The sequence below is a fragment of the Choloepus didactylus genome, assembly GCF_015220235.1.
Source record: "Choloepus didactylus isolate mChoDid1 chromosome 25 unlocalized genomic scaffold, mChoDid1.pri SUPER_25_unloc2, whole genome shotgun sequence".
Taxonomy (NCBI): domain Eukaryota; kingdom Metazoa; phylum Chordata; class Mammalia; order Pilosa; family Megalonychidae; genus Choloepus; species Choloepus didactylus.
The window spans coordinates 7642847-7704889 of NW_023637607.1; the positions used below are offsets into that span (position 1 = coordinate 7642847).

A 62043-nucleotide genomic window follows, 5' to 3' on the forward strand; every position below is an offset into this window, starting at 1 on the left:
GCCCTGGGCTTATTTATAGGTAGATTTTTGATGACTGATTAGTTCTCTATACTTTGGATTGGTTTATTGAGGTCTTTTATTTCTTTTCTTGTCAGTATAGGTTGTTCAAGTATTTTCAGGAAATTGTCCATTTCCTCTAAATTGTCTAGTTTGTTAGCATGCATTTGTCCACTGTATCCCCTTATTTTTTTGTTTGTTTCTTTGGGATATGTAGTAATTAGCCTCTTCTCATTTGTGATGCCATTTATTTGGGTGTTCTGTCTTTTGACTTTGTCAGTCTAGCTAAGGTTCTGTCATTCTTGTTGATCTTCTGAAAGAACCAACTTTTGGTTTTATTTATTTACTGTATTGTTTTTGGTCCTCCAGCTCATTTGTTTCTGCTTTATTCTTTTTTTTTTTCTTTTTTTTTTATTAAATTCAGTTTTATTGAAATACATTCACACACCATGCAATCATCCATGATATACAATCCACTGTCCACAGTATGATAACATAGTTATGCGTTCATCACCACAATCTATCTCTGAACATTTTCCTTACATCAGAAAGAATCAGAACAAGAATAAAAAAAAAAAAGTGAAAAAAGAACACCCAAATCATCCCCCCATCCCACCCCATTTGTCCTTTAGTTTTTATCCCCATTCCTCTACTCATCCATACACTAGATAAAGGGGGTGTGATCCACAAGGTCCTCACAATCACACTGTCACCCCTTGTAATCTACATTATTATATAATTGTCTTCAGGAGTCCAGACTGCTGGGTTGGAGTTTGGTAGTTTCAGGTATTTACTTCTAGCTATTCCAATACATTAATTTGCTTTATTCTTTGATATTTCTTTTTATCTACTTTAGGTTAGTTTGCTGATCATTCTCTAGACTCTTTGGTTGTTCAGTTAAGTCTTTAGTTTTAGTTCTTTTTTGCTTTTTGATATATTCATTGAGAGCTATAAATTTCCCTGTGAACCCTGCTTATGCTGCATCCCACAGGTTTTGATATGTTGTGTTCTCAATTTCATGCATCTCTAGATATTTAACAATTTTTCTTGTAATCTCTTCTTTGAACCACTGTTGTTTAGGATTGTGCTGTTTAACCTCCATATATTTGTGAAAGATCTGGTTCTTTGTTGATTGTTGATTTCTAGTTGCATTGCATTGTTGCCAGAGTTTGTGCTCTGAGTATTTTCAATCTTTTTAAATTTTTAAGACTTGTTTTGTGCTCCAGTATATGATCTATCCTGGGAAAAAAAATTCCATGGGCACTAGAGAAGAGGACATATCCTGGTACTTTGGGATATAATTATATGGTATATACATATGACTAATCCATTTATCATATTGTTTCCTTATTGGTCCTCTGTCTAATTATTCTATCTACAGAAAAGAATGGTGTATACAAGTTTCCCCTATTTTTGTAGATATGTCTATTATGTCTATTGCTCCCTTCAGTTTAGCCAATGTTTGTCTCATGAATTTAGGGGCTCTTTGATTTGGTGCATAAATATTTGTAATTATTTCTTTTTGGTTAATTATCCCTTTTATTAAGATATCGTGTCCTTCTTTGTCTCTTATTACACCTGTTCTAGTTTGCTAATGCTGCTGGAATGAAAAACACCAGAGATGGATTGGCTTTTATAAAAGGGGGTTTATTTGGTTACATAGTTACAGACTTAAGGTCATAAAGTGTCCAAGGTAACAAATCAGCAATTGGGTACCATCACTGGAGGGTGGCCAATGGTGTCTGTTAGCTGGGAAGGCATGTCACTGGCATTTGCTCCAATGTTCTGGGTTTCAAAATGGGTTTCTCCCAAGATGTTCCTTTCTAGGCTGCAGTTCCTCAAAAATGTCACTCAGTTGCACTTGGGGTATTTGTCCTCTCTTAGCTTCTCCAGAGGAAGAGTCTGCTTTCAACAGCCATCTTCAAACTCTCTCTCATCTGCAGCTTCTGTGCTTTCTTCAAATTGTCCCTCTTGGTTGTATCTCCTCTTCAAAACATTCACTCTCAGCTGCACTGAGTTCCCTCTGTCCATCAGCTCATTTATATGGCTCCACTGATCAAGGCCCACCCTGAATGGGTGGGGCCACAACTCCATGGAAATATCCAATCAGAGTCATCACCCACAGCTGGGTGGGGCAGATCTCCACAGAAACACTCAAAGAATTACAATCTAATCATCACTGATAATGTCTGCCCACACAAGACTACATCAAAGATAATGGCATTTGGGGGACACAGTATATTCAAACTGGCACACCTTTACATTTAAAGTCTATTTCATCCAATATTAGTTTAGCTACCCCAACTTGCTTTGATTACAGTTTGCATAGAATATTTTTATCCATCCTTTCACATTCTGTCTCCTTGTGTCACAGGGTCTAAGATGAGTCTCATGTAAACAGCATATCAATGGGTCATATTTTTAAATGCATTCTACCAATCAGTATCTTTCAATTGGAGAGTGTGCTGATTTGTAGATATTATGTCCCCCATAAAAAGCCTTGTACTTGGATGCAATCTTATGGGGAAAGATTGATTAATCTTTTTGATTAGGATGTAACCTCTAGATTGAATGTTTCCATGGAGATATTACCCACCCAACAGTGGGTAATACCTCTGATTAGATTACTTGCAAGGAATTGTGGTCTCACCCATTCAGGTTGGGTCTTGATGGATTTAACTGGAGTACATTTAAAAGAGACATGAAGGCCTAGACACTGCTTCAACTGAGATACACATTTTGGAGATGGCCATTTAAATCAGACTTTTGCTGATGCTTTGAGGATACTAGCCCAGAGTTTCCCCCAAGAAGCTAAGCCTAGAGACAATTTGGAGAATGTCATTTTGAAGCACAACCTGGGAGCAAGTAGATGCCAGCTACATGACTTCTGAGCTAGCAGAGGTTTTTTGGACACCAATGGCCGTTCTCCAGTGAAGGTATATTCATGTTCATGCCTTGGTTCTGACATTTTATGGCTGCAGAACTGTAACATTTCAACCACTGAAAGGGGAGTTTGATGGAGTATTTCATGTTATCATTAGCTTATTTGGGTGTCCTGAAAGCTTAAAATATAGAAGGGAGAAGTCAATGCTTTACTACAGTGGTCAGTGAGCTCTTTCTGCAAAGGTCAGATAGGATATGTTTTATGCATTGCAGGGCAGATTATACCTGGGGTAGTTACTCAACTCTGCTATTGTAGCATAAAGGTAGCCAGAGACTATCTGTTAATGAAAGGGTATGGAGGCATGTCATTAAAACTTTATATAAAATAGATTTATGGATGAGAAAGGGCCTGCTGGCCAAATTTGTATTAGAAGCCAGTCCAAAAGAAAAGGTATCTTAATGAATGTTCAAAATTAAGACATAGTACATTATAGTGGTTCCAAAATTAGAGGAATTTATATTGGTCCTTGTATGCATACAATATACATGAAAAATGCAACACAAAGATTTGGGCTATGACAATCAGGACAGTCCTCAAATGGTGTCATCTGAAGGGCAACCACTCTTGCAAGGAGTCTCCCCAGAGCTCCATTCATGTCCTTCTTCCTCAGATTACAGAGGCCACCAGAATTGTCCAAAAAATGGTTCAGTTGCAGAGCTCAGATAGACTCTCAGGACTTTACCATAGAACAAAAAGACAACAAAGAGGTGAGGTAACAGTGTAAAACACTGTGTATTTCCCCAGCTGATTAATTTCTCAGAATGCAGGAGGCAATCTTGGAATAAGAGAATATGCTCCAGTGAATGGAATCTGGCCAGAGGCCAGCTGTAGAATTCATTGGTGGGATACTGATGAAGGTGTTGGAACAGGTGTGACATATTTCTTCAGGAAGCTCACAGAAATACTGAGGGATTTCAGTTCCTGCAAAGAAAGACAGCCACAAGTCAATATTTTTTCTTGAATTTTGATGAGCCAGGCAAGGAGAAGGAACTGAGCACAGAACTGAAGGTTCAAGGGGACCATGTGGTGCAGGTGGTGTCAGATGGCCATGATGTACACACAGGTCATCACATTGAGTAGCAAAACTGCTCAAATCTGAAAAATGATGAAAAATACATCTTGTGTAAGCATAGAACATAGGAAATGCTTGTTACTCCACAGCTTCTTAGGGTCACTGTGGAAAAGAAAAAGATACAAGAAACAACAGGTTGGATAGGAACATGTCCATGGACATGGGGAGTTGGGATTCTGAGATGCTCACCAGGATGATGTGCAGGTTCTCCATGATGATGACCAGGCACACAGACAGGAACAGAACACAGATAATGGATGTCCCTCTGGCTTCTCAGAAAGTCCCATGGAGAGAAATACTGGAAGACCTGTTGCATTCCTGACCCCATGTAAAAGAAGTCTTTGCCAACAGTGAGGCAGACACAACATTAAATTAAGACCCAATAGCCATAGTTGATGTTTGCTGCAGCATGTATCAGAAAGTTATTTCTTTTTACATATTTGTAGTATTTCCTTTTATGGATACACAACATCTCTTTCATCCATTCATCATTGTTTGGACCCTTGGTATGTTTCCACCTCTAGATATTAAACACATTCATGGAAACAGAAAGTAGATTCAGTTACAGGACTGGGGATATGGATAATGGGGAGTTATTGATAAATAGGTAAGAATTTCTGTTTTGACTAAAAAGGTTTTAGTATTGGAAGGTTATGATTGTAGCACTGCATTTTAAAAGAAATGCTGTCACAAACTGTATGCATAAAGATGGTTAAAATATCAAACTTTAGATGTTATAACTATACAAAATAACTAATTAAATAACTAAATTAATAAAGTAAAAGCAAATCAAAATCTAATAAACATCTCAGAAAGATGTCACTTGAAACCAATATATTATTGAGATAATTCTGGAGTGTTTAGAAGTACCCAGGGTCTCTACACACTGGATGCTATTGGTATCCCTACCTTGCTTGTTGATAAAGCACAATTATCTACAGGCATATCACATAGATCCAGGGTCCATATCTCCCCATGTATGAAAACAACTGGCTGAGAGCCTGAGAACTAGAAACAAGTTTAGAGTTCCCAACAATGTCCTAGTCCTTACTGGGTTTATGACTTTAAGAAGATACTTAACCCTCTGAATCTCACACATTTCTGTAAATAGAGAATTGGCTTCACAGTAGTACTACTCTTATAGAGTAGATCTTTATAAGACTCAAATGAGACAATCCATACCAAGGTGCTAAGCACTGACAATGTTCCAAAAAAGAGATAGAAATAGATCTCATTTAAATAACAAAAACTTTATAAATAAAGGACAAAATGGACATCTAAACTTGCATTACAGACAGGACATTCCAAATGGATAAGAGAAAGCATCAATATGCCAAATGGTGTCCTGTTTATGGTTTCATAGCCCATGAGTGCTGTTCTTTACTTTGTTAAAGAGAGAAACTCAGTATGCTGGAGAGAAAAATATGGGCTAAATCCTCACCCCACATCAGTGCATTGGTGATCCTACGGACCAGTGGAAATGGTTTTCTCAGTCCCAGAATGGTGAAACTGTAATTCAAAGGTTGGGAAAGATGCTAGCAGGTGAGACCTAGGGAAGACAGCAGAATCCATGAAGAGGAGTGATAAAATCTGGATTCACCTGGTGCAACCTGGTCTCTTGTGAACAGAGGGTGAGCAGAAATGATTTGCATTCTCCTCTGACCACTGTCCCAAAAGAAAATGGTGGCTCTTGTATGAAATAACAAAGAAATATCCTAATGAGGGACACAGAGGGAATTGTGCTTATGTGGAACAGAGGGAAATGTGCTGAAGAGCAATTAAAGGGAAACTATAAATAACCTCTCTTCTGCTGTCCCTCTTCCTGTGCATTCTTGGGCTACAAGGGATAGGGTTGTTTCTTTGATCTCCTAATCTGGCTGGGGGACTGTTGTGTGACTCCTTCCCCCTGTCTTGTTGGGGACAGCAATTCACTCTCCATGCTAACCACCCAGGTGGGAATTTGGGCTCACACAGGGAGACCTTCCACTCAGAGTCGCCATCCAGGTGAGTTGAAGGGCCCAGTAGAAGTTGAAGAAAAATGTCAGGGAGAATGAACACCAATAATTTTTATCTCAGGTCATCTTAGAGTCAATGCAGCACAGTCCAGAGCTGAGAGGTCACTCAGCTTGTTTTTTGCTTGAGCAATAAATTAGTGTATTTATTTACACTGTGCTTAAAATCTGTTTCTATAGAAATGCACAGATACTAAAAAACCTCTGTGGAAACACACAGGTGAGCAATGCCAATGTGTCTCTGCTCAATTGGATCTTACATTGTACTGGAGAAGTCAGAGTTCAGTTAAATAGTGCAGGTTTGAAAATGTCCTCAGGGATATATCATAGGAAGGAATATCATACTGAGTAATAGATAGAAATGGCTTGCACAGGTTTTTATAGAGAATGGTTGGAGAAGTCCTTTGCATATTGTATGTGGTACAGAAGGAGGACTTGGTTGTGTCTATTGGATTATCAAAAACAGATCAAAACCCAAAGCCCAAGTATAAAAAATTAAAGAATTTCAGGAAAGAAAACTGAAAAAAAGGAAATGTTTCAACTATCTGACCATACAAAATCCAGTGTGTGACCATGTCAGGAATAACAGGGCATGATGTGGAGACCATGACAAGGCAGGTATAGTAAGATCAGCTCTGTCTGTGGCCCTTGAGTCCACAAGAGCTTTGTCTCCCATGCTGCATGCCTGTTCTCACTAAAATCTTGATCTCCATTTGGCTCTCCATTCATAGAACCTTTTCCACCATCAACAGGGACTGGCCTTCCTTTTAAACTTATCTTGTGTTTAGCAAGGTGGTTTCCAAAAAGGATGGCCAATTTCCCAGATTAAGAAGGAAATTTGTTACACTGTAGTCTATAATGCACTTCTGTACACACACATCCATCCATCCACACACACACACACTCAACACACAAAAGCAAACAGCAAACTCACACAGCCAATGAAAGAACTTCCAGAAAAAGTTTTGTTTACTCATACTATGTGTGTTCCCCCTTTATATATTCTATGGATATCTATCATTCTATCATAATCAGGAAAATTATATCATTTTGACTCATTACTGATAAAACATCTCAGAACATGGAATTTATGCTCCTAGAATATTCTCTTCACTGTTTTTAACATCTCCCCACAAATTTTTTCCACTCACCATTGAAATTTACAGTGAAACCACATTCTTTCATTCATTTAAACAGTATGTATTTATTCTACTATCCTAATTCAGGCATCAACTAGACTCAGTATGTAGAATGTTGCTATATCCTCCAAGGCAGGGCAAAAAGATAAAAAGTCAGTAAAAGCAAAACAATGTCACAGACTACTCCATCCAATTTAAGTGCAAGAAAGAATCTGTGGTATTCCTGTAGAGATGCTGAAATGAAATGAAATGAATAAAAAAGTTTCACAAAGCAATTACTCAAGGTATCCCTGAATGCGGAGGTGGAGTTTTCTTGATGGGTGGGAGTGACAGATTACAACTGCACTTATGGGAGAAGCTGACACAGGGAAGCATGAGTGTGAAGGTACTGAGATTTAAGTCTATGGCATGCTGGTGAGGTTGCCAGTCAAGTTTTAGTTCATCAAGGCCATACTCAAGGTCAAAGAGGCCCTAGTGTGCTCTGTGTGTGTGTGTCTCTGTATGTGTATCTGTGTGCAGTGTGTGTATATTCATGTGTGTTTGTGTTTGGTGTGTTCAGATCAGGGGTAGCATGGCTCATATTCCAAAATGTGTTCTTTATAATACCAACTCCACAGTGACAAGTCATAATTGGAAAGAAAAAGTTCTTCATTTCTATTTGCTGAGATCCTAGACACCAAGTTAATAAAGCAGAAGAGATGCAACATGTGACCATTGGCTTTGTTTATCCTGAAGTTCCAGCAGCAGTGAGGCCACCTTGCTGCAAACCTTCTTTGACTTCTTCTCTTATCAGTCTCCCTCTTGCTGTCTCTTGACCACTATGGCTCCCTGTTGACTTTGAACATTGGGAATCAGCCCTCTCCCAGGGCCTCTGCCCTGGACATTCTTTCATCTGGTTACACAGTTCTCCAGGTTTCTCCATGTCTCCTGACATCTCATTACAGAGACCTTTGATAAACTGTCATGCCATCTGATGATCTTGCTTGAACACAAGTAAAAAATAGCACCCCCAACATCACCCTCCTTTTTACCAGCCCATATATTCCTTTCTAAAAAGTTACATATTAACCTCTTATGAGGTTATTATTACTCAATTACATTCTTATTCATCATGAGATTGTGGGTCTTTTGTGTCTCTGCACTGTGTTCCCACTGTCTCCACAGTGCCTGGCATATATTTGACTCTCTTTGTAATTCCTGCAAATCAAGAAAAGACCAGATATGGGGCAAGAAATCCTAATCAATGTTGGCCCCAGAAGACCCCTAATTGACCAGATGCAAGAATGAATATAGAAATAAATTTCAGGAAAGAATCATAGAAATTATGGTAGTTCCATTAGACTTGTAATGCCAGTTTGGGATAAAATTTCTCATGCTTTTTTCTCTTCCCTCCTAGTTATATCAGAACATGGAAACTGGAAATAAGTCTCTTATTTCAGAAGTCTTTCTTCTAGGGTTTTTCAGTGTAATGAGAAACAAAAACTTTCCTCTTTGCACTGCTCCCATCCATGTAACTGGTCACTTTCTGTGGGAACATGCTCATTATCCTGGCCACCATCACTGACTTACCCCTCCACTTGCCCATTTACTTCTTCCTCCCCAACCTTTTTCTGATATCTCTTTTATTTCCATCACTAGCTCAAAGATGTTGGTGAATATTAAGAAACAGAAAAGTCATTTCCTGTGCAGGTTGCCTCACTCAGATATCCTTTTTCATACTCTTTCAAGAAATTTCTCCTGTCAGAAATGGTCTATGATGACTTTGTTGCCATCTGTCATCCCCTGCACTACAGGGTCACCATGAACCCCCAACTCTTTGTCCTGCTAATTCTAGGGTCCTAGATAATGAGTAGCCTGCATTCCTTATTACAAACCTTAATGATCCTGCAACTGGCCTTTTGAGCACCCTTTGAAACCCCCCATTTTTTCTGCAAAATTTATCAGGTGCTCAGACTTACCTGTTCTGAAACCTTTCTCAATGACATAGTGATGTATTTTTGAGCTGGGATGCTGAGTGTGGCTCCTCTTCCTGGGGTCATTTCTTCAGAACAGGGGAACTTGAAAGCATTTCCCACCTATGTGTCTCTCCTCTCAGTGGTCTCCTTATTTCAGTGTACAAGCATAGAGGTGTACTCTTCTTCTGCTGGGACACACAGCATGTATTCAAATGCAGTAGCCTCAGTGATGAATTCCTTGGTCACCCCACACTGAACCACTTTATCTATAGTCTGGAGAATAAAGATTTAAAAGGCTGTCTGAAAATATTCTTTGTCAGATATCCACAAATGTGTTATTTGTGCTGGAGCTGAGAAGTGCAAGTTATTTCAGGGCTCAGTGTCAGATCCAGAAATTGTAACTGATTGATCAAAACATGGGATTGGGAAACATCTCTCTCTCTCTTTTTAACTCATAGAGTTTCAATTTGTTTAATTTTAAACAATTTCCTTTAGTAAGCTTCCATTTTCTCTTAAATAGTGAACCTTTTCCCCCTTTTCTACCGTCCCACATTTCCTGTTTTGCACAGTCTTACATGGAAAACAACTTGTAAATTCCAACATATCACAAGAAGAATGGATTTCTTGAGGAATATTTTTCTCTCAGTTGACATTTAAAACCACAAGTATGTTTAACTTTTTTTTTACTGAAGAAGTGGTTTTGGGTTATCATATTCTTATGGAAAGAAGGGCCCATGGAATCTAAGAATTTTTGTAAATTTTAATGTTAAGGATTTTGAGTATTTCACTTGTTTCTGTCATCCCCTTAAAAGAACCTTTCAAGTAATTCTGACTTTCACACAATAGTGCTTCTTATATAAGTCATCTGGTTCATTCCCCCTTATTAAGATTCTGGTTTCTTATTCAGCTCATTGCCCTCAGTGCTTATCATGGATGATCTCTGCGTATCGTATTACAGGAAAAATTGTCCAATAGCTGATAATGAGACTGCTGATTTCTTCTCTCCATGCTGCTCTCATATACTACTTGAGGTTTTCTGTTCTAATACTAAACAGCCAGTTATTTCTTCTCATAGAGAAGCAAATTTAACAGAACTTTTACCTAAAATACTCAAATGCAATTTCCAAATGATAAAAACTAAAAAGACCTTATTATAATAACTGGGACAGATGATTCATACCCTTCAAGTCCTGTATTAGAAAATTTACTAAAGGAAAAGCCAAACAGTTAAAAGGAACTATGAGTATTTTCAAGCAAGTAGAAAGGTCTTCTCAACCTTCTTGGATATAGATAACTTGTAATAGCTTAGTCCTCTGTGAAAAGAGAATGAGCTTCAGCTATTAATTTAACCATATATAAGTCATAAATAATTTAACAAAGTTGAATACAGTCCTAATCAAATGTATGTTTATCAATATGATGTAATAGCTAAACTAATCATAGAATAAAATAAAAAAAAAACTGTATTAACAAGTTAGAAACAAGTAATAGTAATCTCTTTTCTAATTTCAAATCTTTATCCAAGTAAAATATGTTATATTACTCTTACAGAAACCATAGCTTAATTAGTAAAAATATCAGTAGAATTTTACAGGCATTCAAGGCTAAGTCTCTGATAATGTAGATACCTTCCTTTGATCTTGAACCACTCATGGATCAAGATGCTTTGCTTTGTGAGACATTTGTGTTCATGAAGCATCATTTAATGTAAAAATCAAATATGACTTAAAGTTACTCTAAATCAAGATGTTATAAATTTTTTTTGTAGCTCACTCAAGAAGGAGCTCTCTGATCTCATATACAGCTATGTCTGGAACAGTTAAGTAATGTATCAGTTACTTTTCACATTATAAACTTCTCCCTTTTACCTTAAGTGCTCCTTTAGTAAAAAAAAAAAATCTGTCAAGGTGATTTCTTGTCTTGAGTGCTCTTTACTTTCAAACTATTGTCTGTCACTATAATCTTAATTGAGCGGGATGTTACTTGATGAAGCCTAAACTGACTGAATCATGACTTGAATAGGCTCAGGCCTTTTCTAATGGAGATCATAGGTTTGAGTTGGAAAGAGAGGGACAATTGGCTCCCAAAGTGGGGCTTGAGACAAGAATAATTTTGATTTTGTACCTTGGTTAATTTTCCATAGGTACTTTAAGCACTTTCTAAATTAACGGCTCTATTAACTCTGTAAACTCCTCATACTCCTAGGAATGTAATATATCATTTTAACATTATCTTTATTGTAATCAAGACTAACCAACTTAATCTGAAATATATGTGTAAAATATGTGCAGAGGAATTCCTGGATAAAAAAAATATTTGTTTTGTCAAATCAATCCAAATTCTGAGTGCTTCCTTACAAAAAAAATGGGTTATAGGACACAGATTATTATTCAAGAGTTAAAGAGATGTATAATAAATTGTCATGATGTATGCTTTGCCTTGCCATCACCTGTTTCTTCTAGTAAGAGCTCTAGGAAATACAAAAACACTCAACCATGTGCAAAGTTTCACAAATGAATATGATTGTCACCTGATATCAAGCCCGTATATCCTGGAAACAATTCTGTTTGCTCTGCCAAGCAAGCTATCACATCTACTGAGCATTCTGCTCTGCCAGGACACCTATGCAGCTGGAAAAGAGATCCTGTACCCATTGCCATGGAGTAGATCTTCTAGAACAATGATCTCAATCACTTTAAACTCACCAGGACTTGAGGATGTGGTAGTAACTTTGACCCCACATGGAACTTTGATTTTCTTTTCTGTAAAAACACCACTTGATATGGTGGAAATTTGGAATCTAAATTTAATTGTAAACAATGTTTGGCTGTATACTATAATTACTGGTTCTGGGACTTCCCCAAAGAAGGGAACAAAGCAATTATATAGTATTTAGATTTAATCACCATGACTTAGTTAAACCAATAACAGGTTACTGTAAATATCTCTTAGATTTTAATCCAGGTATAAGATCTCTACTGTCAGAACATATGGATAATGCAGTCTCTGTTTTGAACATATGAGCTATTGACCCTAATCAAATACATCCTACCCATAGGCATGGCCAATTTCTGAAAAGGCAAGAATTTCAGAGATTGGTGTTAATTTGCCCTTAAGGGATGAATGTAAGAGAAAAAAGAGCCAGATATTAATCAAATTAGTGTTAGAATGAGTTATATAGAACTGGGGGACAGAAATCGGAGGAAGAGGCTATAACAGGATAATATCTCTACTAAAGCATCTGATAATGAGACTGTTGATTTCTTCTCTCCATTCTTCTCTCATATAACATGTTTTCTGTTCTAATAGTAAAGAACCAGTTATTCATTCTGATATAGAAACATATTTAACAGAACTTTTACCTAAAACACTCAAGTGCAATTTCCAAATGATAAAAACTAAAACAGTCCTTTCTATAATAACTTGGAGAGATGATTCATGCCCTTCCAGTCCTATATTAGAAAATTATACTAAGGAAAAGGCTAAACAGTTAAAAAGAACTGTGAATATTTTCAAGAAAACAGAAAGACCCTCTCAACCTTCTTAGATATAGATAACATGTAATTACCTAGTCCTCTGTGAAAACAGGATGAGCTGCAGCTATTTTTTAACCATAAATAAGCCATAAATAATGAAACAAAGTTGAATATTGTCCTAAACAATGTGATGTAATAGCTAATCATAGAGTAAAATGAAAAAAAAAAACTATATTAACAAGTTAGAGACAAGTAATAGTAATCTCTTTTCTAATTTTTAATCTTTATACAAGTAAAACATGTTATATTGCTCTTACAGAAATCACAGCTTAATTAGTAAAAATATTATCAGTAGAGTTTACACACATTCAAGGCTAAGTCTCTGATAATGCAGATAACTTCCTTTGATCTTGAACCACTCAGGGATTGAGATGCTTCGCTTTGTGAGACATTTGTGTTTATGAAGTATCATTTAATGTAAAAATAGAATGCAACTTAAAGTTACTCTAAATCAAGAATGTTATAAATGTTCTGTAACTCAAACAAGTGGGAGTTCTCTGATCTCATGCCCAGCTTTATCTGGTAGAGTGGGAGATCCTAGACTTAGTAATGTATCAATTAATTTTTACATTGAAAACTTGTTCCTTTTACCATGAGTGCTCCTTTAATAAAAAAATGTGTTAAAGGTGATTTCTTGCCTTGAGTGCACTTTACTTTTAAACTATTGTCTGTCTCTATGCTCTTAACTGAGTGGGATGTTTCTTGATGAAGCCCAAATCCATTGAATCATGGTGTGATTAGGCTCAGGCCTTTTCTAATGGAGATCATAGATCTTTACAGTGTAAAGAGATGAAGCTGTGACTGTGTACTGCTTTTGGTTTCATATCCAAGAAGCAAAATTCTCCACTTTGCTGAAAAATAGAAAATAATATCTTCCCACAAGCTCCATGCTTTGGAGACTGAATAGACTACTAAAGATGGCCTCACTAGTCATGGACATGGAGAAAACTTTAATTCAAAGGATGGAAAAGCTGCTAGAAAATTACACCTACAAAATAAAGCAGAATCCATGAGGAGGAGAAGTGATAAATCTGATTAACCTGATGCAACCTGGTCTCCTGGGAAGTTAGAGTCAGCAGGAACCATTTCAATTGTCACCTGACCAGTGTCTCAAAGAGAAATTATGCCTCAGGGGATGAAGCAACAAGAAAACATGCTAATGAGAGACACAGAGTGACATGTGCTGATGAACAGCTAAAGAAACTCTGTAAATACCTCCTCTGCTGCTGACTCTTATCCTGTGTATTTTGGGCTGAAAGGGATATGGTTATTTCTTTTGGGGTTCTAACTCTGGCTACCAGACTAAAGCCTGACTCTTGTTGCTGTCATGTTCGCAGAGTTTCTCCATCCTTCTCCTCCCATGGAGGAATTCAGATACCTGCAGGGAGGCATTATTCTCTGAAATGCCTTACAGGTGAGTGAGGGAGCCCAGTAATGATGCATGATAGAGTCAGAGAGAATGGAAGCCAAAATCTTTTAACTAATTTCATCTTAGAGCCTGTTCAGCTTATCTAGAACAAAGAGATCTCTGTGCTTGTTTTCTTCCTTGATAAATAAAATAATATTTTATATATTTTGACAAAAAATAAAGTGTGCATTGGATGGAGAAATGTGCAGGTCATTTTTTAAAGCACCTTTCTATTGTGAACTTTAACATATATACATAACAATAACTTTCAAAGTATGATTTAGTAAGTAGTTAGCAAATTTCAAAAAATGTTATGGATTACAGTTCCACACTTTCAGTTATTTCCATTATTGTAAAATATAATATATATACAGAAAAGTGTTAACTTTGTAATTAGAGATCAAGAAGCAATTATATAAGTGATTTAAAAATATACTATGGGTTACAATTCCACAGTGTCAGTTCTTTCTTTATCGTGATATATAAGGTATATACAGAAAGGTGAAAATTTTCAAAGCACAATTCAACAAATAGCTATAGAGCAAATATCAAAGACTTACAGTTTACAGTTATTTCCCTCTAGCAATTCTAATACCCTAGCATCTATCTATATATTTATATTTATATATACATATATATGTTTCAGTATTTGTATTTCTTTGTTGAATCCTATCTTGTCTGTTGCTACCCCTTCCTCTCATTTAATCACTTTCTCAATCTTCAGGGGTGTAGGCAGTGAAAACCATAACTTGTATATATTGAAAGGGAATGTCAACAGTATGGAAAAGGGGGATGCATCTGATTGTTCTTAAAGAGGCTGTCACCCCTGGGTTTTAGGACTTGTCTGATAGAGGAACAATCTGGTGGATTTAAGATTCTGAGAGACTAAACTTAGTGAGAGAAACTTTTAAACTCAGATGGGTTCCTAGGTACTTTGGGACTACTCTTGGTAAAGTCATGGAATAATGTGGTCACTTGGGATATCTAGCTGGATCTTGCCTAAGAGAAACCTGCAGGATAGCATCTTGACTTTTATTTGTGATCTCTTAGTCCCTGTAAACTGTTTTTTACCTTTCTTTTCCCCCTTTGGTCAAGTAGGCATTTTCAATCCCTAGTTCCCAGAGCCAGGCTCATTCCTAGGAGTTGTGTCCCATGTTGCCAGGGACACTTGTCCCCTGGAAGTCACATCCCAAGTCAAGGCCCAAGTCATCACTCAAATAATGAATTTATTTGCCTAGCTGTGTTTAGAGAGACAAAGGCCTCATCTGGGCAACAAAAAGTTCCTCTGGGGGTGCCACTTAGTCATAATTTTAGGAAGGCTTTGCCTTCCATTTACAGCCCTAAGTTCACAAGAGCAAGCATCAAGATTGAGGGCCTGATTTATTAAGTAGTGGGTTCCTAATTTCACATACCATATATTCTGTCCCAAAATAAGTGCACAGCTTTTCACATTATCTTCACTTAGTTGTGCAATAATCCATCAATCTCAATTTTCAAAAATTGTCATAATGTTAAACATCCCAGAGCTCTTAGCCACTAATTATTCATCCCTAGTGTGAGTGTGGTTCTGGTAAGACATTACGATTAAATATGGTGAATAATATGTAATAGGTAGTTTTCCCATATATCACTCTTTTGTTAACTCTTTCTACCAGTGTCATAACTTATCAGAATATCATGCTAACACATTTATGTTTGTAGTGTTATTCTGTGGGCTACATGCCTTTAAACCACCTACAAACATGTTCACCTTCAATGCCACACTGATACTTATAATCTCTTTTATGAACCATAATCACACTTGTCCATTTCCATACCATTAAGTTCACCCTCCTTATCATATCTGTACCTATTAGACCATCATTTCCCCTTCACTGAATTCTGTCTATCTCTAGGTCTCCTTCATTATAACACACTTATTTTAAATTTTTCACAGATTTCACATTAGTGGTAGCATACAATATTTCTGCTTTTGTGTATGGCTTATTTCATTCAACATTATGTCTTGAAGCTTCCTCTATGTTGTCATGTTTCAAGATTTCATACAATCTTACTACTGCATAGTATCCCATTTATGTATATACCACATTGCTTCCATTGTTTAACAATTGTGAACAATGCTTTTATGAATAATCATGTGCAAATATCTGTTCATGTCCATGCTTTCAGAAATTCTGGGTATATAGCAAGAAATGAAATTACTGGATCACAGTGTAATTTGATACCTAGTTTTACGGGGAAATGCCAAACTGTCTTCCACAGTAGCTGTACCATTCATTGTATAGTCCCACCAGCAACAAATCAGAGTTCCAATTCTCCACATCCTTTCCAGCATTCGTAGTTTCCTGTTTATTTTACAGCAGCCTTTCTTATTCATGTGAGATGTTATCTCATTGTGGTCTTAATTTGCAATTCCCTAATAGCTAGCAAATATGAAAATTTTTAATGTGTTTTTTTCCATGTCTTCTCATATCTTTTGCCCATTTTATAATTGGTCTGTTTGTAACTACTATCATTGAGTTGTAGGATTTCTGCATATATGCCAGATACCTTACCAGATACATGGTTTCCTAATATTTTCAACCATTGTGGGGCTGTCTCCACCATTTTGAGAAACTCCTTTGAGGTACAGAAGCTTTTGATTTTGATGAGTTCCCAATTATCTAATTCTTCTTTCATAACTTGTCCTTTGGGTGTAAGGTCATAGAAACTACCTCTTATTACTAGATCTTTAAGATGTTTCCCTACATTATGTTCTTGGAGTTTATGGTACTGCATCTTATATTGAGGTCTTTGATCCACTTTGAATTAATTTTTATATAGGGCATGAGGTAGGGGTCTTCTTTCATTCTTTTTGATATGGATATCCAGTTCTACACGTCCATTTTTTGAAGAGACTGTTCTGTCCCAGTTCAGTGGATTTGGTGACCTTATCAAAAATCAGCCAACCACTGATCTGGGGATCTTTTTCCAAATTTTCAATTTAATTCCATTGATCAATATGTCTGTATTTGTGCCAATATCATGCTGTTTTGATTACTGTGGCTTTCAACATCAGGAAGATAAGTCCTCCCACTCATTTTTATAGAACATTTTTAGCAATTTGAGGCCCCATCCCCTTCCAAATAAATATTATTACTAGCTTTTCTAAGTCTGAAAACTAGGTTGTTGGAATTTTGACCAAAATTTCAGGGAATCTGTAGATCAGTTAGGGTAGGATTGACATGTTAAGATGTTTAGCCTTCCTATTTATGGACATGGAATATCTTCCATCTCTTTAGGTCCCTTTTATTTCTTTTAGTAAGGTTATGTAATTTACTGTGTAGTTGTTTTTTTTTTTAATTAAATTCAGTTTTATTGAAATACATTCACACACCATACAATCATCCATGATATACAATCCACTGTCCACAGTATGATAACATAGTTATGCATTCATCACCACAATCTATCTCTGAACATTTTCCTTACATCAGAAAGAACCAGAACAAGAATAAAAAATAAAAGTGAAAAAAAACACCCAAATCATCCCCCCATCCCACCCCATTTGTCCTTTAGTTTTTATCCCCATTCCTCCACTCATCCATACACTAGATAAAGGGGGTGTGATCCACAAGGTCTTCACAATCACACTGTCACCCCTGGTAATCTACATTGTTATATAATTGTCTTCAGGAGTCCAGACTGCTGGGTTGGAGTTTGGTAGTTTCAGGTATTTACTTCTAGCTACTCCAATACATTAAAGCCTAAGAGGTGTTATCTATATAGTGCATAAGAATGTCCACCAGAGTGACCTCTCGACTCCATTTGGAATCTCTCAGCCACTGAAACTATTTCATCTCATTTTGCATCCCCCTTTTGGTCAAGAAGATACTCTCAGTCCCACGATGCCAGGTCCACATTCATCCCCAGGAGTCATATTCTGTGTTGCCAGGGAGATTTACACCCATGGGAGTCAGGTCCCACGTAGAGGGGAGGGCAGCGAGTTCACCTGTTGACATGGCTCAGTTAGAGAGAGAGAGGCCACATCTGAGCAACAAAGAGGTACTCAGGGGGAGACACTTAGGCACCATTACACACAAGTCTAGACTCTCCCCTGCGGCAATGAGCCTCACAAGGGCAAGTCCCATGCTCGAGGGCTCAGCACATCAAACTGCCATTCCCAATGCCCATGACAACATCAACACCAGTCCAGGTGAGGATGTCTAACACATCCGCACCTTCCCCCAGATCCTCGGGGCTGGGGAAGGGGAGGCTATAAATATATTTTTTATTATCTGCCCAAATTATTCTAGGATGTGTCACTATTTCACTCCAGCCTATACTAACCTACCATATCTCACTTCCTATTCAAAGTTCCATGCAATTGTGGTGTTTGAACAAATTGACTGTAGAGTTGTACCGTTTAGAAAATTTAGATCCTGTACCAAATAGATATCTATTCCCTTGGTCTCATATGAAAGTTGAAGTTTTAAAACACAATCAGTTTCAACTTTTATCCTTTGGCCTGGCTTGCCCTGGTCTTAACCAGACCTGCTTCATTCATATCACTAATTGAAGTCTGGGCTCTTTTTCAGCTTTCTTTTTTTTTTTTACAGTGGCTGTATGCACTAATACTGACATTCATATCTGCCGAGCTCTAGCTCTGAGTTTCAGGTTTCTCAGAGATATGCATTGTTCCAGAGACCAATCAGGTTATACGCTAGGGGATCAGCATCTTAAAGTTTAGAGATAGGCATTACAATTCAGGGATAGACTTAACTGCTGTAAGAGCTTACAATCTAGGGACTATTACAATTATTGTGTCCACATTAGGCTATATTCTAAGATTCAATTCTGAGTTTACACATTGTAGTTAGTCCATATTGGTGAGGCATCATCCCTCTTACCATGTTTTCTCCAACACTTTTACTCCTATATATACATTTTCCTACAATTTTATAGAGTTATATTCACATAGCATACATTTATCCACAGTGTACAATCAGTTGTTCATGGTATCATCATAAAGTTGTACATTTATCACCCCAATCAGCACTTGAACATACTGATTACTACAAGAAAGTGTTGTTTTTTTTTTAGCAATAAGAAAAAATGATAAAAAGAAAAATAACATGTCATACAATACAATATACTACTAAGGACAGCAAATAACACCACTACCAAGAATCCCATATTCCTCCCCTATATCCCCCTCTCATATACATTTAGCATTGGTGTATTGCCTTTGTTACATTTAATGGAGGTATGTTACAATGTTACTGTTGACCATAGACTTCAGTTTGCTTTGATTATGTTTTTTCCTGAATACCATCCCTTTTTCAAATTTCTACATGGTTGACATTCATTTGCTTTCCCACATGCAAAAACATTTTTATATTTGTATATTTAGTAACAGTCATTGGCCACTCCAGTTTTTGCCACTTTATATAGTCCCAGTCTTTATCATCTATCTTTACCTCTGGTGTCATACATTCTCCTATCCCACCTCTTCCAGCTTTACTCACAGACATCTTTGTTCAGTGTACTTACAATACCATGCTACCATCACACAGTATTATGCTATCTATTTCTGGATCTATGCAATCAATCCTAAACTTTCTGTAGTCCTTCAGCATCAAATGGCTGGTCTCTGCCCTCTTTCTATCTCCTGGTCACCTGTCTTAGCTTTCAACTCCCAAAGTTTGTTCATTAATGTCTGTTCATATTAGTGATACCATACAGAATCTGTCCTTTTGTTTCTGGCTAACTTCACTCAACATAATGTCCTCAAGGTTCATCCACATTATTACATGATCCATGTCTTTGTTCTGTCTTACAGCTGCATAATATTCCATCATGTGTATATACCACAGTTTGTTTATCCACTCGTCCTTTGATGGACATTTGGGCTGTTTCCATCTCTTGGCAATTGTGAATAATGCTGCAATAAACATTGGTTTACAAATGTCTGTTTGTGTCTTAAATTTCAGTTCCTGTGATATATACCTAGCAATGGAATAGCTGGGTCATATGGCAAATCTATATTTAGCTTCCTGAGGAACCTCCACACTGTCTTCCAGAGTGGTTGCACCATTCTACATTCCCACCAACAGTGAATAAGTGTGCCTCTTTCTCCACATCCTCTCCAGCACTTGTCGTTTTCTGTTTTTTGGGTAATGGCCACTCTGGTAGGTGTGAGATGATATCTCATTGTGGTTTTGATTTGCATTTCCTTAATAGCCAGTGAAGTTGAGCATTTTTTCATATGCTTTTGAGCCATTTGTATTTCCTCTTCAGAAAAATGTCTATTTGTGTCTTTTGCCCATTTTTTAATTGGATTGTTTGTCTTTCTGTTATTGAGATGCAGGATTCCTTTATATATTGGGGATATTAAACCCTTATCTGATATGTGGTTTCCGAATATCATCTCCCATTGTATACATTGCCTTTTTACTTTTCTGACAAAGTCCTTTGATGTACAAAAATGTTTAATTTTGAGGAGATTCCATTTGTCTATTTGTTCTTTGGTTGCTCGTGCCTTGGGTGTGAGGTCTAAGAAACCACCTCCTTTCACAAGATCTTTAAGATATTGCCCTACATTTTCTTCTAAGAGTTTTATGGTCTTGGTGCTAATGTTTAGGTCTTTGATCCACTTTGAGTTAATTATGGTATAAGGTGTGAGATGGACATCCTCTTTCATTCTTTTGGAAATGGATATCCAGTTCTCCAAACACCATTTATTGAAGAGGCTGCTCTTTCCCAGTTGCTTTGGCTTCACTGCCTTATCAAAGATCAGTTGTCCATAGATGTAAAGGTCTACTTCTGAACACTCAATTCGATTCCATTGATCAGTATATCTGTCTTTATGCCAGTACCATGCTGTTTTGAGCACTGTAGCTTTGTAATATGCTTCAAAATCAGGTAGTGTGAGACCTCCCACTTCTTTCCTCTTTCTCAAGACATTTTTGGCTATTCAGGGCACCTTACCCTTCCAAATAAGTTTAGTTATTGGTTTTTCTATTTCTGTAAAGTAAGTTGCTGGGAATTGAATTGGTATTGCATTGAATCTGTAAATCAGTTTAGGTAAAATTGCCATCTTAACTATATTTAGTCTTCCAATCCATGAACATGGTATGTTCTTCCATTTTTTCAGGTCTTGTTCAATTTCTTTTAGCAGTTTCTTATAGTTTTCTATGTAAGGTCTTTTGTGTCCTTGGTTAAGTTTATTGCTAAGTACTTGATTCTTTTGCTTGCTATTGTAAATGGGATTTTTTTCTTGATTTACTCCTCTTGTTGCACATTACTTGTGTATAGGAACATTACAGATTTTGTGTGTTGATCTTGTAGCCTGCTACTTTGCTGTATTCATTTACTAGTTCTAGTAGCTTTGCTGTAGATTTTTCTGGATTTCCTACATATAGAATCATGTCATCTGCAAATAGTGAAAGTTTTACTTCTTCCTCTCCAATTTGGATGCCTTTTATTTCTTTTTCTTGCCTAATTGCTCTAGCTAGAACTTCCAGCACAATGTTGAATAACAATTGTGATAGTGGGCATACCTGTCTTGTTCCTGATCTTGGAGGAAAAGCTTTCAGTCTCTCCCCATTGAGTGTGATGTTAGCTGTGGGTTTTTCATATATTGCCTTTATCATATTGAAAAAGTTCCCTTCTATTCCTATCCTTTGAAGTGTTTTCATCAGGAAAGGATGTTGAATTTTGTCAAATGCCTTTTCTGCATCAATCGAGATGATCATGTGGTTCTTCTGCTTTGATTTATTGATGTGGTGTATTACATTAATTGATTTTCTTGTGTTGAACCAGCCTTGCATACCTGGAATAAATCCCACCTGGTCGTGGTGTATAATTCTTTTAATGTGCTGCTGGATTCGATTTGCGAGTATTTTGTTGAGGATTTTTGCGTCTATATTCATTAAAGAAATTGGTCTATAATTTTCTTTTTTTGTAGTATCTTTGCCTGGTTTTGGTATTAGGGTGATGATGGCTTCATAGAAAGAGTTAGGTAGCTTTCCCTCTTCTTCAATTTTTTTGAAGAGATTGAGCAGGATTGGTACTAATTCGTTCTTGAATGCTTGGTAGAATTCACATGTGAAACCATCTGGTCCTGGGCTTTTCCTTTTTGGGAGCTTTTTGATGACTGATTCAATCTCTTTACTTGTGATTGGTTTGTTGAGGTCATCTATTTCTTCTTGAGTTAATGTTGGTTGTTTATGCTTTTCTAGGAAGTTGTCCATTTCATCTAAGTTGTCTAGTTTATTAGCATATGCTTGCTCATAGTATCTTCTCATTATCTCCTTAATTTCTGCAGGGTCAGTAGTTATATTTCCTTTCCCATTTCTGATTGCATTTATTTGCATCTGCTCTCTCGTTTTTTTGTTAGCCTACCCAGTGGTCCATCGATTTTATTGATTTTCTCAGAGAACCAACTTCTGGTTTTGTTGATTCTCTCTATTGTTTTCCTGTTCTCAATTGCATTTATTTCTGCTCTAATCTTTGTTATTTCTTCCCTTCTGCTTGCTTTGGGGTTAGTTTGCTGTTCTTTCTCTAATTCCTCCAGGTGAGCAGTTAACTCTTCAATTTTTGCTCTCTCTTCTCTTTTAATATAGGCATTTAGGGCAGTAAATTTCCCTCTCAGCACTGCCTTTGCTGCATCCCATAAGTTTTGATAAGTTGTGTTTTCATTGTCATTTGCCTCGAGGTATTTACTAATTTCTCTTGTAATTTCTTCCTTTACCCACAGGTTTTCTAAGAGGGTGTTGTTTAGCCTCCATATGTTTGTGAATTTTATGACCTTCTGCTTTTTATTTATTTCCAACTCCATTCCATTGTGGTCTGAGAAAGTGTTTTATATAATATCAATATTTTTAAATTTGTTGAGACTTGCTTTGTGACCCAACATGTGGTCTACCCTAGATAATGTTCACAATCTGACCAGTAAGTGTCTTGGAGTGGGTTTGTTGGGATCTATTCTATTTGGGGTATGTTGTACTTCTTGAATCTCTAATTTTCTGCCTTTTATAAGAGTTGGGAAATTTTCAGTGAATATGTCTTCTATTACTCTTTCTGCCCCCTTTCCCCTCTCTTCTCCTTCTGGGATACCCATAACATGTATATTTGTGTGTTTCATGTTGTCACTCAGCTCCCTAAGACCCTGCTCATATTTTTCCATTTTTTTCACCATCTGTTCTTTTGTGTGTATGAATTCGAATGACCTGTCTTCCAGTTCACTGATCCTTTCTTCTGCCTGTTCAAATTTACTGTTGTGTCCCTCCATTGTGTTTTTCATCTCCTCCATTGTGGCCTTCATTTCCATGAGTTATGCCATTTGTTTTTTTAAGTTTATGAATTCTTCTTTATTGTCAGCCAGTGTCTTCTTTATATCCTTCAGCTCTTTTGCTATATCTTCCTTCATTTCATCAAATTTATTTAGCTTTAGTTGCCTCCACTCCTGTGTCTCAGCTGAGCTATTAGTTTGTTCCTTTGGCTGGTCCATGTTTTCGTGTTTCCTGGTATGTCTTGTTATCTTAAGTTGTCTAGGCATCTGATTCTCTTGATTAGTTTATTTTGGAGCTTGTTTTCTGTCTTTTACCTAGTGGTTTTCTTGTTGGTTGGCTTTGTTCTCTGGCCTCTGTTATTCAGTTCAACTTATTCTAGACCCCTAACTTAGGTTCTATTTAGTTGATCAGAATTTTTCCCCTCTTGTTTTTTTCTGTTTCTTGCTCTGCCTCTATGTAACCTTTTTGTGAGTGGGTCTCCTCAGATATGGTTGACCCTAGTCAGATTTTCCCAGTCTAGTGAAGCCCAGGTCTCATTGGGAGGGTATGGAGTTTTCATGAGAATGAGACCCTCCTATGAGGCCTTTAGAATTGGTGCTTTTCCTCTCCTGTCCAGCAGGTGCCACTGGCCAGCCCGCAGCTCCCCCACCAGTGTAAGGAGGTGTGGAGACTTTTCTCCTGGTGACTCTGATCCTGTTGGGGGCATGGCTGACTGAAGCCGGAATCTGAATTCCAGCCCCTGGGGTCTGAATTCCCAGAAGGAGGACTGCCAGTTGAGCTGGACCTCCTTCCACTCTCCCAATCCTCAGAACTCCAGTTGTTGCTCAGGGGCACTATTCCCTTCTCCTCTCTCCTCTTTGGGTCCTTTCCAGGTAGATTCCTTGGTCAGCCTGAGTTGCCAATTAAAGACAGGGGTGGAGACCTTCAGTAGTGAATACAGAATTCAAAGACACTGTGGGTATTCTGCCCCCTCAAGCCCAGCCTAGTCCCTCAACCTGGGCTTTCCGATAGAAAATAACCACATGTATTACTTTTAGATTTAAAAAAAAAAAAAATAGAAAAGAAATCAAGAAAAAGAAAAAGGAAAAACAAACAAAAATAAAGATTCTCTTTTAAAAGTCTTTCCCCAGCCTGGAAGTTTTGTCAGTGTCAGAATAGAGCATTTAAAGATATGCTTTGGGCTATTGTCTGATAATTACTCTCCAAGCCCTTCAGTTCCACCCTGGCTGGGGGCTATTGAAATGCAAAAAGTTAAGGGATCAGTGAGAAGCCAGAAGGGACAAAATGTAGGCGGAAAAAAAAATGGCATTTTTGGAGTCTGGGAATGGGTGCCCGCTTTTACGTGCCCCCACTTCTTGGAGCCCAGCCCTTCTTTAGCACCCCAGCTCCCAAAGTTAGTTAATTAATTTGTTAATTAATTCTGCAGTTGAGGCTGGGTTGAGACTCCCTTCTTGCCCTCAGCACATTGCTGTTTTTTGGTTTTTTTCCCCCCTTTCAGGGAGCCGGCAGCAAGACAGTCTGTGAGGTCTGGGTGGGGAGGGGCGCCAGACCCCTGGTCCGGGGAACTTACAATGTTCGCTGCTATCTCAGCTTTTCCTCCGATTCCAAACTTGTGTCCAATGTGTGACTGGTTACTGGAGACCCCGAAAACACTGTTTCATATAGTTCTTGGGTAATTGCCGGCTGCTCTAGGGGAGAGACGAAATTCTGCTCCTCACCACTCCGCCATCTTGCCCCGCCTCCCCTGTGTAGTTGTTTTTTACAACCTTCATTAAGTTTATACTTAGGTACTTTTTTTTAATTTGCTATTGTGAATGGGATTTTTTTCTTGAGTGTTTCTTTAGTTAGGTCATTTCTAGTATATAGGAACATTACTGACTTTTGTGCCATTTTCCTTATGTAGCTGTCATCAATTTCTCAGTATTTTCAAAATATACTCTCATAATTTGCAAATAATGACATTTTTACTTCTTCCTTTTCAATTTGGATGCCTTTTATTTCTTTGTCCTGCCTGATTGCTCTCGATAGAACTTCTACCACAATGTTGAACAATAGTGGTGACAGGGTCATCCTTGTCTCATTCCTGATCTTAGGGGGAAGGCTTTCAGTCTCTTACCATTGAGTACTATGCTGGCTGTGAGTTTTTCATATATTCCTTTCATCATATTGAGGAAGTTTCCTTCAATTTCTACTTTTCAATTGTTTTTGTCAAAAAAGGATGCTGAAGTTTTTGAATGTTTTTCAGCATCTATTGTGATGATCATTTGATTTTTCCTTTAAATTTGTTAATGTGTTGTATTACATTAATTGATTTTCTTATGTTGAACCACACTTGCATGCCTAGGGTGAATCACACTTGTCATCATTTATGATTTTTAATGTGTTTTTGGATTTGATTTGGAAGCTTATTGTTGAGTATGATGTTTTTGCACCTATATTCATTAGGAAGTTTGTAGTTTTTCTTTCTTGTAGCATCTTTATCTGGTTTTTCCATTAGGTGGATGTTGCCATCAAAAATGAGTTAAGTAGTGTTCCATTTTCTTCAATTTTTTTGAAAGGGTTTGAGCAGCAGTGGTGTCAGTTTGTTTTGGAAAGTTTGGTAAAATTTCCCCGTGAAACCATCTGGCCCCGATGTTTTATTTGTATGGAGCTTTTTGTTGACTGATTGGATCCCTTTACTCATGAGGTCTTCTATTTCTCTTTGGATCTGTCTAGGGTGTTCATTGTTTCCAGGAAATTTTCAGATTCATCTAAATTCTCTAGTTTGTTCATATACAGTTCCTCATTGTATCCTCTTAAGATTTTTTTTTAATTTCTTCATGATCCACTGTGATGCCCCCCCTCTTATTTATGATTTTGTTTATTTTGGTCTTCTTTCTTTTTGACTTTGTCAGACTAGCTAAGGGCTTGTCAATCTTTCTGTTCTCAAAAAAACAACTTTTGGTTTTATTTATACTCTTTTTTTCTTTTTGTTCTGAATATCATTTATTTCTGCTTTAATTATTTCTTTTCTACTACTTTCTTAAGGTCTAGTGTGTTGATCATTCTCTAGCTTCTTCAGTTATTCCATTAGTTCTTTGATTTTAGCTCTTTCTTCCTTTAAATCTTATGTGTTTAGAGCTATAAATTTTCCCCCTTAACACTGGCTTCACTACATCTCATAGGTATTGATATTTTGTTTTCTCATTTTCATTTGTCTCTAGATATTCAGCAATTTCTCTTGCAATCTCTGCTTTCATATGTCCCATTTTTGAAAATCAATGAGGGGAATGGATGACTAATTACAAGAGACAATGGGAAGAAGAAAGCAGTTTTAGGAAAAGAAGAACATGTGTACAAGGAATTTTGCCATTGAGAATAAAGGGGTATTATGAGATGAGGAATGTACTTCAAAGAGAGGCTATTATTTGCTGATAAAAAATTGGCTATATTTGAGCATAGTCCTGTATTGATGAGAAAGATCCAGATAACAGATGTACATAACATTGCATCATAGTTCATACACTTTGGGCATATTGTCATGTTCTCTTATGTTGTCTATTCACATGAAAAAATATTTTTTGTGAGTAGGGGAATGTTAAAGCACAGTATTAACATGATTTCATTTGAAATAAGGCTGCATATATTTGTGAATTTTTTAGCCATTTTCTCACTCTACTTCTCTCTGTGTTTGAGTCATTTGCTTTTGTTCTCTGGGATCTGTGAATTTTATTGTTGCTTTTGCTTGTATATTTTAAAAGAAAAATCACAGTTATTTTGCCACCAACTTGTCTCTTTGTCATTCAATTTTTTTCTGTATGCATAGTTGTATCTATGGGAAATGATAAAAAATAATAAACTTTTCCTGGTCAAATCTATTGGTGTATGGAATTATTTATCCTCTGACTGTCTCTCTTTTGTATGTTGGAAGAAGGTAACTTGGTCTAAAATTCACAGGTCCAAAAACAAAGGGGAATTTTTCCTTAGGACACATCATGCCTGTAACTGATTTTGATAACACTTTGTACTAAATATTGTGGCTTAAATGATTTAAGGCTTTTGTGATACTTGGATGGAATGAATGTATTTTGCATTTGGAAAGAACATGTCTTCTCAGTTCCAGGGTATGTAGTGTGCTCATTTGCAACAGTTAAGTACCCTATAAAAAGTCACGTTCTTTATTGCAGTCTTGTTGGGCCAGTCCTGTTGTGGATGGGATTTTCATTAAGCTGTTTCCATGGAGATATGTTCCATCCAGTTGAGTGTGGCACCTTTTTATTAGATTATATCCATGGAGATATGACCAGGCCCATTCAGGGTGGGTCTTGATTAGTTTACTGGAGTCCTTAAGAGAGATGAGAGATGATTCAGACCCAGAAGTTTTGAAGATGCAAAGAGAAAGATGTTTGGAGATACTAAGCTAAACTAAGAGATGAAGTCCAGTGTTTGCTCTGGAGAAGAAAAGTGAGAAACCACAATGCTTAAGGAGAAAGTTCCTGGAATCAGAAGCTGAGAGAAATGCAACCCAGGAGCAATGGATGAGCAGTCACCAGCCTCCTGCCTTCCAAGATGACAGAAGTGCTCTGGATACCATCAGTGTTTTCCTCAGAGAAGGTGTTTAGTTCTTGATGCCTTACTTTTGACCCTTTTATGGCCTTAGAAATGTAAATCTGTAACCTAATAAATTCCCCTTATAAGATCCCCCCCAAAAAAACAACTATTGGTGCTATATATTGTGATTCCCACATTAGTTTTCAAAAAATGGAGAGTTTTTTCTGATCTTCTGTGTCAACAAATCACCTTTTCATGTATTGCCATCTTGTGTTGTTCCATTTTCACTTTCGGGGTTAGTTCACTTTTTTAAAAGTAGCATCACCTCTGTCATCATTTGGCAGACATACTTATTTTTCACTCAATTTAAAAGAGCCTTTAACTTTATCATCAGCCCATTTGAGTCAATATATATTGATAGAATATAAAAAGATAATTTATCTGTGAAATGTAAATTTTAGCTAGGTTAATTATGCCTCTTTTTTTTTGAAAATTAGTCATGTTCTTTCTCTATGTTTGAGTAGTCACACCAACCACATGGAACCAGTAAATGAAAGAGAAATTTCAGAATTTCTTTCTCTGGGATTTTCAGAGGAATCAGATTGCAACCCTTCCTCATTGGGCTGTTCTTGTCCATGTACCTGGGTCTCCATCTTTGGGAACTGGCTCATCATCCTGGCCACCATCACAGACACCCACATCCTCACACCCATGTTTCATTTTCTGATATCTGTTTTATCTCCACCACCATCCCAAAGATGCTGGTGAATATTCAGACACAGAGAAAAGTCATTTTCTATGGAGGCTGCCTCACTCAGATTAATTTTTCTTACTGTTTTTAGGGTTTGATGACTTTGTGGTCATCTGTCACCCCCTACAGTATATGATCACTATGAACCCTCAACTCTCTGTCCTGCTTGTTTGAGTGTCCTGAATTATAAATGTCTTTATGCTGTTATTGTTGTTGCAACTGTCCTTTTGTGCACCCTTGGAAATTCCCCACATTTTCTTTGAATATAATCAGATTATTATATTCATCTTGCCTGTTATGATACCTTCCTCAATGATAATAGTGATTTATTAGCTGGACTGCTTGGTGGAGGCCATTCATTGGCATCATATTATCCTATGCTAAGATTGTTCCCTCCATACATGAAATTTCATCAGCTCTGGGGAAATATAAAGTATTTTCTACCCCTGTTTATCACTTCTCAATTGTATTCTTATTTTATTGTACAGCTGTTGGTGGGTATGTCAATTCTATTGCTTTGTGTAGTGCATATGCAATTGCACCAGCCTCAGAGATGTACACCATGGCCACACCCATGCAGAATTCCTTCATCTACAGTCTGAAAGACAAAGACATAAAAGGGGATCTGAAAATTTTCCTTGGTGCAAAACCATAAATTGTTCATTGGATCTGGAATAGAAAAAATGCAGTGTTTGCAAGACTCAAAGCATCAGAGAGAGAAATTAGGATTCTCTGAAATTTCATGGAAACTAAACACTACCTTAGAGTCAGATATGACCTTAAATATGTTGAAGTAAAACCTTAAATCATGCATGTTAATACTAAAGGAGATAATTGTTGATGATTTTCATTAACTCATGGAGCAAGAAATCTTTGTTTCTATGTGCAAGATATTTTATGCACTGGGAAGCAGGACTAGGTTGTATATTCTGCATTAGTAACAGAAAATAAATGACACTTTTCTGTCCTCTAAGCAAAATATCTGTCCTTTCTCTAAATTTCTTCATAGAAACTGAAGGTTTCCTTAGTGCATAATCTATTTGGTGACACTTTCATCAAAATTTTGTATCCTTAGTGTTCAAAACTCTGCTCAAGCCTCATGATGAAAAGATGACATGTTCAAGGGCTTGAAATCCAGCCTAATGATTCCTCTGGAAATGGCCTGTTGAATTAGAGTGTAAGTTATTCCTGAACATTCATGTATGTCCATACAATATCTACAACTTACCCTAAATGGTTCTCAGAAGTAGTCACTTTTTAATACCCTAATCTGAAAACAACTGTAATAACAGTGTGATCACGAATGCTTCTTCAAATATTTGTAGGAATCTCAGCATAAGCAGCAGATTATTATTTTATCCACAATTGTGTTCACATTGATTATTTTAATGATTTACATGTATTCATTGAATTAGGGAATCTTGGTGTGTATGTGCTTTTATGCATACACATGGAGATGCAGGACTAGAGATCATGTTCTATATTCTGCCAATGGATAATAAATATGACCCTTTCCATTCCTTTAAACAATTGTCTTCCTTTTATCTACATTCCTCATAAATTTTAAAGGGCACTTGAGAGAAAAATCTATGTATTTTATCTATTACCCAATGTTTTATCACCTATATTTTCAAAACTCGCTTCAATCTTCTTCAATGAAGTATGACTTACACAAGAATGTCCAAAATGCTTACTGGAAACCACAAGTGTTGGAGAGGATGTAGAGAAATAGGAACACTTATTCTCTGCTAGTGGGAATGTAAAATGGTACAGCTGCTGTACAGTGTTGCCCTACAGTTCAGAAATCTCACTATTCAGTATATACGCAGGAAGTCTGAAAGCAAGTACATGAACATGCATGTACACACCAATGTTAATAGTGGCATTATTCACAAATTGCCAAAAGAAGGAAACAACCCAGGTGTGGATCAACAGATGAATGGATAAAGAAAACGTGGTATATACATATGATGGAATATTAATTGGCAGCAAGAAAGAATTAAGTCCTTATGCATGCAGCAACATGGATGAAACTTGAGGACATTATGCTGAGTGAAATCAGTCAGACACAAAAGGACAAATATTGTATGATATCACCAACATTAACTAATTACAATGTCTAAAATTGTAGACATAAAATCTAGAACATAAGTTATCAGGGGATAGAATGAGGCTATGGAATGAGGAGCAGTTATTTGATATGTGCAGAATGTTTATCTAGGTTGAACTTAAAATTTGGAAACAAGTAGATGTGAACACAGCATTTTACTGTGAGTATAAATAATAGTGCTGAATTTTCTTTGAATGTGTTTGATAGCAGAAGATTAGAGTCATGTATGCAACAAGAAGGAAAGTTAGAGATGAAAACATGAGAATGTATAAACAGTGAATCTTGTGGTTGGTGATTGTGATTAATCATAAATATATTAAAAAGTTATTTCATGAACAAGAATAAATGAGTGACACTATTACAAGGAGTTAATAATAGAGTGATATATGGGAGAAAATGTACCTATTGCAAATAATGAACTATAATTAGCAGTAATATCTTAGTTTTCTTTCATCAACATTAATAAATGTAACAAACCAATTCTAGGGGTCAAAAGTAGGGTATGGGATATTTGGGGTTTTCTTTTATATTTTTATTTTATCTTATTATTATTATGGAATAATGAAAATGTTCTAAAATATTTTGGTGATGATGATTACACAAGTATCTGATGATATTCGGGGTCATTGATTGCATAAATTTTATTGTGTGTGAATATATCTCAATAATATCTCATCTAAAATGCTTCCTGGAGAGCTTAGATTCAGGGCCATGAAGTATTCTTGCATAAACATGATTTTACCTCTAACATCTGGTTTCTTTTGAGGGAACCTCAGAGGTAGTCATTTTTTAATACACTTATCTGAAGTAAACTTGAATAACTGAGTGATCATGAGGGCTTTTTTCAAGTATCTGAGGGAAGGCCAAATAACAAGAAGCAGCCAATTACTCTTAATGCCCTCAGTTCTTTTCACATTACTTACTGTTTCAGTTAGTAATTGCTGCACCAAAAGTAAGTGGTTTCTGAAAATGCTTTATTACTGCAGCCAAGTCTGTGGTGTGGAGATATTTTGGTCCCTGCAATGACTCTCACTGAAGTGTAGTGAGCTGGGTGTCAGCTATGCATGCTCCTCTGGTCTAGGGTGCACTCAATGAGAAAGTGACATTTTCTCCACATTTCCTCTCATCCTACTATAGGCTAGCCTGGAGTTTTTCACAAGGCTGGGGCAGAGTCCAGAAACACCCTGAGGCCTCTTCAGAAAACTGCCACTTCCACCTTTTCCTTTGGCCAAAACAAATTAAACACTTTCAGTTCAGCATAGAATCAAAGGTGGATAAATAGACTTCAACTCTCAATAGAAGGAAAGCCTGATCAAATTGAAAACACATGGATTAGAGTAGGGGAAAAATGGGACCATTTCTGTGAACAGTTGACACCAAGAAATAGTTCCAGTAATTCAATTCAATGAAGTTTTATTGTGATACTTCAAAACCAAAGCCTTGAATAATGATGGCTTCCAGTTTACCCTCATCAGGATTTCAAAATTCTTGGAGAAGAGAGTCAGAGTCAAACTATACATTTCATAAGCACCTATGGAATTTCTACTCCACACCACCATGGCTTCCTAAAATATAAATATATCCTCCCTGTTCCTCAGCATTTTATAATAAGAGGAAATAAATTTTTCCTCCACAAGTGCAGGGAACTCTTCTTTGTCAAATTAATTAATGAAACAGCAGAACTCTTGCTTCAATAATGAAATCAAGATGACCCAGAGGAGCCCAGGAAGTGCTGTGGAAAGCAATGCAGAGAGAAAGATGGGTTTACCTGCAGTAACTCCAGACACACAGAGAAGAGTATATGATTGGTCAGGCATCCACATAGATTCTCCAGTGACTAACCATGGAGGGTCATTTGGCTTTCACTGTTCTTCATTCTCTCAGCCACATGCTGCTCCCACTTTCCACACATTCTCAGTTTCTGCTGTTCTCTATTTCAATATCTGGGGCTTTCCTTTTCTAGGTCTGCCTTCCCACTTTCACCCCTATGTCATTTTTTTTGTTCTTCACTGTTTGCCAAAATGCAGACACAACTGAATTATCCAGTAACTGATGGAAGGATAAACAAAATGTGTCATATACATACCATGGATATTATTGACCTACAAAAATGAGTGAAGTTTGGTATATCTTCCAACATGGGTGATCCTTAACAATATCATGAGTGAAATGATCCAGATACAGAAAAACAAATTTTGCATGATCTGGTTTCTATGAAATACACAGAACAAGAAAATTCATAGAAATAAGTAGTAGATTACAAGATACCAGGGGTCAGAAATGAGGAGAATAGACAGATATTGCTTAACAGATGCAGAGTTTCTGTTTGAGGTGATCAAAAATTTAAATAAAGGATGTTGGTGATGGCATCTCAATATAGTGAATATTATTATTACCAGTGACTTGTATATTTGAAAATGGTAAAAATGCAAAATAGTTTTATTTGTTATTAAAATATTTTAATATAAAATTTTGATTTTTTAGTTTTAGTTTAAATGAATAGAAAAAATAATATACCTATTAGCTAAATAATTTGAAGACCACCCAAGGATATCGAGGTCAAATTACATGAGATATGCCATATTTGTTAGTAGAAACATGCCACAGTTCATAAAAGACCTAAATGTATGTCTTAAAATTAAAAAAATAATTATTACAGAGGGACTATGCAGTAGGTCCTAATTTGTGTTACAAGCATTATATTCCTAAGTGTTTTGGCAAATCATCATCAAACAAAAGAGTGTAATATCTATGATTTTATGTCAAATGAAAGCAGTTTCCATTTGGTTGAAAAGGACAGTATGAAATTTCTGGAGTCATAAACAAGGGCTTTATCCTTACCCAAGTCAGTGCTTTGGAGATCCAATGGACCTAGTCAAGATGGACAATGCATTCTTAGACCTTGGAGAAACTTTATTTCAAGGCCTGGATAGTCTTTTAGGAGGCTATGTCTGTGGAGGAAGAAGAGTTCATGGAGGATGAAGAATAATGATAGTGAATTAATCTATCTCAGATCCTGGTCTCTTGGAAATGACCAGCAAGAATTTTTTTTTTTATTCAGAGTAATTTCCCAAAGGGATATGGTGGATCAGCAGATGGAGCAAAAGGAGACAAATGTGCTTCAGAAAGAGCTATAAGGAAGCTGTAAATATCTCCTCTGTGGCTGACCCTCAGCTTGTGCAACCTCAGGCTAAATGGGACATGGTTGTTTCCTTGGGATTGTAACTCTGGCTGGGTGCTGATGTCTGACTCTTTCCTGCTCTCTTGTCTGGGGACAAAGCTTCAGTCTCCATCAGCAAATACCTAGGGAGGAATTCAGATTTGCACCTGGAGACCTTCCTCTCTGTGAAACCATCCAGATGAGTTAGAGAGCCATGTAGATACTGAAGGTAGGGGAAATGGTTGGAAGGAAGCTGACAGCTTTCATCTGAGGTCATCTGAGTACTGAGTCTAGCCCAGGACTGAGTCTAGCCAAGGACTGAGAGTCTAGCTTGTTTTCCTGCTTTCTTAATTAAATGATGGCTGTTACACTTTTATATTTTTTAGTAAAGGAAGATTCCATTGAGTTAGCAATGCAGGGGCTCAAAGTTAAAAATTGAGCATTGGTAATGGAAGCCCAATCAGAATAAGAAATGAGAGGGACAAAGTGAATCTAGAAAAGCAGAAGGATCTGTCCAAGGAGATTTGCAGTTATGGTGAGTAGGGAAAATTTGGTTATTAACTGTGGCTGTAAATGCTGTGAAGTGAGAACATTTCATTTTAATTTTCAAGGCAAGATACATTGGGGCATGCTTGTGTATGGATGGGAAATTTCCAGACCAGTGCACGTAGATATTATGTTGAAACATCTGTACCTGAGACATATGTTTCACATTGTTTATTCACATGAAATATGATAATTTTTAATTGGTGGAAAAGGATAGACTAAGACCTATACCTGACACCATTTCTTTATTTGTGAGGTTAAAAACGTGTTGGTTTAGTCACTGTTCACTTTCTCATTTGCAAATTGTTCTCATTCTTCTTTTTGCATACTAGTGTCTGAGTGTTTTTATTCTTGTCTATTATACATTCTCAAATGAAGCACTGCAGGTTTTCCACCCATTTATTTTTTCTTAAATTATTTATTTTATGCCTGTATAGATGTAATTGAGGAGTAATGTTTGAAGGCTAATAATCTTTATGTGGTTCAATCTATCAGTGTTTCATGTTGTGTTTCTATTTAATTATTAATCCACATAAATATTATTAAATACTTCTTATTTTCCATCTTGTTTTTCAGAATGTAGATTTAGATAGCCCATTAAGTTTTGGAATACAGTTGTTTTGAACAACTGTATGTAACCTTGTTTCTTTCTCCCTGGCAATTTATTTCATAAATTCATATTTTCTCCAAATTTATTAGTTGAAAAATACATAATTTTCCACATACCTTTCCTAAAACACAAAAGAAAAAAGCAGGTATAGTCCATGATCATTTGGATCATACATTTTACTGGAGAATTTAAGTACAATTATAATTGTTCATATGCATTGAGTTCTTAGGTAAAAATTATGAAACAAAGACAAACCAGAGTAAGAGCACAGACTGTCAGTGTTTGCCCAGGGTATTAGAAAGGATGGTCTGGGAATGTCATTGACAGTTGGACAAGTCAAAACCCAAGACTGGAATATTTCTTTTGTGATTGTCAAAGAAAGAGGTCAAAGCACAAACCCCTTGAATAATAAATAAAAGATCATTTCACAACAGAATGAGTGAGGGACATGTTTAATCCATTCAGGCCCATAAAATAACCACTGAGATCAAAGAAACATTAGACAGGCTCTCAAATATCAAGTAGATAAGGGCAGGATGTGGAGTCCATGACAAGGTTGGTACATTAAGAACATCTGCTCTGTCTGTGGCCTTTGAGTGTGGAGTAGATGCAGCTCCCACACTGGCTGCTGTTTTCTCTTCAGCACTTATCTTCTGTTTGGCTCTTCACTCATTTACAGGGACTTGATTTCCTTTCAAATGGTTCTTCCCTGTAGTGGTTTCCAAAATTTTTACCATTTCTCAGAGTCAGAAATACCCTTAACCTTGTGACTTGCAATGCACATGCAGACACATGGATGAACAAAGATATCATGAGGATATTTTGAATGTAGCTTCACTATGTATGAGGCATTCCTACAATACTTATGGCTTTTTGTTTACTTTATAATACATGCAACATATGGTACTTGACAATTTGTGGTATCTAATCTCAGAATACAGAAAGCATGCCCTGCACATGTATTTTAGCAATTTTCTGCTTCTTCTCTTCCTTCATCATTGGCATTTTGTGAAAATACATTCTTTCATTCATTCAAGTAATATGTGTTTCATCAGCTACTGTTACAGCCAGTCACCAACTGATCAGGTCTGGGTGGAAAATTATGGAGAATTTTGCTACATCCCTCAAGGCACTCACATCTGGTAGAGAAAAACACCTTAATTAAATAAAAGCAACACATGATCTTAATTCCTACAATTCAAACTAAGTGCACAGAAGTTATAATCTACTTGTGAGGATGTTAAGAATAAGACACAAAAGGAGATGACTCTAGGATATCCTGAGGGAAGAAGAATTTTCCATAAGGAACAGGAGTGAAAAAAAAAAAAAAAAAACTTCAAATGAGACTCTTGGAGAGACTCCAGGAAGTGGAAAGCAGAAATACAGAGTCACTGGATGTGGAAACTATGGAGTACTGACAAATGTGCTGCAAAAGATCAATATCTTGGAGATTAATGTGGGGTGAGGGCATGTGGCAATGAGAGAGGATGCTGACAGGTCATCCACGAAGAGTTCAGCTTGGGTTTGAAGCTATGGAATGTTGGCTTCATTGTCCACCAGAAAGTCACTACAGTTTGTACAACGTGAAATTTGATGATCCATTTTATAACAGAAGATTCCTGGCTCAATGTGAATATCAGCTCATTCTGTGATTGCTAGGAGATGTGATGAGGAAATGAAACAGGACCATGGAATTGGGGACATGAGGTGCAGAAAGAATGAGACATTTGAGAAGAAGAAATATAAGCCTCATCTCATTATCAGTGATAACCACAAATATATTACCAGTGAGGAATTATGCAAAGCTTTATATATATACTGAAAGTCAACCTTCTTAGGAAGATGGATGCCATATTCCCTACTGTATTGGTGACAGTATTAAGATTCAGAATTTTTCAATTCCTAATAACATTTATCAGCAAACAAATAGTACCTCCTAGATTCAAAACAGGTATATCTGATTCCAAATATTTTGCATTTAATATTATTTAAAATGTCTTCTTATGATTCACATAAAAATTCTGAACATTTGCTTTACTTATTATATTTTCTTTTGTGAAACAGTCATTTATTCCTTATACTCATTTTACTCTTGGGTTGTTTCATCTGCTTGGTGTCTTGGCTTTGTAAAAAGATATCACGACTTTTGTTTGGATGAATTGTTTTGGCTCTTTTATTACTTTTTCTGGTCATCAAGGGGATATACAACTGTTGGAATGTCACCAGAACCCATGCAGGTTTCCTTCAGAGTAGTCTCTCAGGGAAGACCTGAGCTTATATTTTTCCTGGATTCCATTTCATCGTCCTCCGTTTATTGAGAAAAATTTTGTTTTTATTTAAATACAGGAAAGAACATGACCATATCAAAATGAGGCTTTTGATTTATATTTCTTTGGGGAGTTTTCAGATTCAATTTCATGTTTCCATTTCTAACTAATTTCGGAATAGGTAATCTGATATTGTCAGCATGCATTGTATTCACTCAAGGACTGATTGGTTGGGGGTGAGAAGAGGATGTATTAACAGGTCCCAGGGAGTCCAGTAGTGCTGCATCTATATGTGTGTGTGTGTGTGTTTCTTGGTGTGTGGCAGTCCAAAAAGTGGGGGAATCTGAGTTCATAAATTCCAATAGTTGTATCATATAATACAGAGTCCAAATGCAAACATATATATGGAAAAAGAAGTGTCCCTATTTAATTTCAGAGGATATATTTGTAACCAAATTATGAAAGTGCAAGAAATAAAATGTGGAAAATAAATCTCTGTGTCCTGAAGTCTCAGCAGCAGTGACACTGCTTCATTCTTCAACTTTCTCAGACACCATCTCTCATCACTCTCACTCTTATCATTCCCCAGCCACACTAGTCCATACTAACCTTGGACATCCTCACACTGACTTTCCTTAGGGCCTTTACTCTGGACACTCCCTCTGAAAAGCACACACATCCCCAAACATCCCAAGAGGGCATAGCTTCTCTTATATGATGACTGCGGTCAAATATCACCTTTTCTCATAAGGATTTTCCTGAACATAGAGGGGTAAAAATCCTGGCATCTTCACATTCTCTATTTCTTTCTCCTGTTTACCTACCCTCTTTTCCATGCAACATGTGTAATAATATGGAATGTTATAATTATGTGGTTTTTTTGCTTATATTACCTCTCCATGAACAGAATGTAGACGATTTTGTTTTCACACTGTATACCCTTTGCTAGACATTGGCTGGCACAAAGTAAGAACTCAATATCCACACCTTCAATGAATGAAGGATTTCCCTTAAAAACCATAGAATGCATGATGTTTTGGGAAATATCCTGAAAGTGACATAGGAATCCCTAATCATAGATTGCTCAAAGGTACCATGAAAGGAAACAAGGTTCATAACAAAATGTAGGAATATATTCTTGTCAGCAAAATGTAAATTATAGATAGGTTAACAATGACTGTTTGAAATGAGTCATGTCCTTTCTCTATTTCTGGAGAGTCACACAAACCACATGGAAATAGGAAATGAAACATAAATTCTAGAATTTCTTCTGGGATTTGCAGAGAAACCAGAATTGCAGCCCTTCTTATTTGGTCTCTTCAGGTTGACGTGCCTAGTCACTATCAGTGGGAACCTGCTCATCATCCTGGCCACCATCACTGACTCTCACCTCCACATGACCCCATGTACATTTTCCTCTCAAATCTCTCCTTTGCTGACATCTGTTTATCTTCCATCCCTGTCCCAAAGATGCTGGTGAATCTTCAGACACAGAGAAGTGTCATTTCCTATGCTACCAACTCCACCCAGATGTCCTTTTTCTTACTCTTTGCAGCATTGGAGGACCTCCTCCTGACAGTGATGGCTTATGACCACTTCATGGTCATCTGTCACCTTGTGTACTACACATAACCATGAAACCTCAGCTCTGTATCCTGCTGGTTTTGGGGTCCTGAAATATAAGCGTCCTATATGCTTTGTTATAAAACTTACTGGAGTTGCAGCTGTTCTTCTGTGTGCTCTTGTCAATCCCCCACTTTTTCTGTGAATATAATCACATGGCCCAACTTGCCTGTTCTAACACCTTCCTCAGTGACATAGTGGTGTATTTTGTAGCTGGTCTTCTAGGTTTAGGGCCATTCTATGGTATCATTTACTCCTATTCTAAGATAGTTTCCTCCATATGTGCAATCTCATCATCTTTGGGAAATATAAAGCATTTTCTACCTGTTCATATCACCTCACAACTGTCCCCTTACTTTACTGCCCTAGTCTAAGGTGTGTATATTAGTTCTCTTGCTATGCATTGTACACATGCAAGTACACCAGCCTCAGTGTTGCAGGCTGTGTTGATTCCCATGTTGGTAGATTTTCATCTACAGTTTGAGAAATATGGACATACAGGGGAATCTGAAAAGATTCCTTCCTGGAAAGCCATAAAATGTGATTTGCTGTGGAGCCAAAGAAGTGCAGTGATTGCAGGTCTCAGAGTCTCAGAGACAGAAATTATGATTCTTTGAAATTTCTGTGACCAAAACATATAGTAGAGACATGTGATGTACAATGATGTTACCAAATGGTACACTTAGAATAGTTACAACATCAAAGTTTCTGTTGTGTGTGTGCATATACATATATATATATATATATATACAATAATAATTTACATAAACTAATAAAGTAAAAGGAAAAATATCAAACAAGCATCTTCATAAGATTTCAATTGAGCCAAATATATTGACACTATTGTAGGATGGTTATAGCATCACTGACCTTTATCCTCTGCATGCTGTTGGTATACTTTCCTCACCTTTTAACCAAGCATAAATATCTCCAAGCATTACCATATAGCTGAAGATGGCCAGAATCTCCCATGGCTGGGAACCACTGGCTAAAAACTGAGAAACAGAAACATCTTTAAATGATTCCAAGCAAAATCCCATCCATTACTCATTTTGAAACTTTAGTTAGGTTCTTAACCCATTTTATCCTACTCATTTCAGAAAATGGAGAATTGGGTCCATAATAGTACTGTTCTTTTAGAATTTATTTTCATAATTATACAGTAAGACAATCTCTATAAAGATGTTAAGCTCAGGTACTGTAGCATAAAGAGATCAAAATATATCTCTTTTTATTAACAAACCTCTTATAAATGAAGGGAAAAATGGCTCCTCTTAACCTGTATTACAGGCAGGTCATTCCTAACTGATTACAAAAGAGCACCATTAAACCAAGGGCTGTATTGTTTATGGATTCATATCCAAGGAGTCCAGTTTTCCACTTTGCTGAAAAGAGAAAAGCAATGTTCTAGAGAGAACAACAGTAGTTGTATTCTCACACCAAATCAATGCTTTCAGTTCCAAAGTAAAGTTGGGGAAAATTTTAACTCAAAGATGGGAAAGGTGATAGAAGTGGATGCCAATGCAAGGCCACAGAATCCATAATGAGGTGGAGTGATAAAAGCTGGATTCACTTTAGGCAACATGGTCTCTTGGGAACAGAGAGTAAGCAGGAAACATTTTGTCTCCCGACCACTGTATGCAAAGGAAAAGATGGCTCAGTGGTGAAATAACAAGGGTATTTGCTAATGAGGGACAGCGGGAAATGTACTAAAGAGAAGCTAAAGTAAAGTTGTAAGTATCCTCTATTCTTGTCCCCATCATCTCTGAAATCTTAGGCAGTGATGGATATGGTTGTTTCTTTGGTGTCCGATGTCTGGCTGTGTGATGATCCCTGACTTCCTCCTACTGTATTATCTGGAGAAGAAACTTCGGAATCCACTAACAACAACCAAGGAAAGAATTCAGACTTTCACAAGAAGACCATCCTTTCAGAGGTGAGTTGGAGAGTAAGGCAGAGGCTGTAGGATAGTGTTGGCAAGAATGGACACCATGAATTTTTAACTGAGGTCAGCTTATAACAATGCACTATGACCCAGAGCCAAGAGATCACCTAGCTTGTTTCCTACTCTGTCTAATAAACTAATGTATGTGTTCAAAATGTACATAAATTTTTTCCTGTAGAAATGAACAGATATTCAGAAACCTCTCTGAACAAATGTGGTGAAAAAGTCTCTGCTCTTTTGGATCTTGACTTTCTCTGGAGGAGTCAGAGTACAATTAAATATGTACATATCTTAGAGACACATCATATGAAGGAAGACACATCACAGAAATATAAAACAATGGTTGTGCAAACTTTTATACACAATGATCTGGAAGTTCTTAGCATATTTAATGAAGTACAGAACCAGGAATGGAGTGTACCTCCAGGATTGTCAAAAAAGCATCACAAGCCAAAGCCCAAGAATAATAGAGAATGTTAAGAAAGAAAGAAGAAAAAGTGTCTTCTTCATCCACTATTGGACCACATAAAAATAAGTGTGATCAAATAAATATGAGATATACTCAGAAATAACAGGTAGATCAGGGCAAGATGTGGAGACCATGACAAGGGCAGGTGCATCAAGAATATCTGCTCCATGTGTGGCCCTTGAGTCTATAAGAAACTCTGCTCCTTCATGGCTGTCTGATCTCTGTCCAAGCTTGTTCTGCAATTTGGGTGCCAATCAGGGACCTTTTTCCCATTAGCAAGAACTGACCTTCCTTTTAAAATTTTTTTTTGCATTCAGTGAAGTAGTTTCCAAATATGTTTGCCCATTCCCCAGATTAAGAAAGACTTTATTACATTGTGACCCACAATGTACTTTTATGCATGCACAATACACACAACACACAGCATATGCAAACACACGTATACAAACAACATGCACATATACATTCAGATTCACATATATAAATGCAGACACACACACAGCAACACATTTCATAAAATGATTTTGTATGTATCCCTTCTATGTGTTTTGCCCTTTGATATACACTGTGGTTCTCTATCCTTATATTTTAATGCATTAGAGAAATAAATATCATTTTAAACCTCTGTGAGAAACCATGGCAGACTATGGCATAAATGCTTCTAGCAAGTTCTCCACATCACTTTTAACATCTCCCCATGTTTTCTCTGTATCTCGTTGAAAATTCCTATGAAAAGACATTCTTTTCTTCATTCACACAATACAAATTTATCCATCTACTATTAAAACTGAACCACCAACTGAGTCAGGTACCTACAACATTGTTATATCCCTCAAGGTGTACACAGGGTATTAGAATAAAAAGACGTGAAAGTCAATAAAAGGAAAACATAGTCAAAAACCATTCTATCCAAATTAAGTGCAGGAAAGGAGCTATTGTCTTCCTCTGGAATTGTTAAAAGAAAAGTTTCACAAAGTGAATACTACAGACACCCTGAATGAGGAGGTGGCATCTCCCTGATGGGAGGGAGTGACAGAATCTAACTGCATCAGTGGGAGAAATCTGGACACAGGTAAGCAGGTGTGTAAAGTGCTGGGCTTTGTGTGTATGGCATTCCTGGTGAAGGCACAAAACAAGGTCAAGGTTATGGAGATCATTGTCAAGGTCACAAAGCCATGGTGTGCCCTTTCTGTGTGTGTCTGTGGGTGTCTGTGTGTGTTTGGTGTGCTCAGAGCAGAGGTACCTTGGTTCACATTCCAAGATAATGTGGACACTTCTTGCAAATCCATAAGTGGAAATAAAGATGATATTAAATTGTATTTTTGGCAATCCTAGAGACCAATTTAACAAAGGATAAGAGTTACACCAAGTTGCTTAGGACTCCATCTGTCTTACATTTCCAGCTGCAGTGAATCTACCTCTTTTGTAAACCTCAGACATCCTCTCTTATCATTCAACCTTTGCTCTCTTCCCTGATGACTCTGGCTCCTAATTGACCTTTGACATTGGAGAAAAGCCCTCTTCTATGGACTTTGCCCTAGACATTCTGTCATCTGATCACACATCCCCAGGTGGCCTCCTGCTCCTGATATCACATCCAAGAGGTCTCAGCTAAAATGTCACCCCATTTTCTGGTCTTGCCTGTATACCTACATATATCACCCTGTTTATTCTGTCCTTTTTTTACAGGTCCAATTTTCTATTTTTAAAAATGGTCATCCCTTGACATGTTATGTGACTCTTTTCTATCCACTTACATTTTTTCTACATCATCAGATTGCAGGATGTTTTTGACTCATCACTCTGATCCCCTTGCCTTGACAGTGACTGGCATAGATTCAACACAGTATATATATGTGAAAAGAAAATGCAGAACATGGGACAGGAAATCATAATCACAGCTGGATTGGATAACACCTAAGGGACCACATGCATGACCAAAGTATAGAAATTAATTTCCTGAATGAAAAATAGTAATTCCAGCATGTTCACTAGAGTAGTAATCCCTGTTACTATGAAAATTATTCACAATACTTTTCTCTTTCCTTGTACATACATCAGGCACATGGCACCAGGAAACAAAACTGAAATTTCAGATTTCCTTCTGGGGTTTTCAGAGGCACCAGAAATGCAGCCCTTCCTCTTTGTCCTCTTCCTTTCCATGCACCTGCTCACTGTCTATGGAAACCTTCTCATTATCCTGGCCACTATAATTGACTCCCATCTTCACATGCCCATATACTTCTTCCTCTCAAACCTGTCCTTTGCTGACATCTCTTTCGTCTCCACCACAATCCCAAAGATGTTGGTGAACATTAAGAATACAGAGAAGTCATTTCCTATACATACTGCCTCACCCAGATACACATGTTTTTTTACTCTATGGGGTGTTGGACAACTTTCTCCTGTCTGTAATGGCCTATGACAGCTTCATGACCGTTTGCCACCCCCTGCATTACACAGAAAACATGATCCCCCAGCTCTGTGTCCTGCTTGTTCTGGGGTCCTGGATAATGATTTTCCTGCATTCCTTATTACAAAGCTTAATGACATTGCAACTGTCCTTTTGTGCACCCTTGGACATCCCCCACTTTTTCTGTCAAATGCTCCAATTTGCCTGTTCTGACTTCTTCCTCAATGACATAGTGATGTATTTTGGAGCTGGGTTCCTGGGTGTGGGGCCTCTTTCAGGAATTGTTTTCTATTATTACAAGATTGTTTCCTCCATATGTGCAATTTCATCAGCTCAGGGGAAGTTTAAAGCATTTTCCACTTGTCTGTCTTACGTCTCATTTGTCCCCTTATTTTATTGTACAAGCCTAGGTGTGCACTTGCTTCTGCTGGTACACACAAAACACATTAAAATGCAGCAGTCTCAATGATGTACACCATGGTCACATCCATGCTGATCCCCTTTATCTACTGTCTGAGGAATAAAGATATAAAAGAGACTCTGAAAATATTCTTTCAATGGAAGCCATAAGAACTTCATTTGTGCTGCAGCTGAGGAAGTGCCTGTGATTTGGGTGCTCATATTCTGGTTATTTGATCAAACATGGAAAATGAAGTGTCCTTTTTTATTTTTTTCAAAGCATTTCCATGTGTTTGATTTTAAGCAGCTTCCTCTATTAAGCTTTCTCTGTATCTTACATAATTAACAGATTTTCCCTTTGTCCACTTTCCCATAGTTCCAATGTCTTAATCAATCCTTGGTGAGAAATATCTTGGATATTTCAAATACTCCAAAAGCATAGATTTATGAAAGGTAAATAACATTTTCACTTTTGTGTCTGTCATCCAATTCTGAATCTCTATCTTAAAACAGTTTTCTACAAACATATTCTACAAATATTTCTACAAAACATTTCTCATACTGGTGCTTCTTATACAGGTCATCTGATTTTATCCTCTTTTTGAAGATCCTATTGTCTTATTCAGCACATTGTCTCCAATGTTTATCATGGATGTTCTTTGTTATAGGGCATTGGAACAGAAATTGTTCATCCAATAGTTGTCTTTCAAGGGAATGGAGAATAAGAAAAAATTGTATGAATATATGATTTAACATGGCCATAACTCACAGACAATCTTAATTATGGTGAGTGAAATTTCTCAATCATGTGTTGCTTTACTAAAGAAAGGATTCTTATCCATGATGCGGGTGTCCTCATTGAGGTAGTGAATCTTAATGTGCACATTTGAAGGTTTATGTTCATTGGTATGCAGTATTCTCTTATGTGTTCTATATTATTTTATTGGCTGATATTCACTCTACTGCTTGGCCACTTCCAGTGATGCCAACAAATGTGGCATAGATGGCAACTGCTTATGTATTTCTCCTTCTGCAACATGTCATTTGGTAATATCTCTTTCAATTTCACCACTGATCCTAAGATGATGTGGAATATCCAGCATTTCCTATGTCAACTGTATGAGGCAAATGTAATTTTTCACTATGTTTCCACTTTGGGAAAATTTACTACTTACTGTGATGACCTGTGACTCTGCAATGGCCAACTGTCACCTCCTGCATGACACAGTCAGCTTGAAGCCCCAGCTCTTTTTAGGAACTTCTTGTCAGAATTTCTGAAATTTTTGTATGTGCCATGGCTTGTTTTTGGGCAGTTGTTAAAATCCCTTAGTATTTCTGTGTAATCTCTGAAGTAATTGGCATGCCTCTCCAATGTCCTCATCACTAACAGATGTATTTTGAAACTGGTTTCTGGCCCTGATTCCATTAACCAGAGCACTATTCTCTTATTCTTAGATACAATCTGAGGAGCAGTGCCAATAAAGGGGCCCTGCATGTATCAGAACTCCTTTACTTTGTTTTTACACAAACAATTGTATTGAGGTGAAATTCACATAACCTAACAGTAACAATTTAAAGTGAGAAATTCAGAGGCATGTAGCACTTTCACAATGTGGTGCAACCCCTATCTAGTTCCAAAACATTTTCATCATCCTAAAAGGAAACCCCAAGCCCATTAAACAGTCACTCCCAATCTCCCCCATCAAAAGAACCTGGCAACTACCAATCTGCATTCTGTCTCTATGGATTGATCTATTCTGGACACTGTATATAAATGAAATCATAAAATATTTGACATCTTGTGTCTGGCTTTTCACTTAGCACAATGTACCCAAGTTTCATCAACATTACAGCATGTTAGCAGTACTTCATCCCTAATGACTAATGATGTTGAGCATGTTTTCATGTGCTTATGAACAATTTGTATGTCTTCTTTGGTGAAATGTCTATTCAAGGCCTTTTGTCATTTTTAATTTGGTTGTTGTCTTTTTGCTATAAGGTTGGAAGAGTTCTTTTTATATTCTGGATATTACAAACATATCAGTTATATGGTTTCCAAATAATTTTTCCCATTATGTAGGTTTTCTTTTCATTGTTTTTTCATTAGAGAATCTGAAGGTTTACAGAAAAAATCATGCATAAAATAAAGCATTCCTATATACCCACCTTTTTGTTAATACCTGGCATTAGTTTGGTACATGGGTTATAATTGGTGAATTATAATATTGCTTTGAAATAGACTCTATGGTTCAAATTAGGGTTACATGCTTGTATTGTACAGTCCTATGCTTTTCTAAATTTTTATTTTATATATATATATATATATATATATATATATATATATATATATATATATATATATATATCCTAAAATTTCCCCTATCAATGACATTCAAAAATGTAAAAATAAATTTCATGGTGTGCTTTTTATATTTATCCTCTAAATTTTTGAGATGCATGCCTATTTTTTAAATGTCACCCTGGAAACTCATTTATAAAGATGCCTTCTGATATTATGAGAATGAAATCAACACAAAGATTTCCTCCCTCTTCATCTTCGTCATTTTCTTTGCAGTCACATGTATTTGCTGAATTTCTCTACTCATCCCAATATGTATTTCTGTATTTTGTGACTGTATATCATCTGTCTCTGTAACTACAATGTCTATTACAGATCTTGGAATCGTGCTTAGATAATATTGGTTGAATGGAGTAATAAACAATGGGTGGACGGTTAAAGATACAGTGGAATATGGAACTGAAAAATAAAAATGTATTGAATTAAAGAAAGCAATTTAGCAAGAATAGAACTTCAAAATCATTGAATAAAAATGACAACACTCCCCATGTTTAACACCATTTAAGCTTTTTATACATATTGTCCTCTTTAATTTTTGTCACTCCTTGTTGTGATCAGTATCATTTTTCCTTTGTTACAGATGAGGTAACTAGCTCAAAATTACAGAGATAGTGAAGAAACAGAAAGAGGGTTCAATCCTAGACTATCTAAAGACACTTGCTTAGGCATCACATTATATTCACCTGAGTCAAATGTGATAACAGTAATAGTTAAACCAGAAGGATTAAAGACTTTTTTTGAATTAAACTCCTACATCTGGAAGGATGTTCCCCAAACATGGACAGTTCTGTCACCAGAGGATGCAGCCCTAAAACAAACCAAACGAACAGTTAAGAATCTTATTGGACAAGTCACCTTCCACTGGCAATTAACAGTTTTCATACTTTAATATATCCTCACCAGCTCTGGTCATCTGTAATTAATCTGTCATATTTATTATTGGAAAATTAGGTTTCCTGGATATTTTAATTTCACTTCTATTGATTGTTAGTTAAGTTAGGCATATTTTCATATTTATAAGTTACTTATATTTTTGCTGTCAGAATTACTGGTTCATATACTTTAAGTCTTTATGTTTCTTGCATGTTTTATACTTATTTACAACAACAATTTTTACTTCTCAATTATGTTCTAGAGTATCAAATATGTTCTAAATATTTTCCTTGGGTTCTTTTTTTGTTGGTTATTTTCTTTGTTTTTCACATGCAGTTCTCAACAGACTTGAGAACGTCATTTATGTTCTCAGTTTTATCCTTTTGTGTTTATTTCATCTCAGTTTATGTTTAGAGAGTTAACCTATACTTTCCCCAGAAGTCTTCTTCTATAATTTGTCTTTCCTCCGACTTCAATTTACATTGTAATTGGTGTTGATACTAATTTAACTTAATTGCTTCCAAAGAGTGACCAATTTACAAGTACCATTCATTTTCAAATCCTTCCTTTCCTCATTGATTGTGATGCCATTTTTGTAATATAATCACTTTTATTTAAAGGATATATTTTTATTCTCTTGCATTGATATATCTATTTAGACTTAGGCCAACTACAGAATGTTTTGATCCACATGGCTTTATTATATATTTTAGTAATAATTGGGTAATATTTCCTCTCTATTCTTTAAAAATTGTCATCCCAAAATATTCTTTGTGAAAAATGTGGCTAAGTTGCCTACACCTTGGGTTTTTATTAAAAGCTGAACGTTGATTTTTGAGGGGAAAATGGCAACTTATGAAGCTTAATTGTCAATCTCACAGACAATGACATGAACCCAGGTTACCATGTGCATTAGTCCCCATTTCTGATGTAATTAATTACCACAAACTTAGTGACTAAAACAAAACAAAATTGTTACCTTTCAGTCCTGGGGGACAAAACTCCAAAATTATCCTCATCTGACCAAAATCATGGTGTCTGAAGGGCTGTGTTCTTTTCTGGAGGCTCTAAGCAAGGATTTGTTTTTCATGCTTTTCCAGTTTCTTAGAAACTGCACAGATTCCTTGGCTCAAGACCCTCTTGACCCTTCCATTTTGAAGCCACCAATGGACCATCAATTCTTCTCACAGCATCACTCTGACACTCACTGTTCTGCCTTCCTCTTCTACATTTTGTCTTGGCTTAATAGTACAAGGTAGTCTCCCTATCTAATGGTCAGCTGATTGCACAACAATGCGGTGTGTTAACTCAGTTCCTCCATGCATGGAACACAAATATTCCAAGGTCCAGGGATTATTACATGGATATTGTTGGAAGCCCATTATTCTGCTTCCTTTACAATTTGCCATATTTTTGGCAAAATACATGTAATCTTCAGTCTGTTATAAGAGTTATTATGATTTCATGTACATTCATGATTTTAAAAATAAGAAAGACAGAACCACAAATATGATGTTCAGCAAATAAGCCAAACAAATTAGAATATACATTGTTTGATTCCACTTATATAATGTTCAGGAACACAAAAATAACTTCTGATATTATTTTAATCTTGGTTACCCTGAGACTGGGAGGGACAAAGATCCTCCCTGGCTGCCAATGTTCTGCTTCATGGTCTGGGTTCTGGTGACATAGACTATATTTGTTTATTGAATACTCATAGAGCTTATGATGTGGTGATTTGCCATAAAGATGTTATATTCCAAAATGGAACTTTGAAAAAGACCCACACAGTAGTTCTCTTTGTACTACCCCACTCAGTCTACTCCCAGTCTTTCTTACAGAGATGTTGCTTCAGTGTCTGGAGGTGCGGCAGCTCATCTACGCCTGTGAAGACAGAAGACACTTGTTGAGTAAACTAAAGGAAGATTGGAATCCTTAACATTGTCTCTGAGTTGCCAAAATAGCCTTGGACACCATTATCATAAACCTGTGATGTGTGGATAAACAAACCCAAAATTTGTTTAGCCTCTGTTTTTGTTTGCTTTTCTGTTACTTGCAACTGGATGCCAACCCTAACTAAATATACAATTTTGATACCTTTTAGATTTTTTGAAACATGGCCCACTACTAAATTGTGGCATCTGATAAAAATGGTTTGAATTGACCTTATTTTGTAATAACCATGCTGATGATATTGGATTTTCCCCTTGATAACAATTGCATCCCAAGAAACACAATGAGAAATTAGAAGACCCTCAGGGTAGAGCTACCAAAATAAGCAAAAATTCAAAAACCTGTCATATCAAAGCCAGAAAATGAAACTAGAGATATTTTTATGCCAAAGTGAAGACTGCTTGGAGGGGAAAGCTATCCTCACTTTCAAAGAAATATAAAAATGAAGATGCTCAGTAATCTATGCTGTGACAAGGGTTCATTTCCACTAAAAGTGTCATTCTTATACTGCTAAAGCTGCTTTATGTGATGGATCATGGAGTGGAGTCATCATTCCTACTGTACATCAGCCTAAGCACTAAGATATTTGTTCATAGTGTATCCCAACACCTCCAGGAAAAGTTTTCCAGAAACCTATGACTGTTATAGTAAAAATATCCAGCAACCTCTGATGCATCACAAACCCATGTGGGGTCCATGGATTAGAAGAACCAAACTCACCTGGGAGTTCCTAAGAAATGCAGACCCAAGGGCCCCAGCCCACACCTGCTGAATTCAAGTTTGTGTTTAAGGACCAATGTGTGATTTGTTTTCATAGTAAAGTTTAGGAGCCAGTGGTCTAATGGACCAGGAGTAACTAAGGACAGCATTGAGTAGAAGCAAGGCAGGATAGAAGCAAAGAGAATTTTGGTGATTTGACAAAAATTCTTAGACTTTACTATCATTTATATCCATATTAACTACCACAGTAATTGAACCTTGTCTGTGTATTAAACTCTCCCATGAGAAGAGGAAGCTAATTGTTGCAAAAACTCTAAAAGCCCCTTCAAGGGCAATAATAGAAGAAAGGTTGAGAGACACTCACCTTGAGGTTTGGCCAGAGAGAAGACTTTCATGACAGGGTAAGTCCTAGAAGAAGAAGGAAGGCAAAGACAGGAGAAGCCCATTAGTCAAAATCTTAAGTCTTCAGCTCTGGGTGGAAATTATGCCTCCACTGCATGCCATTCTCTCTCAACTCCTGTTCTGGGCTTTTCTCACTCTCAAATTCAATGTCACCAGTTTTCTCTTAATTTTCCAGGCTGTTCTGACAAACACCACATACTGTGTTAGTTGAAACAACAAGAATTTATTGGCTCACAGTTTTATAGGCCAGAAGTCCCAAATCAAGGTGTGGGAGAGGCCATTTTTCCACTGAGTTCAGTAGTTTTGATAGTGGCTGTCCACACAGTGGTGTTTTTCCCCTCCTTCTGTGTCACACTGATTTCTGTTTTCTTGAAAATGCCTCCACTAATATGAATTAAGTATCATGCTGATTCAGCTGAGACATATCAAAAAGGATCTTAGAAGATTCTACTACAAATTAGTTCACAACTTAGCTGGGAATTTATGTTCAAAATGTCCTGTTTACAAATGGGTTCACAAGTATTAAGTGTAAGGGCATGTCTTTTGAGGGTGTACATTATTTCATCTATCATAGTTTTCCCTCTGGACCCCCAAAAAGATGTGTTCTTCCTTCATTCAAAATACATTCACCCAGGGTAGGATACACACCCCCATGTTGGCCTTGACCCCAAAGGTGCCTGTTTCCATGGGTCCCACTTCATGCTTCCACTCCCACTCTCTCTTACCTAGAAGCCAACCCAACCGAGCCCCTCAGAAGCCCAGTTGCAGCAGTTCTTCACTGCCCAAGGAGAAGCTTGAGACTAAAGCTGGACAGCCCCCAGCCACAAATTCTTGTGGAATGTAAACTGTGCAGAAACACTCAGATATTGGAAACATAAAAGAAGAGAAGGACAAGGATGACAAAGAAAGGGAAAACCCCAGTCCACCTAACTGACCCTCTTCATCTCTGGTGTTTTTGCCTACAGTGACAAAGTTTTCCTGACCTTGCAAGTGAACCAGCACCTGGACCCCAGTTGGAACACCAAATTCTCTGACATTTGGTATTTACCCAAAAAATAACTGGAATCTTCTTCAAAATACTTCTTCATTGGGATATCTACTGAAAACAAAGCTCTTCTTCCCTTGACTTACATCTCAACATCTATAGAAAGGATTCAAACCCAAAACCATGTTTATTTCCATTCGTAATTTGATGTTATTCAAGGATCATCATAACCCCTGTATCATCCAACACAGTTTGATCTAGAGGTACTATGATCATAATTTGCCAACACCTTAGTAAAGTGATGTGGTAAGAGTTTTTAAAAAGTAAATTCACCCCATCACTATATCCCCAAAACTTGATGTCATTTAATTGGCAACTCTAAGTAAAAAGTCTCATAAAATGAGTTATGGGTGTACTCCATCCTGAGGGAAAATTCATCTCCATATGTGGACTTGTGGAATCTGAGAAACAGTCTCTGCTTCCAAATCAATGGTGGGAGAAGGATAAGATAGACCATGCAATTGTAGAAGGGAGAAATTGGAAGGAAAAATTAGGCCACGTATCTGACACAAGTCAGAAATTCACCAGGGCTGTCTCCATTAGATTTCAAGGTCTGACACCTGTGGATTGAAGCCTAATACTTTGGTGCTTCTAGAGTGGAAATTCCAATCTTTTCAAATGCTGCAAACTCCGTATCCTGTCAGTCCTGTTTCCCTTTTAAGCCTTGAGTAATACAGGATCCCTTCCTCATCAGCTACAACCTCCAGTTATGGTAGTGTTTCTCTTTATTTGCCATTAAGAGCCAGTTTCCCCACTATCCCCCATCATATACAAGAATTCAAAGAAGACATAAACCATGATGCTGAAAAGAACATTGCTAGTGATAGATCCCAAATGGAAACTAACCAAGTTTTCATCAACAATAAAGTGGGATCCATAAATATATTAACACAAAGGATTATTATGTACCAATGACCATAGTTGGTCTACAACCATATCCAAAAGTATGGATAAAATCAGTGAAATAAGTCTTCATAAAATATGTAACTTATAATTTATATATATATATATATATATATATATATATATATATATATATTTAAATTACACAAACTAGTACATTTAAGACATAGGTTAGCACAAGGGGGGTGGTTTTCAAAACATGGGAAAGGTGTCTAGTAAAGAGCAGGAGTGGAAATTTCTAGGATTTTTGTTTTACAGGGGTACACATTTTGTAAAAATTCAGCAAACTGAACATTTATAATACACTAGGCTGTGTGAGTAACATATTTTTAAAAGTTTTTCTTTTTAGTTTTTAATATACTTTCTTGTGATTTTTAACATATATACAGAACAGTGATAACTTTCAATGTATGATTTAACAAGTAAGTAGAGAGCAAATTTCAAGGAATATTATGTTAGAGATCCACAATTTCAGTTATTTCCTAATTGTGATATATAACATACATACAGAAACGTTACAACTTTCAAAGTACAATTTAACAAATAGTTATATAGGTAATTTCAAAGAATGTTATGGGTTTAAAAAGTTATTCTTAATGCAAAGTGAGGGTAAGTAGGAGATTATGCAATGGAAAATATAGTAAAATACAGAGATTTTTCACTTGCATACCCTTGAATGTTTAGGATGAAATGTATAGAAAGGACAGATATTTTGCTTACATAAATAGAAACAGTCCCATATATCATCAAATAAAATTACGCAAAACGTGCAGCCTAGTCCTGTGCTTCAATGTATGTCTCATTGCATAGAGACACCAAGATCTCTTACTTCAATGAATAGATGTCAATCATCAAACACAATTCTTTCTATGATAATATAATGTATGGTTTAAAATTTGCCTCATCAGATTTAAGGCTATATCCGAATCTAGGGCAGGAATTTTTTCCATGAACTGATCAAAGAGTAACAATTTCTGGCTCTGAGACTTTGAGCACTGTGGTCACAAGCACCTCTTCTGCCCCAGAACAAATGACAGTTTTATAACTTCCTTACTGAAAAATCTTCTCAGAGCTTTCTTCATTTCTTTATTCCTCAGACTATAGATGAAGGGGTTCAGCATGGGTGTCAGCACAGTGTACATCACGGAGGCTGTTGCAACTGCATGTGCATTTGGTGATGCAGTAGAGCTAAGATACACTCCCAGGAAGGTACAATAAAATAAGGAGACAACTGAGAGGTGAGATGCACAGGTGGAAAATGCTTTATACTTCCCCTGAACTGATGAGATTACATGCACAGAAGAAAAAATCTTGGAATAAGAGTAAATTATACCAGTGAAGGGACCAAAACCTAGCAGCCCAGTTGCAAAATACGTCACTATTTCATTGAGAAAGGTGTCAGAAGAGGAAAGTTTGACCATCTGATCAAGGTCACAAAAAAAGTGAGGGATTTCCAAGTGTGTACAAAAGGAAAGCCTTAGCACCATTAAGCTGTGTAACAAGGAATGCAGGGCACTAATGATCCAGGATCCCAGAACAAGAAGGACACAGAACCAGGGATTCATGTTGACCATGTAGTGAAGGGGATGACAGATGGCCACAAAGCGGTCATAGGCCATCACTGCCAGGAGGAAGTCATCCAACCCCCCAAAGAGTAAGAAAAAGTACATCTGGGTGAGGCAACCTCCATAGGTTATGACTCTCCTCTGTGTCTGGATGTTCACTAGCATCTTTGGGACAATTGTGGAGGATAAACAGATGTCTATAAAGGACAGGTTGGAGAGGAAGAAGTACATGGGTGTGTGGAGGTGGGAGTCAGTGATCATTGTCAGAATGATGAGGAGGTTCCCACAGACAGTGACCAGGTACATGGACAGGAGGACACCAAAGAGGAAGGGTTGCAATTCTGGTTCTTCTGAAAATCCCCAAAGTAGAAATTCTGAAACTTCAGTATCATTTTGTGACATCATGTATTTGATATGACTACCTGAAATGACAGAAATAACATGACTGTTTTTCAAATAAATAGCCATTACTAACCTATCTATAATTTTATGAGTCAGGAAATTAATCTCTGAATTTCTTCATCGATTCTAAACAAAGAGTGCCTTTTCTGAAAAGGAATTGCTGCCCAGATTTCAAAGCATTCCCCAAACCATCATGCATTCTAAGGTGTTTATGAGAAATATGTTTATTCATTTCTGGAATGTAAATTCCATCTGGCTTGGGTTGAGCCCTCTACTACAGGTTTTACCCTTGGGAAGACAGTTGCTGCAAAGGAGAGGCTAGGCCTCCCTATGGTTGTGCCTAAGAGCCTCCTCCCGAATGCCTCTTTGTTGCTCAGATGTGGCCCTGTCTCTCTAGCTAAGCCAACTTGAAAGGTGAAATCACTGCCCTCCCGCCTACGTGGGATCAGACACCCAGGGGAGTGAATCTCCCTGGCAACGTGGAATATGACTCCCGGGGAGGAATGTAGACCTGGCATCGTGGGACGTAGAACATCTTCTTGACCAAAAGGGGGATGTGAAAGGAAATGAAATAAGCTTCAGTGGCAGAGAGAATCCAAAAGGAGCCGAGAGGTCACTCTGGTGGGCACTCTTATGCACACTTTAGACAACCCTTTTTATGTTCTAAAGAATTGGGGTAGCTGGTGGTGGATACCTGAAACTATCAAACTACAACCCAGAACCCATGAATCTCGAAGACAGTTGTATAAAAATGTAGCTTATGAGGGGTGACAATGGGATTGGGAAAGCTATAAGGACCACACTCCACTTTGTCTAGTTTATGGATGGATGAGTAGAAAAATAGGGGGAGGAAGGAAACAGACAAAGGTACCCAGTGTTCTTTTTTACTTCAGTTGCTCTTTTTCACTCTAATTATTATTCTTGTTATTTTTGTGTGTGTGCTAATGAAGGTGTCAGGGATTGATTTGGGTGATGAATGTACCACTATGTAATGGTACTGTAAACAATCGAAAGTACGATTTGTTTTGTATGACTGCGTGGTATGTGAATATATCTCAATAAAATGAAGATTAAAAAAAAAATTCCATCTGGCTGTGCTGCAGGCACTGATTAGAAAATGGGAATAATGTTCTGAAAAAAAAAGTTGCCTGCAATCTGATGATGGAGAAAGAAAATAAGCAAATGAAATCATAATTATATAATGTCATATAGTGGCAATTGCTAAAATGAATTAAAGCATGTAAAATGAAGTAATTGAGTGGAGATGCTTGATCTTCAGGCAAGACTGGCAGACAAGGAAACATTTGAACAGTAACCTCAAGATTCAAATGACAAGAGTTACAGGATCTCAGAAGTTTGTGATCAGCCATGGAAATGTCTAAGACAAATTCCCTAAAGAACAGTTTTGATTGGATGTTCAAGGTCAACAGGTAAGGCATGTGGCAGGGGATTAGGAAAAGGGAAAAGGATAAGAGATGGTTTCAGAGAAGTTTTAAAAATGTGGAGCCCCCTAATGATGAAAATTCAAGACATAAGGAGTCCCTTAACTACATTTGTACTGCTTGCACTTTATTATCTTGTTTGCAAAGATGTATCAGCCAGCATTCTCCAGAGAAATGAAATTGGCATGAGATTTGTATATCTAGATAGATAGATCATATAGACATATTGTAAACAATAAGAGATTTATAATAGGATTTGGCTTAAATTTATGGGGTTTGACAAATCCAAATTCCATGGTGCAGACAAGCCATAAACTCAGTGAAGGTAATGTTGAATTCCCTTGTGCAAGCTGCACGTTGGAAATTCCAATGAATGTGATGATGAAATCCCCAGGAGAAGGTGGTTGCCTGAAGTAGAGAAAGAACTTCTTTTTTATGATAATGAAATTCTCAGTTCCCCCTTAAATTTCCAACAAATGGGATGAGGAGACTCCTCTCATTGCCGAACGCAGTCTCCTTTTCTGATGGTAGATGCAATCAGCCATAGATTCCATCAACTGATCAATGATCTAAATCCATCTATGAAATGCTCTCACAGTAAAAATCAGGCCAATGCTTGCTTGAACAAACATGTAGACACCATAACCAGGACAAGTTGATACATGAAATCAACCATCAACTTGTAAACTTGTCACTGATATACATTTCCTTAAATGATAATTTCTTAAAAACAATTAATAACGTAGGTATACTTTCACCTAACATAATTTACTCAACTAGAAATCCACTAACATATTCCCCACAAGAGGAAGCAATCACATAGTTATTATTATTATCCTTGACATATCATAACTTAAATACTATGACATAAATTAACACAATTTATTTATATGATAAAGGAATAATGGAAGAGAGAAAACAGATACTTCCTTTATGTGTCTATACTAAAATTCTCATAACAAAGCATGGAAGAAATAGTCATTGAACTCTTCATTTCTGTAATTAGTTATTCAGACATTGTTCATATTAAAAACTGTCTCTTTCCTCTACCCATTCCTCATTCACCGTAGCTTCAGCAAGCCTCTCAGCTGGTGTGGCTGTTTGCCTGGTGTGGCAACCCGGTTCTTCAGTCTTGAAAGGTCTAGGCTACTAGAAGTCCTGCCTGGGCTGGGTTGTTTCAGTTTTCTATTTACTTTAATCACAGGACATAGCAATACTAAGAGATGCCTAAAGTATATCCTGAATTGTAAGCAAACTCTTCTTTATCTACAGTACATAGTTGCAGTTCTTATTTCCACTTGACAAACAAGATTGTTCACTAGAGCCAGTGGAGTAAATCCTAAATGTTCACTTGTCCTGTTAATTCAGAGGCAAGAAGACCTCAAGGTGGTCCATTAGCAATCTTTCTTCCAGATTTATGGAAACATTTTTGTGTCTCCTGGTGGAATCATTCCTCCTTTTGGAAAAAAGACCTCTGGGCCAATAGAGCATAACATTGACTATACAGGAAGAAAAAGTTTTCTAATGAATCACTAGGGGTAATAGTGAGTATTGCCTCTCCCTTTCCATGCCTTGGCATCTAAACCCATGAAGCCTGGCTAAGGGAGAAACAGCACCATATGGTGGATGCCAATTAAGAGTGTATACAGACTCCTGGAGAACATTGACCCAGCCCTGCAAGGATTTGCCATCCAGCTTGCACCATAATTGAGTCTTCTAAAGTTCATTACACCATTCTATCAGTCCAAATGTATCAGAATGATGGAGAACATGGTAAGACCAGTGAATTCCATGACAATGTGCCCATTCCCACACTTTGGTTACCGGGAAGTGGGTTCCTAGATCAGAAGCAATGCTGGGTGAAATAAAATGATGGTGGATAAGACATTCTGAAGTCCACAAATGTAAGTTTCACAGAAGTATTGCATGCAAGGAAGACAAACCCATATCCAAAGTATGGATATATTCTTGTAAGAAGAAAATACTGTCTCTTCCATTATGAAAATAGTCCAATGCAAAACAACCTGCTACCATGTAGCAGGCTGACCATGTCAAGGAATGTTACCATATCAAGGACTGTGTGTTGATCTCAGTTGCTGGCAGATGGGGCACACAGCAGTGACTCTAGTTAGGTGGGCCTTGGTGAGTGGGTGACCATGTTGCTAAGCCCATGTGTACCTCTATCCCTACAATCATGGTCACTTTGTTCAAGAGTCCATTGGGCAATAGCAAACATCGCTGGGGAAAGATGTCACTGGCTGGTATCTACATTTAATGGCTGGGTTCATGTGTCAATGTGGCCAGTTCATGGTGTACTGTTGTTTGGTTAAGCAAGCACTGGCCTGATTGTTACTGTGAGGGTATTTTGTGAACTTAAATTATCAAGTTAATTGCATGTATGACTAATTGTTTAAATCTACAGTCAACTTAGGAGATTGCCTTCAACAAGAAGAGACATCTCGTGCAATCAGTTGAAGGCTTTGAAGGAAAAGTGATGATTTCAGCTATCAGAAGAGAGAATTTGCATCTCTACTTCAGCAACCCAGCTTCTCCTGGAAAATTCATCAAGGATCTTCAACCACATTCCTAGCTTGCAGCCTGCCCTCCCAAATTTGGCCCTGTGCATCCCACAGTCATCTGAGAATGTCTTATTAAAATCTCATATTTACAGATATCTCCTGTCACTTCTCTTTCCATAGAGAACACTGTCTAATAGAACTTTGGTCCTGGGAATTGTTCTTGAGAAACAGAATCTTAAGGATGAAATTTCTAAATTTGCTCTGGGGCTTTGTAATTAGTTATCAATATAATAAAAGGCATTAACCACTCTGTTTCCAATAATGAAGGTGGAATTGACTATCCCTGATGTGAGTTGGCCATAGAGATATGCAAAATATTACCTCCAGATAAAGCTATTCAAATGCTTATGAGACCAAACTCTGGGTAAGAGTATTTTTGACACCTTAGCAGATATTTGTGGAGTTTAAAGATACAGCAATGCTGGCTATTAGCTCCTAAATATGCTGGATACAGTCATAAAGGAAAAGGATGAGCTGAAGGCTTCAGAATTGCAATTTATGCACCACATGAAGCACATGAAAATGTCTGTGTGTCATGAAAGAAAATCTTATTTTGTGTATCCACAGACATGAGAGTTCTGAAAAGCAGACCCACAGGGTCATTTTGCAAGTAGGTGAATTACAACATATACTAAGTTCAAAACCTTGCAGTGTGTCTGCTGTTAAAGTGAGGGCATTGCTTGGAAAGGAATGGTATCTGTGAGTTGGAATGGGGCATATGTGTTGATAGTGATGGTTTGGGGGCAGTGAAATAATAGAATATGATGAGTATTTACTGGATAAATCTGTAATGGTCTGGCCTGAAGAAACATAATCCCAGCCTCTAGACTGCCCTGAAGAATCTACCATCCAAACTTCAACTAAGAATATTAACCCCACTATGGCTGATATAAACCTGGAACCATGTTCCATAATCAAACAGCCTTCACTTCTCTGTCTGAAGAATAAACATTACCCAAGGATGTGCACCTTATTCTGGAGAGATCTAGTGCATTTCCTGTTATATACAAGTCAATTGAGTATTGTTAGGTGAGAATATGGCTACTAATGTTTTTATTTATAAGTTAAGCATGGTTAAAGTGATGTGTATGGCTGCCAAGTTGACAAGGGGAGGACTGGGATGGTTAGGTTCATATGCCCACTTGGCCAGGTGGTGGTGTTCAGTTGTGTGGTCAAGCAAGACCTGGCCTGATTGAGGATATTTCATGCACCTAACTCATCCGTTATATGATTGTATCTGTGAATGAATGCATCTACAAACAACTGAGGAGATTGCCTTCAACAATGAGAGATATTTCACCCAAGCATTTGAAGACTTTGAAAGAAGGGGTGATTTCAGCATTCAGAGGAGAGAATATGTTTCTCTACTTTGGCCTGCTAACTTCTGCAGAATTCATCAAGGACCTTCATTGGAGTTCCCAGATTTCAGCCTGTCTTCTGGAATTTGGAGTTGTGCATCCCCACAACTGTGTGAGAAAAATCTTATTTAAAAAATTTCATAATATTTGTAGGCAAATATTCAGCTCTGTTTCCCTAGAGAATCCTAATACACCAAAGAATGGGTTATGCTATCCATTGATTATCAAACTCCTCCTCTGTTGAAGTCACCCTGTGTTGAACTTTAACATGGGACCAATTTTTTTTTGTTTATCACCCACTTAGAAATGTCTATACAAATAGACTTCCCCCTGACTTCTTTGTCCTGAATTTCCCTGACTTCTACCCCTGACTCCTCTGTCACCAAATTTTCCAATCATATTCCTTCCAAATACCTGACCATCTATCTAGCCAAATCACTGGCCACAGCTCACAAATGCCTCTCTGGCCATGTCTCCTTCCAAGCAAAATGAATAACCAGCTGCATTGCTTGAAGTTCTTCCCACTGGGAGGGTTTCCCTCTATGACTGCTGTAGTGCTGTAGCTGTCCACTTACAGATGGTACCTGTATATCATGAAGAACCATCTCAAAATAAGACCCAAAATTTCCTTCCCTGATCAGTTCATCATATTGAACCTTCCAACAGGATGTATTGGATGCCTGGGAAACAAAGGCAGCAAGACAGAGGCCATGGGCATTTGGTCCACTTCCTGCTGCTGCTGTCTTGTGCATTCTGGGCTTGTGTAAACCATAACTCATATACTAGTTCCACTTGGTGACTGAGTGCCATTGTGCACACACAGATTTAGGGTTGGTGGATAAGAAAGTACCCAGTTCATGATGGGTAATGAAGTAATTGGTAGCCAATGGTTAAATAAGCATCCAGCCTCTACTAAGACCTGTAGCCAAGCAAAAGGTGGTTCTCAAAAGGGCAGTAGTTAGAGGATGGAGGGGCAAGATGGTGGCATAGAAAGGTGTGGAATTTTGTTATCCCCTAGAGCCACTAATAAACAACTAGGAGCAACTAGTAAGTAATTTGGAACAACTGCTGGGGGATTACTGTGACTGTCCAAACATCATACACCAACTTGGATTGTGTGAAATGACTGATATTGCAGCATAAAATCTCTAAGAAAAATCTATGGACACATGCTGGGAGTCCCCACCCCCATGGCAGGCTGAGCTGCAGGACCTCACTGTGGGAGAAAGAAGCATTCTTGGAGCAAGTGAATATAGCTTAGTCCAGCTCCAAATGGGGCTTTAGTTAACAAATGTGGACTGCTGAATACAAGCTACAAACACAAAACACTAACAAGCAGCAAATCACCCTGAGGTCACTCTCAGTGAAGAGGAGGTAGGGCTGAAAGAAAAAAAAATAATTTAAAAAAGGAAAAATACAGAGACCTTTAGAGACTGACCTTGGAGAGCCTGAGGGCACGAGTGCCCTGGGAGAGGGAGCCCAGAGGACTGGGTGCTCTATCTGAATGAAGGGCAAAACCAGGGGACAATGGACTGGCTCAGACAGGGGTTTTCTTACCCTTTTTCTCTTTCAACCTGAGTGACCATTTTTAATTCACAGAACTCTGACACAGACAGGGGTGGAGTTACAAAGATAGAGGGAAAAAGGAGCTATTCAAATGCAGAAGCTAACCCCCTATGGAGTGTACCTTCCATAAAAGGAAGGAAGTGGGGCCCAGCTCCAGTACCAGTCCACACTCCAGAACTCAGACCCCAAGGATTGGGGGCAAACAGTCACAACAGAAACAAACTAAGCTAAGAATTAAAGGGGACATATCTCCTTACACCAGTAAGGAGTGACAGGCTGACAGGTGCCACATTCTTGGCAGGTTAGGGAAAACTCAGTGGCTAGAATCCCCATAGGAAAGTCTGTCAGTCTTCTAAGACACATGCACAGATATTGACTCTGAATATAGCCCCAATCTGAGACCTAAACCCAGTCTGCTCTGGGAAATTTTGATTGGGGTAACTAAGGTAATCAGATGCCTAGACAACAGAAAACTACAAATTACATTAGGAAAAATTAAGATATGGCCCAAAGGAACAAACTTACACCTCAATCAAGACACAATTGAGATATCATCTCACTTTAATGAAACAATCAATTAAAGATTTTCAAAAAAATGTGCTGTCATATCAAAAACCAACTCAATGAGTTCAGGGAAGATATGGGAAAAGACATGAAGGATATAAATAAAACACTGGACAAACATAATTTAGAAATCAAAGGTTTGAAGAAA

General features: G+C 37.3%; 1 protein-coding gene and 1 pseudogene across 1 annotated transcript; one reads left to right on the top strand and one right to left on the bottom strand.

Annotated features, from left to right (window-relative positions):
• Nucleotides 1-43414: 43414 nt before the first annotated feature.
• Nucleotides 43415-44332, top strand: LOC119525573 (annotated as a pseudogene).
• A 9088-nt stretch (nucleotides 44333-53420) lies between these two features.
• LOC119525574 (olfactory receptor 7A10-like) lies at nucleotides 53421-54389 on the bottom strand. Its single transcript, XM_037824336.1, has one exon. It carries the CDS (start codon nucleotides 54387-54389, stop codon nucleotides 53421-53423), a length of 969 nt encoding a protein of 322 aa, XP_037680264.1.
• Between the last annotated feature and the right edge of the window lie 7654 nt (nucleotides 54390-62043).

Excerpts from the sequence above, each read along its gene's own strand:
- LOC119525574 (XM_037824336.1), bottom strand. The coding sequence starts at position 54,389 with ATGATGTCACAAAATGATACTGAAGTTTCAGAATTTCTACTTTGGGGA.